We start from the raw sequence: 72,089 nt of genomic DNA, 5'->3' as shown, positions 1-72,089 counted from the left end.
CATGACCAACACACATCCAAGCCTTGCATGGCCGAGTCACATCAAAGACCCGACCCACTCTCTTCTCTTTTTTATTTTCTGTTTTCATTTCCATGCCCTTTTTTTTTTTGCTTCTTTTGAACCGGTCAGCTCTTTTTGCATGCAGCCCAGCGACCCAAACACACATGGCCCGTAGCTCACTCTCATGTCCACGTAAGGCCTTGCTTCTCCTTGGTGTCTTCACTCCGTGCACGCCTCAAGTCTCTATGGCCGTCCCTCTTTCTAATTAAAAGCTTGGGCTTCTCTTGTATTAGGTTGCTCCATGGGCTTCAAAGCCCTTCTCAACATGCATGCATTAACCCACAAAGCTCACGGGTTGCACACATGGCCTCTCACACATGGCCCAGTTCATTTAATATTTATCCTACAATAATAAAATATGAATATCTGTAAATTTACGGCAAAAATAGGATAATTAACTCAAATGAGCTCAATGATTAAAATAGTATATATAATAAGACATTTCAATAAAATCATGATATTTAATGCATGAATTTAAATGCCTAATTACGCAATTTTGATGTATAATCACACCTCCCAACTAACGTTTTGCTAGTCCCTAGAAAATAACGTGAATGCATTCAAATCAGGGGAAAAGCTACTAAAATTCCAATACTTATGAAAATTACATGCCACGAAATATGCTTAATAAGTTTAGGAACGCAGGACACAGATTAATCCAAGTTATGTATCAACTGAGAGATTTATATACCATTTAGTAAAACAACCAAGATAATGGAGTGTAATAAAGCTCACGTGTACAAGAGAGGATCAGAATTCCTAGATTGACTACTAGCAAACATTAACAGTTTCAAACACACAAATTAATCTGAGACAACTGCATGGTCTTACTCTAATTCAAAATCATTGTACTGGCAACTTTTACACTATTACACTTTAAAAGGCACCCACTTTCTTAATTAGTTAGGACCCCGGTAGTAGGTAGCCATTTCCAGTGCATGAATGTACAAAGGTGGTTTTCACGCTACTACGCTTTAAAAGGTATCCACTTTTTGTTTAGTTAGGACCTCGGTAATAGGTAGTCTTTTCCAATACACAATTAATCCTCACTTTTTATTCCCTGTTTTTTCTTTTCTTTTATTATTTTCTTTCTTTTTCTTCCTTTTATTTCATTTGATCCCTGACTTGTTTATTGTTTTTATTTACCTTAAGTTTTTTTTTTTTTCTAAGCCATTAGGATATGGTTCATTAGAGTTCCAAACAACTGAAGTGAATGTCAACCAGAAACAATCTAAGGTAGTCTTTCTAAGTCTTCTAACTTGTGTAGTGTGTGTAGAAGAACTTTCAACATCCTTCTCTTGGTTACAAGTAAATGAAATGGATAAAGCTCTTTTTTGATTTAAACTTTGATTTGCACTATATCCTACATGATCCATATCCTCAAAAAGAAAAAAAAAATTGGGCATGTAACGTTTACAAATAAGGAATTCAGCATGCTTTGAGCTCAATAACAGTATTTCCCAAAAGGTGGACCTAACTAACATGCAAACATCACATGCAATTTTTACATTGAAATTCTATCACATGGAAGCACACAATTGCACACAATATCACATACAAATGCTCTCTCTTCAACAACTAAAATATAGCATTGTCCTCAATGATTGAAAAGAGAAGCAAAAGAATGATACTAAGGGAAGTAGAAGTGTTCCTGGGTAGAGAAGTAAGGGAAAAGAAAAACTAAAACTAAGGGAAAAAGTACCTGAGAATAAACTAAAAATGAAACAAAATAAAACAAAATGAAAGTAAAGGAAAAAAAACATCATAGTATGTCTGGTGGAGGCTCGGGAGGAATTTTGTCTGGTGGGTGCAGGTCTATAAATTGAACCGGTGAGTCTCTAAATTTGAGTCGCCACAATGAATTAGTCTTGTTATTTGCACAAAAGTTAGCCAATTAAATCAATGCTCTCTAAGGTACCAGACAAAATATGTACATGTTGACTTCCTTGTTTTAACAAGAAAGGATCCTTATTAAGTATATTTTTCAAGGAATTCACTTCTTTAAGAACCAATCTTTGAGGAGCAGATGTTGGAAAAGTTACCTTTGGTGCTTCAGAAACATCAACATCAAAATTTTTACCTGGTTCCTTGAAAGTTGAACTCTTACCATTCTGCTTAACCTCCTTATCTAGTGCACCAGTCACCTTACCACTGTGGAGATTTGCTTCAACATTACACTCTTTGACTTTTACTCCAGTAGGGAGAGACGGTTCCATGACTGCCAATCTCTGAAAATAAGGTACCACAGGTTAGTACTCCTTATTAGTCTCTGTCTCCTCATTAGCTAACTTTTTCACTTCCGGGCTCGCTACCTCTGATTTTCTTTGACTTCATCTGTCTCCATTGTAACTTTAGGTGTCTCATACCACTCTCCACCATGTATTGCTCTCAATGGTTGAGCTGCAATTGGTCTTTTGTCAATCCTAGTGTTTCACTGTCGAGCATAGTCAGTTAAATGATCCAGAAAACTCAATGTCTCTTCAGGCTCCTTATCGAAGAAATCTCCCGAACGCATAGTATGGACGAACTATTTCAAGTTAGGAGTCAACACAATGTAGAAGTAGTTGACTAGGCGCCATGCTTCAAATCCATGGTAGGGACACATATTGACCAGATCTTTAAATCACTCCTAACTTTCATGAAATTTCTCACCAACTCTTTGCTTGAAGTGACTGACCTGTTCCTACAAAAATTGAGTTCTCTGTGAGGGAGAAAATTTATGAAGAAATTCACATTCCATATCATTCCAACTAGAGACAGAATGAGGCATTAAAGAATTAAACCACATCTTCGCTCTATCCTTCAAAGAGGAAGTAAATAAATGAAGTCTAGTAAATTCATCAGTTCTAGCACTAGGAAAAAAAATATTGCAAGTCAACTCAAACTCTGTCAGGTGTCGATAAGGGCACTTGGATTCGATCCCGTAGAACTGAGGCATCAATGACGTCCTCCCACACTAAGTCATGAAATTAAGTACTTTATCAGATAAAGCAGTGTAAGATGGTGCAGTGGTGCATGTAGGCTGCAAAAATCCATAAGATTGTGCAGTGCAGGTGTAGGTGCAGCCGTATTTTCTTGAAAACTCTTTTTTTTTTTTTTTTTCATGAGAAAAATTAAAATAACGGGAAAAACACTAGTTTGAAACTAAAATTGACATTCCCCGGCAATGGTGCCAAAAACTTGACTCACTTCTAAAAATGAGTAGCACTATGGCTATCCCAAGCATAGGAGTTACGTTGTGTAATAATTAGCCCAAACAGGTCAGATCGTCTCCTCAAGGAATGCAGATCAGTTTTAAACTAGCGCGAAATAGGAAAAAAAAATAAGGAAACAATTTTACTAAACATGGTTCATATTCAAAATCTTAGGGCTTTTTGAAAGTTTGTGGCGGAATTAAAACAAATTAAGACCTAAAACAAGAACATAACGTGCGTAAACAGGAGAATAAATACCATACAATTAAACAAATAAACTAACTAAGCTAACCTAGCACAATCCATTCAACCATCCAAATAAACGATAACCAAATCAAACAAGCAAAATGACCAAGTCCTTAAACATTAATCTCATGAAGGCATTCAACAATTAAATGAACCTAAATAAGGGCCTAAACAAAAGTGAATTAAACTTAAACAAAGGCCTAACAAGGATAAACTACACCTAAACGAACGAAATGAATTCAACCTAAACAAAGTCTTAAGAAAAAATAAACTACACTTAAGCAAAATCTAACACTCAACTAAGTACTTAAACAAATTAAATCCACATTAACTAAGCTCAAACAAAGCAAAATTAACTGAACAATATTAAGTTTCATTAAATACTAAAATGAAATTGAAGTTTAAGCAAACTAATTAATTAAAATAACAAGAGAACTACAGATGGAGTGAAACAATAAAATAACTCAACTTAACAATGAGGTCAAGATTAAAAAAAAAAAGGGAGAATTCTAAACTTGACAATAAAAAAATAAACTCAAACTGAATTTTGAAACTAAATTTAACAATAAATAAACTCAAACAAGGTTTTAAATAAAATTAACTAAACTATGAACTAATAAACAAAGGCTCCAACAAGATATTTAAAACAACATTAAAGTGCAATAATAAACTAAACTTCAACTGATAAAGAGCTCTAAGAATTTTAAAATGTCATTAAAGTAAAATACAACAATTAAATAAAAATAGAGAAAGAGAGAGAGAGAGAGAGAGATGTGGCTGGCCATGACGAAGCTCCAGCACACACAGTGTGCCCTTTAGAACCCTACACCCACTTTTTACCTAGCCTCCCCTTTTACAAGTCTAGCCTCCAATTCTTTTTACTTTCATTTCCCTCACCCCCTGCCAGCGCCTACTCACGTTAAGCCCAATAAAAACACACGGCCAGCACACATCCAAGCCTTGCATGGCTGGGTCACATCAAAGACCCGACCTACTCTGTTTTTTTTTTTTTTTTTGTTTTCATTTCCATGCCCCCTTTTTTTTTTTTTTTTGCTTTCTTTTGAACTGACCTGCTCTTTTTGCATGCAACCTAGTGAACCAAACACACATGGCCCTTAGCCCACTCTCATGTCCACGTAAGGCCCTAATTCTCCTTTGGTGTCTTCACTCCGCGCACGCCTCAGGTCTCTATGGTCCTCCCTCTTTCTAATTAAAATCTTGGGTTTCTCTTGTATTAGGCCGCTCAATGGGCTTCAAAGCCCTTCTCCATGTGCATGCATTAACCTACAAAACTCACGGGTTGCACACATGGTATCTTACACACGACCCAGTTCATTTAATATTGCACATGACTTTAATTTTCAGAAATTATCCTATAATAATAAAATACGAATATCCATAAATTTACGATAAAAATAGGATAATTAACTCAAATGAGCTCAATGATTAAAATAGTATACATAATTAGACATTTCATTAAAATTATGATCTTTAATGCATGAATTTAAATGCCTAATTACGCAATTTTGATGCGTAATCAGAGGGTGATAGGATGCCATGGAGTAATGTATATGTTGTGTGTGAATAACATGTTTTTAGCTGGAAAGGCTTTTACTGAGACTAATAAGTTGGAAACTCTGTTAAAAGTTTTGACATGAATGTGTTGGGTATGACCAAGATAGGTCTTGGTTTACTGATTCGCATGGACAAAACTGCAGGGAGTTTGGTGTTATCTCAGGGTGGTTTTGTGAACAGGGCTACAAGGAGATTGGTGTCATCTCAGGGTGGCTTTGTGGACAGAACCTTAGGGAGACTTTGTTTGTCGTCCCAGGGAGGTTCTATGGAGAATCATTGTGAAATGTCTACCGTTCGAGACCTAAGGACGGGCTGTGATGTCCGGGTTATGTCAAATGTCCTCCATGATTGTGTAATGGAGTGTTTTAGAAGGAAACATAGTGGACTGTCATTTGTTAGTTTTGTTAAGGACTATGCAGAAGGTTTTTGTGATATAAGACTTGCAGTAGATTTTGTGTTTACTATTGTGGGAGGGTCTTATTGGAAGCCTAGGGCGAAGTCCTTGGGTATTGCATCTACAACTGTATTGGGGTTGATGGTAGAAGCTAAAGCTACCATCGGCAAGTTCAAGCAGTATTGCTTGGACTTGGTGCATGTCTCCAAGTGCTAGAAGGGAGACGGTCCCAACCGAGCATTCTTAGTTCAAGGTGGAGCAGTCAGATATGTTTTTTGGGTTCTCTTAAGGGGCATATAATCATCAAAGTGGAGATTGTTGTTTATGGCGTGACTCTTATACTTCATAGGCTTATAAACAAAGGGAGAAAAACATATGGATGTGTTCTTGGTGCAGGAAAGCAGCAGAAGACTCGTCGACGAGTAGATATCAAGAGCCAGAAAATCTCAGAGCAGAAGACTCGTTGATGAGAGAATAGACTCGTCGACGAGTGGGCTTCTTTGACTCGTCGACGAATCCCTTGTACTCGTTGATGAGTGCGTCTGGACTACGAGAAAATATTTGAATTTTGAATGTAAATGGTGTGACAATTGGTTATTCGGAGGGAAGCCTCCAAGCCTTGTTATATATGTTTTTCTAGGCATATTTTAACAAGTAAGAGAGTGAGAGAGGGTAATTCTAGTGTGTAATCTTTGATCTTCATAGTGAAATCTCTTGTCGATTGTTCCCATGGATGTAGGCTTTGCCGAACCATGTAATTCCTGGTGTCGTTGCCTTTATTATTGTTTTCTTTATGTTGCTATGGTTGTGGAATGATTCTGTATTCATCATTGATATTGTTGCAAGTATATGTGTGATCCTTTTATACAATGTTTATTCTGCTGCGCATTGTTGGAAGATGCCCTATTTTCACAACAAGAAGGGAAAAAACCACGATCGAGGCTAGAAGTTTATTTAGTTGCTTAATAACACTAAATTCACTCTACTAGATAATTTTTAGAAACTTACATGCCTTCTGGCAAGTGACTAATTGCTAAATTGGTCTGTGGATCCGTTTTTTTCCCCTTTTAAGAAACTGCCTTTCTTCAACATAGGCTTCTCCTTTTTTTTCATCTTTCCTTTTTGAGCCCTTTCCACCCATGGATTGTTTGAAATTACAATCCATGAAAGTTGAAAGGAATAGATCAACGAGTGTTGACATCCTTCCTAAAGATTCAATAGCATATGACAAATCCTTTTGTGCTGACTCTATCGATCTTATAAAGACCACTATTTAAATTTTAATGCATGAGATTTCATTGGGATAGCAATGATGAAACTATTTGAGTTAGAAATTCAGTGACATGAGGCGAAATATAATTTTTAGAATGAGATGTTTTTCTTTACTTAGACAATTACGATAGTAAACGCTACTATACCACTTGGTTGATATCAAACTTGAATCCCATCATATACATTTTTTGAAAATAAAAACTCACCGGTAGAATTTCAAGATGGTGATTGAGTGCATCAAAGTATGATGTTGCTTACTTTATAAGAATGACCATCAAAAGAAGTACAATTGTTTTTTAATTAAAGAAGACAATATTATAAGACCTAAAAATCAGAGTAAATGATAGATGATAAGGAGTCCTTGCAAGCTTGCTAGAAAAGTTGAAAAAAAACTATGAAATATTAAAATAGGAAAAGACAAAAACACTAAAAAGATTCATTGCAATAGTGCATCCTTTGAATCTCTTGTGAATTTTTTTTGGCAAAAGAAGAAGACTATTGTAAAATTTGAAAATTGGAGTACATGATTAGGTGGCAAGGAGTCCTTGCGAGCTAGCTAGAAAAGTTGAAGAAAAACTATATATAGGGAAAATACTAAAATAGGAAAAAAAACAAACACACTAAAAGGATTCATTGCAAGAGTGCATCCTTCCAATCTCTTGTGAATTGTTTTTTGACAAAAGAAGAAGACTATTATAAAATCTAAAAATTGGAGTACATGATTAGATGACAAGGAGTCCTTGCCAACTAGCCAGAAAAGTTAAAGAAAAACTATAAATGAAAAAAAAAAAAATACTAAAATAAGAAAAAACAAACACACTAAAAAGATTCATTGGAAGAGTGCATCCTTCTAATATCTTGCTATTTATTTTTTGACAAAAGAAGAAGACTATTATAAAATCTAAAAATCAGAGTACATGATTAGATGACAAGGAGTCCTTGCCAACTAGCTAGAAAAATTGAATAAAATCTATAAACAAGGAAAATACTAAAATAGGAAAAAAAAAAAAAAACAAATACACTAAAAAAGAGTGCATCCTTCCAATCTTTTGCGAATTATTTTTTGCTAAAATAAGAAGAGACTATTATAAAAACTAAAAATTGGAGTACATGGTTAGATAACAAGGAGTCCTTGCCAACTAGCTAAAAAAGTTGAAGAAAAACTATAAACGAGGATAATACTAAAATAGGAAAAAAACACACACTAAAAAGTTCGTTTCAAGAGTGCATTCTTCCAATTTCTTGCGAATTGTTTTTTGACAAAAGAAGAAGACTGTTAGCCTTGGTGGCTACACCATCATTGTTTAAAGTGTTTTGATGATATTAACCTATATATTGTTCCTAATGTTTTCCTATCTTTGCAAATTATGTTTAGTACAAGTATTCATACATGAAGTACTGGATCGAAGGTAAAGATCGGATTGAGTAGATGTCAAGAAGGAAAGATCAAATGGATACGTACTTGGAAGGACCCAAGCATGCTGAAAGGAAGCTTAACGTAGTCTTATATGTATTTGGGGAGTGTTTGAGGTAGTTTATGTTGTAACTCTTGCGGGTGTGGTTCTTGCATGATTTCTGAGTAAGAGTTGAGCCAATGCATGCATACTAGGACACTTGAGTTTATAGGATTGCACTAAAAGTCACAAACTCAATCCATAGTTTTCAAAGTTAAAATCAAAGAGTTTGTTGAAAGAATCCTAAACTCAAATATGTTTTTCAAAGGGACAAGTTTTCAACATCTTGGTATTTTGAACTTCTTCATACTTAGTCCCGATTTTATCTAAATGAGTCTTATGTCCAAAAGCTTCAAGAAGTCAAGCATATTTTCATTAAAAGACATATTAACATATAAGATATCAAAATGAGCTTTCAAATGTGTTTTATCAAATAAGATATCTTATATTCAAGGAAAAACTCATTTGGACAAGTATTAAACTTTATTAAATTTAATATATTTCATATACTTTTGTCCAAGAATGTTTGAAGTCATCAAAAGGCTTCTTGACAAGGAAAAATCAAGCAATTGTCGTTTAACATAGTGTAGCCTTGAGTCCTGAACACCTTTCGGTATTTGGGGCATAATGTTTTTTAGAAAAGTAAAAATAGGACGATCTTGGTGTCTATGGAAATCTAAGAAAACATCCCACAACTTTCATGTTGATGACTTTGATGGTTTCAAGAAAACTGTCGACGGTTTGCGTCGGAATTTCCGCCCCAACGGCTATAAACGACTAGTTTGCATAGTTTTTTTATTTATTATTGTTTTACATGCCCAGCGGCCATAAAACAGCTAGTAGCCCATTTTCTCCTATAAATACAAGTCCAAAGACTTGTTTTATGATTGATCTTAATAGTTATACATCATTCCTAAGCACACTTCATTTTTGTTCATATTTCAAGTGCTCAACTTCTCTCTTGCTCTATAATACTTGTGCTAATTCATTACTTTGAGAGAGTTGTGTGAGGTTTTGTATTGTATTAAATATCGGCTCATTCAAGGAGCATTTGCTTTGTATTATTCTCATCCTCTTGTTGTAAAGGGATTGGTTCCCGTGTGAAGGTTCTTGGTGAACCGGATTGCAAGGATTCTTGGTGAACCTTGCGGCTCTTGGTGAGCAAAGTGTAAAGGCTTCTTCGCCGGGGAAGGAGGTTCATAGTGGATTGAGGAATCCTTGAGTTGGTCTCAAGGCGTGGACGTAGGCTTGGTGCCGAACCATGTTAAAAACGACGGTATTAAGCTTTTCCTCCCCTTTCTTTTATTTATTGTCTTGTGCAAGATTTATATTTTGTATATTGTGATATAATTGCTTGCCATCTTGCCAAGACATTTATTTTGTAGAGAAATTTTAAATATGCAAAAAGAGCCATTTACCCCCCCTTTGGCTCTATATTGTATATTCGCTGCGGAGCTTACTTATATACTCCATGGGCTATGACCGTCTAACAAGTGGTATCAGAGCGAGACACTTGCATTTAACGGAGTAAAATCTAGAGCGTAAAGATCAAATGGAGTATTTGGCGGGCATCACATTGCAAGGGCAATCCGTGACAATACCACCTATGTTCAATGGCTCCGACTATTTAGTATGGAAAAATAAAATGACCATCTTCATTCAATCCTACAACTTGGAATTATGGAAAATCATCTCCAAAGGAGACTACATCTTCAAAAATGAAGAAGGTGAACCGAAAGAAATAAAGGATCTATCAATAAGCGAAATAAGGTTAGTAGAGCTCAATTTTAAAGCAAAACATTTTCTTTATTGTGCCTTGAATGATGTTGAATATAGTTATGTTTGCAGATGTGAAACCGCAAAAGAAATATGGGATATGCTTCAAAGCACCCATGAAGAGCCTAGGAAAGAAAATGACCTCACCTTAGATTTATCTAGTGCTATTCATCAAGACACACTAGGAGAAGCACTTTGCTTCATAGCAAACGAAGTAGAAGAAATTAGTTCGTAAGATGATGATGAATATACTCCTTCTTATGATGAATTAGCAGAAACTTATGCTAAATTATATGATAATCTTATTTCAACAAGAAGGAGGAACAAATTTTTTGAGAAAGATCTTGCCATGTTTAAACATAGGGAATCCTCATTGATAGAAGAAAATAATTCTTTTAAAAGGAAGAATGAGGATATTGTTTAATTTCTCAAAAGGAGCAAGTTAAGATAGAAAACTTGGAGGAAAAATTGTCAAAATGCAAAGGAAAAGATCCTTGTCTTTGTTTCTCCTTAAAAGATGAAAATGATTCCCTTAAAAGGAAAATAAGGAGCTTATTTAAAAAGGCTAAAAAAGACCATGAAATTTTTCAAAAAGAAGTAGGAAATTTGAAAAATCAAATTGAAAATATTGCAAAGGAAAATATTCTCTAGAAAAATAGTACTAATAAGTCAAGACCCTCACACGAAAACAAAATTTGTTTATATTGTGAAAGAAAGGGTCATATTAGATATTTTTGCCCTTATAGAGGAGAAAGAGGCAAAGCAAGGAAAATTGAATCAGTAGTGAAGAGAAACACCTTGGCACCCAAGGAGGAATGGGTACCAAAAGGAATCACATGAATTCTTTGAATTGTTTCCTTAGGACCTAGTATTAGGAAATAGGATTTAGGAAGAAACCTAGGTGAAATAGAATAAGTGTTGACCAAGAGAATTTATGCTGCAGTAAATTAAAAGCACCTATTTTTAGGATTGAGCTCAAAATGTGAAAATTCCAATTTTTGTACTTTGTTCAAATTATTTTGCTGAAAATTTTTTTATGCCAATATTGATAAGTTCAAATGATAAAACCAATGTGATGCTTTAAATTGTGTGTATATCTTATAAATTAGTTCCTTTTTTAAAATATTGGTTATTGCTTTATGGGATGAAATAGCATGTGCTCCAAGCTTGGTAATTGGAAAAACCTTGTTTTCTCTTGTGAATTTTTAAGGTTTTGATTTTTTTTCCCCAAAAGCATGCTATGATGTGTTTTGATGATATATGCTCTTGCTTGGACATATAGTAGATTTCTTAAAAGCATTGCAAAACTTATCCCATACATTGACTTGAGCTTCAATGAAAGCTAATCATAACAACTTCTAGAAAATTTGCATTGAATGATTGATCTACATCATATGGCATAATTCATAGAAATCATCATTCAAGTTTTTGCAAGAAAGCCATTCTTGGTTTTTCAAGTGTTATGGTTTAGCAAAATTTTTTTGGCATATGTATCTAGCACCCACTCACCTCACCACCATGATATCTTAGATTAAGGGGGAGAAATCATTTTTTGGTAAGATGATTTTTTGCCTCTCTTTTTGATGATGATCAAAGTGGGAGATGTTAGTTTGGTGTCCTCTTTGTTAAGAGAATGTTGTGTGATGTTATGTGAGGGGAAGAAATGAAATGCATGGAAAATGCATGTGGGGTAGAATGCGTGTGGTAATTCAAAGATAATATGAAAGTTTTAATTGCTTATTTGTTTTATCTTACATGAACTTTCTATTTTATGGTATGCATGTTTAAAGCTATAATAGATGTCAAAAATATAGTTAAATAATTTTACCTTATATGCATATAGTAAGGGGGAGCAAATGTTAGTCTCATTTAAGAATATGCATAAATTGAGGGGGAGCTTTAAAATATACCCTATAGGAGAACACCAATGGTTTGCTATCATCAAAAAGGGGGAGAATGTTAGCCTTAGAGGTTACGTAAGCTTAACTGTCTTGTTTTCATGATAACAACCCATTAGTGGTTCTAGGTTAGCTTATCTTTGCATATCAAGCCATAGTAAGTAGAAATACGAATGCAAAAATTAAGTAAATTAGTAATAGGTTAGACATCATCAAAAAGGGAAGAATGTCAGCCTTGGTGGCTACTCCATCATTGTTTAAAGTGTTTTGAAGATATTAACCTATATATTGTTCCTAGTGTTTTCCTATCTTTGCAGATCATATTTAGTACAGGTACTTATACATGAAGTACTGGATCGAGGTAAAATCGAACCGAGTAGATGTCAAGAAGGAAAGATCAAATGGACACGTACTTGGAAGGACCCAAGCATGACGAAAGGAAGCTTAATGTAGTCATAATATGTATTTGGGGAGTATTTGAGGTAGTTTATATTGTAACTCTTGCAGGTGTGTTTCTTGCATGATTTCTGAGCAAGAATTGAGCCAATGCATGCATACTAGGACACTTGACTTTATAGGATTGCACAAAAAGTTACAAACTCAATTCATATTTTTGAAAGTTAAAATCAAAGAGTTTGTTAAAAGAATCCTAAACTCAAATATGTTTTTCAAAGGGACAAGTTTTCAACATCTTGGTATTTTGAACAGCTTCATACTTAGTCCCAATTTTATCTAAATGAGTCTTATGTCCAAAAGTTTCAAGAAGTCAAGCATATTTTCATTAAAGGACATATTGACATATAAGATATCAAAACAAGCTTTCAAATGTGTTTTGTCAAACAAGATATCTTATATTCAAGGGGAAACTCATTTGGACAAGTTTTAAACTTTATTAAAATTAATATATTTCATATACTTTTATCCAAGAATGTTTGAAATCATCAAAAGGCATCTTGACAAGGAAAAATTGAGTAATTGTCGTTTAACTTAGTGTAGCCTCGAGTCTTGAACACCTTTCGTATTTGGGGCATAATTTTTGTTAGAAAAGTCTAAATAGGACAATCTTGATGTCTATGGAAAGGTAAGAAAAAATACCACAACTTTCATGTTGATGATTTTGACGATTTCAAGAAAACCATCGACAGTTTTGGGAACCCCATCAACGGTTTGCGTCGGGATTTACGCCCCAACAGCTATAAATGACTAGTTTGCATAGTTTTTTATTGTTTTAAATGCCCAACATCCATAAAACGGCTATTAGCCCATTTTATCCTATAAATACAAGTTTAAAGACTTGTTTTATGATTAATCTTAATAGTTATACATCATTCCTAAGCACACTTCATTTTTGTTCATATTTCAAGTGCTTAACTTCTCTCTTGCTCTATAATATTTGTGTTAATTCATTACTTTGAGAGAGTTGTGTGAGGTTTTGTATTATTTTAAATATCCACTCATTCAAGGAGCATTTGATTTATAAATATACATCCTGAAGCTTCCTTAGGAGATTAAGCACTGAAAAGAAACATTTTAACCGGAGTGGATTCGTGATTAGGGCATCGTAGGTACCACCCCTGGGATAAGGTAAACTCTCTCTCTCTTTCTCTCTCCTCAATTTTTTCTCAAATATTTAGCCAAATCGACGATCAGACACCACCACGAGGTTCTAGCTTCGATTCTTGTCATTTTAATTGGAGTAGATTTTTAATTTGGGTTTCTTTGGCACCACTCCAAGGGTAGGGTAAGGATAATGAAATTATATCCGTTAATTATTTTTAAAGTTTAATTAGTTATTGAGAGTGTGTGGGCCTGGGAAATATTAAAATAATTATAATTCTGGGGTTGAGTTGATTGAACTGGGGAAATGTGATTTCAGGCTTTTGAGCTCCGAATCGCCACGGGCTTGGGTTTTAGGATCTTTGCAGGAATTCTCTTTGTGAGCAGGTAAGGGGAATAGGTTATGTTAGGAATCTTTGGAATATTATATAAATGTTTTTTTGAATATCTAAGCATGCGTGAAAATGATATTTTTAGCAGAAAATTTATATTTTTCTGGGTGAATATAATATTATAATTTAGCAGACAAAAATTTGTGTGGCATGAGGATGCTTTAGGGATTGAGTAAATATGACATTTTTACCAGTCATGATATGACGGCAAGTAATGTCAATTATGATATGTGATTTATATTGAAACTGAGTATGAGAATTTTACACTGAAATGTATTTTAACTGATCGTTGAATTATACTGAACTTGAGAATGGTGGTTTTTATATGAGATGTGATTTACTTGGTTATTTACTGATTTATAAAAAATGAAATTTTTGATATTATTGTTCTGAAAACCACAATATAACGTTGGCAGGAAATGAGGAGTTCGTTATATTGTTGGATATGGAAATGATAATATAACATTGGCACACTATGAGGAGTTTGTTATATTGACTGATTTTGTGAATATTATGAAAACCATAGTATAACGTTGGCAGGATATGAGGAGTTCGTTATATTGTTGGTTGAATATAACATTGGCAGGATAGTTCGTCATATTGTTGGTTGAATATAACGTTGACAGGATATGAGGAAATCGTTATATTCGTCGTTATATTTATACCAATATAACGTTGGCAGGATATGAGGAGTTCATTATATTAATATTATATAACATTGTGTGAATGACAATATATATATATGAATTAAGAACCCTAGTGGACGATTGATGTGAAGAGCACGGTACCGTAGCTACATTATTAAAGGAGTGAGTGTAACCACACTTACCTAGGATGGTAGTGTAGGTAATGACAGTCGATTGGGTCTGTGTAGAGTTGTTGACTTTCTTGGGTCTGGACCAGTTACGGTAGGCCTATCGTACTATAGACATATATGGAAGTTTGACTTAACCTAGTGGTGGCCAGCCTCAGTTAAGTCCAACCTTCGGGTTACACAACTCTATCATGGGGGGAAGCATGACGTTAGCTAGTGAGACCCTACGGGGGTGGTTCTTGATGGGGTATATATGTTGATTATTTACATGGAAGTATTCTATTGAAATCGAACATATTTTGAGAAAAGAATGTTTTATCAAAATATCTATAAATATATATAAGTGAATTTAGATTTAGATATTTTTCTCAGATTGAATTATTGACTAAATAAATGTGTTTTATGATATTTAAACTCATGTCGCCACACATTGATGATAACCTTTTCTGTCTTACTTAGAGATGTTTCACTCCATGAATATTCTAACATTTTTCAGATTCACGTGGAGCATAGCAGTAGTCAGAGTAGTGCAACACAAGTGTGGGTGGGATAGAAGGTCTTACTTAGAATTGTATTATTTTATTAAGTTTTAATGATTTCTGAGCGGTAGGGATGCAATTTGTGGTGTAGTAGATGATATTGTTATATTGGGATGATTTAGTACTCTGGTAATTGATTATTAAGGTCTTCCATTGTATGAAATATTCAGGTCATTACAAGTGGTATCAGAGAAATTGAACGAAAATTTTTGGGTCGCTACATATTCTCATCCTCTTGTTGTAAAGGGATTGGTTCTCGTGTGAAGTTTCTTGGTGAACCGAATTGTAAGGGTTTTTGGTGAACCTTGCGGCTCTTGGTGAGCAAAGTGTAAAGGTTTCTCCACCACTGAAGGAGGTTCATAGTGGATTGAGGAATCCTTGAGTTGGTCTCAAAGCATGAACGTAGGCTTAGTGCCGAACCACGTTAAAAACGACGGTGTTAAGCTTTTCCTCCCCTCTCTTTTATTTATTGTCTAGTGTATGATTTATAATTTGTATATTACGATATAATTTCTTGTCATCTTGCCAAGACACTTATTGGTAGAGAAATTTTAAATACACAAAAAGAGCCATTCACCCCCCTCTAACTCTATATTGTATATCTACTGTGGGGCTTACTTATATACTCCACGGGCTATTGCCATTCAACAAAGACTATTATAAAATCTAAAAATTGGAGTACATGATTAGATGACAAAGAGTCCTTGCCAACTAGTTAGAAAGGTTGAAAGAGAACTATAAATGAGAAAACTACTCAAATAGGAACAAGCAAACACACTAAAAAGTTCATTGCAAGAGTGCATTCCAATCTATTGTGAATTTTTTTTTGACAAAAGAAGAAGACTATTATAAAATATAAAAATCAGAGTACATGATTAGATGACTAGGAATCCTTGCCAACTAGCTAGAAAAGTTGAAGAAAAATTATAAACGAGGAAAATACTAAAATAGGAAAAAACAAACAAACTAAAAAGATTTATTGCAAAAGTGCATCCTTCCAATCTCTTGCGAGGTCAAATAGCAGAAGATTCCTAAAGAAACCTAAGGAGTGCACCCACAAGGAGACCGTTCTATTCCATAAAAATCATGAACAAGTTGGCATGTTTTTGAAAATCTTAGTGTTCCTCTCCATTCACTAGGTTTAAAGGATGGCAAAAGTAGTTGCACACCATAGAGCTTTGTCATTCCTATTCTTCCTGAATCTCTTAAAATTAGCCAAAAGCAACTCTCACATTTTTGGAGCCACCCACTCTTCCCTTGCAAGAGAGAGAAAGGCATTCCAAAGCTGCAATGCCACCTTGCAATGCACAAAAAGATGGTCATTTGACTCATTGCTTTCAAAAGACATGAAGCACATATCAAGACTAAGAGCCTTATAGGGTCTTCTACTCTAAAGCGGATCATGTATATTAATCCTTTCTAAAATCATGGTCAAACAAGAGCTTGAATCTTCCTTGACACCTCAGTCCACCAGTGAAAGTGATTCCAAGGAAAAGAGTTAGGGGTATAGGCTTTCAATGGTGAGATAGAAAATATTTAGAAGTATATATACTTGAGTCACGAGCCGAGCTTGTTCAAGGCATTATGCTTGCCTATGACCACTTGTCTCATGCTTTTAGGATGGGTTTCCATCATATAAATACTAGTGTAGGGTTATTTTCTAGTAGTAGTTTTCCCCTATGCTAAAAAAGGCAGTATGACTCCTCGGTCACTTTGATGTTTCCTAGTGCCAAAGTGAGAGTGGCATAGAAATCTATTTAGGGGAGGGTGAGTTCATCAACTTGTAAAACTTACTAGCTATTGTCAGCGTGTTTAGCGTACTTGCCTCCCTAGCTAGACACACAATGTTAATTCAGCTACCTTCGTTGTGGGATTGGGATAGTTTTGGTAATTGACCATGACACCAAACAATGTTGAGAGAATCAGTGTGCTGGAAGCACAGGCTGAGACAATAGCCAACAATGTGGCCATGGAGATGGCCCAATTAAGGGAATTTGTTGATGAAGTGATGGGGTCACAAAGGCATCAAGCAAGTTTGATAGGTGAAATGTTAGAGGATTTTCACCATACTGTGGAAAATTTGCAATCTCGGATAGCTGATCTGGATGCGAAGATGAATATGATGGTTCTTTTTATGGGAAACTCTAACGCTCCATGGTTTAGCAAGACCAAGGTACCAGAATCCAGAACGTATGAGGGTGCCCGTGAAGGTGTTGTAGAACTTCTTGTTTGATATGGAGCGGTACTTTCGCGCTATGAGGACAACCTCAGAACATGTGAAAGTGGAAACTATGACCATGTACTTGGTTGATGATGCCAATATATGGTGGCGTACCAAGTACAATGAAATTGAAAATGGACGCTGTGTAGTGGATAGTTGGGCAGACTTGAAGAGAGAGTTCAAGACCCAATTCTTTCTTGAGAATGTTAAGTATAATGTTAGGAAAAAGCTGAGAAACCTTAAGCTTTTAGGAATGTCGAATAATAAATAAATAAACAAATAAAAATTTAAAGGGAAAATGAAATTTACAGTGCGACTTAGGAATATCTAATAAGACCTCCAAAGGAGGGGATCTTGTTAGATAAACTCCACTCAGAACTAATAGAGGCGAGGTCTAAAATACCTCTTTACCCTTTGTTTAATCATCGAGATGCACAAAAAAGAAGAATATATATATAGATAATAATAAAAAAGCATCAAATTTGAGAAAAAAAGAGTCTTTAAAAAATTCCCATATTTTTTCTAAATTTTATTGAAAATTTTTCCAACATTTTTATAAAATTTTCTAGGTTTTTAAAGACTTTTCCTCATTTTTTTGATATTTTTATTTTTTCATTTTTTATTTGAGTTTAAATAACTCAAATAATATTTATTTATTTTTTCCTTATTTTTAAATATTTTTTTTCTGATTTTTTTATTTCTTCCAATTTTTAAAATTTTAAAATTAACTTTTTTTTTTTAAATAAACGGCGGTTAAAAAATCATATCAGTTCAACTGGTCTGATCCGGTTGGGATAAGTGGGCCATGTGTCTGCCCACAGTGGTGAATGTGATTTTACTTTATTATTATTATTTTTTGAATTCACTGTAACAAGGAGACGCCAACATGACGTCACTTGCCATGTGGCAGTATCTGGTTGGTTCTGAGTATTTGGCACGAATCGTTGACGTGACGAAAATCTAGCCAATCAAAAGAAAACACATTTTAGACAGTCAGGATTGTGCCATGTCGCCTTCCGAAGGCACGGTCTTGGTTGTGCCACATGTCACCATACAGATAGTGACACGTGTCCCATTAACACCCAAATAAAACCTTTTTTTTCTCTCTCTCTTCCTTTCTTATGTTTCATTTCTCTCTCTCTCCTTTCTCCCTCTCTCCTTATTCTTCTTTTCTTCCTTTTCTTTATTTTCTTCTCTCGCAGATCCTCTTTCTCTCACTCTTTTTATTCTATCACAAATTCTTTCTCTCTTTCTTTCTCTCTCTGATCTCCTTCTCTTTCTTCCTTTTCTCGGTTTTTCTCTCTCCTGCAGATTTTATTTCTCTCTCTCTCTCTCTCTCTCTCTCTTTCTCTCTCTCTCTCTCTCTCTAATCTCCTTTTCCTTCTTTCTTTTCTTTGTGGATCAACCTTTCTTTCTATTTTCTTTCTCTTTATCTCCTCTCTTTCTTTGTTTCCTTTTCTTTTCTCCTCAAATCTCACACTTTTCTTTTTTGCATGTTTGAATCGAAAAAGTGAGCATGAACAGAGAGCTATAAACCCTCTGCTTTCAAATTGGGTTAAGATAAGTGTTTTCTTCCTTATGAATGTTCTGTTTTTTTTTTTTCCTTAAATTTTATATCACTTTCCTGTGAGCCAAACATGCTCAGGTTTAGGGTTGACTTGACCTAAGTTAAAATTGACTTTGGGCTTGAGTTAAAGTTGAACTAGGGTTTATCTTTAAGTTGGGGGCTTAGGTTGGGATTAGGTTTTGATTAATTTAGGCCTTAGGCTTGGTTTAGGTTAAACTAGGCTAAGCCTAATTGGGTTTGATGGACTTGATTAACTGGGCTAAGAACCTAAGCTATATTAAGTTAATTGAGGCCTAGCTAGCCAATTGGGCAGGGCCTAATAGGATTCAACTTGGGTTTAACTCTACATTGGGCTTTGAATTCCAGACTAGGTTTGAAGTATTTTAAAATTGGGTTTGGGTTCAGGTTAGCCCAATTGGGCTTGAGTTAATTGGATGCACTTATGGGCCATGACCAATGGTGTAACGCCCCGACCCTTTATACGGCCTTAGAGTGCTACTACACCTGTATAATACACCTGTTTCTGATAAACATATATATACAACCCACCTTGAATAGGGACATAAAGGTGTTTCATACTGATCTGTAATCTTATGCACAACGAAAAACATATACATCTATATGGAAATCTAAAAGACATACCATACTTTCTAATTGTATCCTCACACACATACAATCGTACTTAAAACATAACTTGTTCTTACATTCCCCAAAAATACATTCTGAACTAAGTTTATTACATATACCAAACACTTACATAATCTATATACAATACGACACTCCAAGTCCCAGCAACTAGGACCGACATTATGCAGGACCTGAAACAAAGGTTGTATGTTGGGGCGAGACACTTATCAGTAAGGTGGAAGATATTACATCAGTGTGTGACAATACATATTCAAACCAATAGAAAGTAGTTACATATATAGCATTTTCTCAATACTGCAATATAGGAGATATTTGTATATTTCCTACAACAAATATTCAGTATCGTTGCAAGCGAGAGTTCCTGCGGTTAGGGTAGGATACAGGCCAATACACTGTACAATCCCTCCTCCTGGTACTCAAACCTGTGACTTTGCCTATTTTAATTTTTAAATCATGTATATGCATATTTAGAACATCGTCTAGCTTAGAAACATCATAACTAATGCCAACACTACCCCTTGGCTCGGGTTATGTGATCATAAATCCCAGAACAAGCCCTACCTTGCACAGGCACTGTCAATCATTATGGCTATTATAGTCCGACTGAATCCATCGGGTCCATTAATCCACTAGTGGCCACTCCTGCCTAGTTGACTATCTCGATACCCACACTGAGAAACAGATGTGTGGTTGCACTGTATCTAGAATATAGCAATAGAACGATGCTTAAGCTTTTTAAGGCTTCATATAACGTTGAGCTTTTTAAGGCTCTCATAGTAACAAGTTGCAATCCCAATATCATATATACAATTTATAATAAAATGAAAATTCACAAATCACCTGTACAATTCTAGTATTTTCACAAACTCATTCATTCATACGGTGGTATAAACTGGCACACACACTCTCGATTTAACCCTTTTTACATATAAAGCTCGGTATATAATCGACACTTGTTTTCCATAATTTTAGATAGAAAAATGGAACTTCAGTTCCCATAGTTCATATTTGTGTATAACAGTTCAGTATATTCCATTTCATATCATATGCTACACTCATTTGATAAAAAATCCGCTATATATAGTATATAATTTGAAAAATAGCATTTAATGGGAAACAAGGAGTTCAAGCATCTCCTATGTTTAGTTTAATGCAAATAACGAAGTTTTGAAAAGTTTAGAGATTATACGCCAAAACCCTCATTTTTACCAAAACCGTAAAATCATAAAACCGACATTTTTATCCGGTGAAACTTTGAAATTAGGTATTCAATACGTGCATATAAATATAAGCTAACTTTCTAGTGATTTAATTTTTTAAAATGACTAATGTAAACAAATCCCCTCACCTATTTCCCAAAACACTGAAACACGAACTACACGGCTCCAAAACAACGAACTGAGTTCTCAAAACCTAAAAACCAAATAACAATACTTTAATACAATCCTATTTACTACTAATCTACCGAACCAAAAATGAACTTAGATCCTTACCTCGATTTCGGGATAAAACTCAAAAATCCTCAAAACGAAGATCTGGTTCGCTATAACCAAAGGGGTTTTTCCCTGATCCGCGTAGTAATGTCTGATCATGGATTCGGGTGATGAATAGCGGAGGATCAAAGAGAGAGAGAGAGATCACCGGAGAGAGAGAGAGAGAGAGAGAGAGAGAGAGAGAGAGAGAGAGAGAGAGAGAGAGAGAGAGAGAGAGAGAGAGAGAGAGAGAGAGAGAGAGAGAGAGTTTTGAGTTTCTTATTCATGAAGCAATGAAATAGATATTTATAATTTAATTGACCTAGTCAGACTCGTCGATGAAGTGGAGCGCTCTTCGACGAGCAGAAGAAGGGCGTTCGTCGATGATGGAGTTGGCCTTGTTGACGAGCCTGAGATTCCAAAATTTCAGAAATCTCTCAGTATCCACTCATCGATGATCCTTTGAACCTTGTCAATGAGTCATAGAAGAGACTTCGTTGACGAGAGAAAGAGCCTCATCGACAAGCCCTGCTGTTTTCACATTTTTAAAATCCTTCCCCTTTTTACTATTTGTTTAATCTACATTTCTCAGGTTGGGTCCTTAAAACCTCCCCTCCTTATAAGAATTTCATCGTCAAAATTTGTTAACTGTTTCTAAGCATAACCTTACCTTATAACTCAATTCTACAAAAGAGTCGAAAGCCACCCACATAGCGGCTCTTGCCTAAGTTTATTACATACCCTCACATATGGCGAAGGAATACCGTGGTTACAATATGATACTTCAGGAGATTACAATACACATACAAAACTCTCCCAAAGACCATATCTAAAATAATCTGAACCACCTATTCTACCATACATACATACATTCTTACTTACATGCTATTCTACTTATATGTCTAACTCTAACTATGTCTAAATAACTGAGGGTACTTCTGGCTAATCTCTGACTCTAATTCCCATGAAGCTTCCTCCACTGTGTGATTATGCCATAATACCTTCACTAATGGTATCTCCTTACTTCATAACTGCTGCACCTTCTGATATAATATCTGTACCGGAACCTCTTCGTATGCTAATGCATCATTGATCTCTAGAGGCTCGTAACTCAGCACATGCGAAGGGTCTGGCATGTATTTCCTTAGCACTGATACATGAAACACTTTGTGAACTCTGGATAGTTCTAGGGGTAATGCCACTCGATAAGCAACCAAACCTACCCTTTCCATGATCTCAAATGGTCCAACGTACCGAGGGCTTAGTTTCCCCTTCTTCCCAAACCTCATCACCCTTTTCATCGGAGCGACCTTCAGGAATACCATATCTCCTGCCTCGAACTCTAGCTCTCGTTGGTGAGCATCAGCATAACTCTTCTGCCAAATTTAAGTTGTCCTGATTCTCTCTCTAATCAACTCGACCTTTGTAGAGACCTGTTGAATCAATTCCGATCCTAGTATCTGCCACTCGCCTACTTGATCCAAGTACAATGGAGATTGACATCGACAACCATACAATGCCTCATATGGTGCCATCTCTACACTAGCCTAGTAGCTATTATTATACACAAATTCCACAAGCGGTAGATACCGTGTCCAACTGTCCCCAAAATCTAGTACACATAATGTATGAATAGTCCTCTCAGAATGTCCATCCGTCTGCAGGTGAAATGATGTACTAAATGCAAGCTGTGATCCCAAGGCATCCTGTAAACTCTTCAAGAATCGAGTGGTAAAGAGTGGGTCTCGATCTGAAATGATAGAAACTGGGATGCCATGGAGTCGTACAATCTCCTGCACATATAACTCTGCCAGCCTATTCAGAGAATGACTGACTCTGATTGGAATGAAATGTGTAGTCTTTGTCATCCTATCTACTTCAACCCATATAACATTCTGTCCATGCATCGCCGTAGGTAACCCCAATACGAAATCCATTGAGATATGCTCCCATTTCCACTTGGAAATGTCAAGTAGCTGAAGGGGTCCTACTGGCCTCTGGTGCTCTGCCTTGACTTGCTGACATGTTAAAAATTGCTCTATGAAATGGACAATCTCTCTTTTCATGTTCGACCACCAGAGAGATTCCCTCAGGTTTCAGTACATCTTCGTACTTCCCAGATGTACGATGTAGAGCGAACGAATGAATTCATTGTGGCATGCACTTAAATGAAAAGATTTTATTGAAAATCATAATCTGAAGCATGTTTATATTGCCACAACTGTTTGTACTTGCCATATGATCTTGCATGTGATTGTTGAACTCTTAGGATCATTATGGTTTTGATTTTCTGGTTATCTTTAGTATGTGCTTTATTGACAAACCAGAAAATTTGTTACTTGCTTGCTTTAAATTAAATTCTTATTTTTCCAGCAAGCAACCCCCAACACTATTTTGCAAACATTAAAAAGGGAATGTATATTATAATTATATACATATTTATATTTATCAACATGAACTTTTGGCAAGATCAAATTTCAAAACAAACTCTTTTTCCTCTTGCCTCATTATTATTATATACATACATGTTTTTCAAAATTGCATAACTTTGAGTATAGTGTCAATTGACTATCGTGCTTTTAAAATGAAATGCAATATGTCATGCATATGCGCTAAATGATTAATATTTGCTGCATGCTGAATTTATTTGATAGGATGAGTATATAAGAAATGCACTCAAGAGAACATCATCCTTGAGCTTAATTCAAGTAAGCGTGCTTGCAAATATACATGGGAATTTAAGTCCCAAACTTAGAATAAATCAGTAAGAACTTAATGCCTAAAATCTCTTGCATGCTAAGTAATATCTAGAAGAATGAACATATGATGGATGTGCTTAAATGAAATTCATTCTTGAGTGTTAACGCACTTATGTATGCCTGAGACTATATTGGGGAGTTAAGTGTAGTGACCCAAAGAATAATAGCATTTTAATAATAACAAGAGGGAAGAAATAGATACAGAAACAGAAGGAGGCCGAAGATTTCGTTGACAAACGCTCTGTGTTCATCGACGACATTGCATTTTGGGGAATATAATAAATTCAAGGAATTGCCAGTCGACGAATACAGGGCTTCATCGACGAGTGCATAAGGAAATTCGTCGATGAACACAGGGTTTCGTCGATAAGAAAATACCGAGCATGGTTTTTGGCTACTTTGAATTTCGTTGATGAATACAGGGTCTCGTCGACGAATTTAATGAAGGACTCGCCGATGAGGTGACGTGTCTCATCGACGAATCTGGCCCTATAAATAGCTAAAAACTAAATTTTTATCCATTTTTCACTCCCCTTTCTCTCTCTCTCTCTACGACTCTCTCTCCCTTCTCTCTTCGATTCCGGCCTCGCTAGTCACCGGATTGACGATCCGAAGCTGCCACGACGGTCCTGACGAAATTCTCTACAAGTCTGCCGGAGCGGATCGTTGGGAAATCAAAGTTGGATTTCATCCCAAATTCAGGATAAGACCTTTTAGCCTATTTTTGGCCTTATGGTAGTTATAAGAAATGATGTAGGTGATGAAATATTGATATTTTGTTCTGGCGAATATTGTTTTCAAGGTGTTTTGTAGGAGGCCCTACGGGTGTTAGGCTAGTATTCCATAGGGGCTTTCCAGTAATCAGGTAAGGGAAATATGCTATGCTAGGAACTTTTGAAATATTATATAGTTTATTTAATTATGAAAATTATGTATTAAAGTATCGTGTGACTTGTGAATATGAATATAGTATGAGTTATGTTTTACGATATTTCAGTATTCTGATTTTACGATATTTCAGTACCATGATTTTATGAATCTCAGTACCACGATAATATGAATACCAGTATTATGATCATGCAGTTTCAGTAATATGATTATGCAGATGTTAGTGTTATGATTATGTAGTTCTCAGTATAACGTATGAACTATAGTTATAGTTTATGCAGCATCATGGTTATTTTAGTATTTCAGAATCATGGTAAATCAGATATATATATATATATATATATATATAGAAATATATTATATTATATCGGACCCTGTTGGACTTGCAGCAGCACAGTACCGTTGCTACAGATATTATGTTACTTATGAGTGCAACCACCTATTTAGATAATACGTGGTAAGGTCAATCACCTAGGCCCTTGAAGAGGTCAGGCTCCCCATCTAGATATGGGTTGAGGTGGGCAGATTGACCGATGGAGTATAGTGATTTATTCCTGGTTGGCCAGCCAGGGTAAATCCCGCCTATGGGCCGCACAACCCTGTCATGAGAGGGTAAGTCATGACACACAGATGGCCACAGGGAACATTTTCAGTTATTATTAAATATGTATAGATTTGCAGAAACAGGGCACATACTTACTTATACTAGAAGTATTTTGAATAATAAACCCCAATACTGTCATGTTAAGCGATAGGGACAGGGGGGGTAGATTTTATCACTTATACTTTGTTTATATATTCAGTTATACATGTTTATTTGAAAATAGATTTCATGATATAGTAGCTCATTTGCCACACACTAGTAATAGCATATTTCGTCTTACTGAGCATTGCCTCATCCCAGTGTTGAATTATTTTTCAGGTGATCCAAGTAGGCGAGCAGACCAGGCTCGTAGATAGAGGGACTTCTGTAGTGCCCTGTCAGAGAGTGAGTACATTTTGGGAGTATTTTTGTATACCCTAGCTAGTTGAGGGTATTTTTGGGGAACAAATATATGTACATATTTTGGGAAACATGTAGTACTCTGGTATTGTGTGGTATTATATATATATATATATATATATATATATATATATATATATATATATATATATATGTTCAAATGATAATGTCTATGTGATTTATGTTTCTCGCTGCTTAGGTTTATGATTGAGTTTTTCCCCCAGTATGGTATCAGAGCATGTAGAATATCATAGTATATATAAAAATAAAACATAAAAAAAAATCATTTTATTAAGCAGGTCGTTACATTAAGCCCCATCCTTGAAAAGAGAATTATAACTCACCAAGCTCAGTGGACCTATACTATTAATTGGCTTTAACTTTTTGAGCTCGATTTGTTTCATTACTTATACTGTATTAGAAACTTAATGAATTCTCATAATTAATGTCAGTATAAGTAGATGCTTCCTAGACATTTCATAGTTTACATAAATTTAATGGGAGCTTTCAAGTAAAATTTACAAGTCTAAGAAACAAATTTTACAGTTGATATGTTTTATTGCCTTAGACTTTGTGACTATTGATTGTTGCTTGTGTGCATAATTCGTATGTCTACTCCATGATGCCCTTGGACTTTACATTTTATTGCATGATCTTATTGAGCTTTATATTCTATTGGTTGGATCATACAGAATTGTTTGAGTAGTTGTGAATAAACTGCTAGGATATATAAACTCAAACAGGTTACATGTTATACAAGATTTGTTTTGGAAAGTCCAATTTTCAAACGGCACTTTGCCAAATTTTTTCAAAATCTTTCCAAGACTTATAATGTATAAATGTAACACTTACCCATTGCCTAAAGTGTTAAATCATATGACCCTATTTGCTGTTGTCAAAAGGGGGAGATGAAGAGGCAAAAATATTTGGGTTAAAATTGGTTTTTATTTAATGCATATTGATAGGAGGAGCCTTCTTAGGCTGTACCCATATTTTTGCTTGATGTATTTGTCATCATCAAAAAGGGGGAGATTGTTGACTCCATGGGTCATATCACGGTTTTGATAATGATAAATACTCATGTATTTAATGGTATCTAGTTCATGTGCAAGTCTATACTAGCAGATATGTTGATGGCACATTAAAGCTTAAAGTTGGAAGACTCTATACATGTTGTACTTTATTTCATTATCATTTAAATGGTCTGTAATAGTAAATAAGGCTTTGATTGTAATAATTGCATGCATCACCTGCATGATGTAATGTGTAAGATCAAAATGAAAATGACTTAGAAAGACCTTAGGGATTACCCTTCGGTCGATCGACACCAAATTTTTTCGATGTCTTAAAAAAGAACCTAAAAAGGACCCTAGAACACTCACTCATGCATAAACATGTTTGATTATTTGAAATAGGGTGATTGTTGGATGAAAAAGGACCGAAATAGGACTGGGTCAATAGTTGACCAAGGTTCTGGTCGACTGAACCAATGTAGTTCAAATCCCCTGGTCGACCGAAACCCCCTGAGGTCAACAAATTGACCATCTGATCGACCGAGCCAAATTTGTATTGCAACTACCTGGTCGACCGAGGGTCCTCGGGAGAAATCCCAACTGTCTGGTCTACCGAACCAGTCAGTTCAAAATGTCATGGTTGACCGAATCTCGGTAAAGTGGAAATCGCCCACTTTCGGTTGACTGAGCCCTCAGTTAAAAAATGTCATGGTCAACCGAATCATCTGAACTTTGGTCGACCGAAACTGTTTTAGTCGACCGGACCTCTCGAGTTGCCTTGATTTTTACCATAGTTAAACATTTTTAAACAGGGTTAATTAGGGTTAAAATGATCTTAAACAATATTAATAATACCTTACATGTCCTAACGGCTATAATTCTTCCAATGTCTATTTATGGCCCATCATTTGCTAAGATTAGTAAGAGATTAGTATATTTGATTAGTGAAAATTCTTTGAAAACCTAAAAACCTATAATACTCATTTTTGAGCCTCCTACACTCATACTTACCTTCTCATATTGATTAAACTCTTTGTAAGTTGATTGAGTGTTTGTGTTGAAAGGTTTGCTCTCCTTGTTTGGTGATTATTTGATATGATTTTTCTTGAGAGCTAAACCTAAGTATTCTTAGGGGACTTTGTTAATAAGTCTCTCCTAAGAAGACTTGTATTAAACTTCACAAGATATTGCAATGGATATGCAATACTCAGAAGTGGGATTTATTTTGATATAACTTTGAAAAGATATTTGTTTATGTGATAGTGATCTTTGTTGTAATAATCATTCACTCGTCTATTATTTGCTGAATACAAGGATTACATATATTTTGCAAACCAAACATATGCATTACTTGAGCATCATATGATTGAGAAAATCTGGTGATTGAAATATATATATATATATATATATATATATATATACATATATGTTGGTTGATTAATATCTTTGTTTGAGCACGTTGATTGAATACCTTGTGACACAAAGATTATACTAGTTTGCATTCTCACGCACTAATTACACCGATAGTAAATCTATTTGAGGGTAGACATCTTAATACCACATTGAGCTTACATATTAAATCATATTGGTGGTGTATGTGATTGAACGTAACTGGGTACACATCTGCTTTACATGAAAGCATAATCACTGTACCATTTGATTGTGATACACATATGATGTATTTCCAGGCACGGGCCTGAAGAGGGAGACTAGCCTTGGAATAGTCCCAGATTGGCTTAGACCTTGTTAGGAAAGCTAGGTGCGCTATCCTGTTAAGGCATGTAGGTTGAGGTCAGCCGTGCTAATTGACCTAGTTAAGGTTGAGGTCAACCCTGTGCTAAGTGACCTGGTTGTAATCGATGCCGCTCCACCCTTAAGTGAGCTATTAGTGGAATCCTCAGGCTTGCGATCTAGAGGCGGGGATGTAGGCACAGTTGGCTGAACCCTGATAACATATCGTGTGTTTGCTTATATTTCCACACTTTATATTTACTACGCATGTATGTTATTATGTGAATGATGCGGTTGATTTAAATTTCCATATATTATATTTATCGGCGTATTTGGAACTGCATAGAAAGACCCTAGGTTGTAATATTTTGCTAACATTTAGTTCAACCTAGGAGAAAAATTTAAAATTCCATTTCACCCCCCCTCATGGGAATACACCAATTCTAACACTTTTCCTAGGTGATAGCTAATGGTGCAGTTATAGTCCTTTATCAACTCAAGCCATCTACGCTGCCCTATATTCAGCTCCTTCTAGGTGAAAATGTACTTAAGACTTTTATGGTCGGTAAAAATCTCGCACCTTTCACCGTAGTGGTAGTGCCTCCAAATTTTCAATGCAAACACTATCGTTGCTAATTCCATATCATGTGTCAGGTAGTTATTCTCGTACTCTTTGAGTTGACGAGAAGCATAAGCAATCAATCTTCCATGCTGCATTAGAACACACCCGAGACCTTTCTTAGAGGCGTCACTGAAGATAACAAATCCACCATCCCAGATGGAATGGTCAATACGGGAGTAGTAACCAATCGCTGTTTCAACTCCTAGAAACTCAGCTCGCACTCATCCGTCCAATCATACTTTACGTTCTTCCTCATGAGTAGTGTGAAAGGACCAGATAAACGGGAGAACCCTTCTATGAACCGTCGGTAGTATCCTGCAAGACCCAAAAAACTTCTAACCTCCTGAACCTTCTTCAATCTCACCCAATCCACTACTGCTTCTATTTTACTCGGATGCACTAATACCCATTCTTTGGACACTACATGCCCTAGAAACGCAATCTGTTCCAGCTAGAACTTATATTTATTTAGTTTAGCATATAACCTCTTTTCCTTGAGCATTTGTAGTACCAATCTCAGATGAACTTCATGTTCTACAGAACTCTTAGAATACACTAGGATGTCATTTATAAATACCATGATGAACTGGTCTAAGTATTCATGAAAGACCCTGTTCATCAGATCCATAAATGCCGCAGGTGCATTTGTCAAATTGAAAGGCATAACCATAAATTCATAATGGCCATACCGGGTTCAAATATCTGTCTTCGAAACATCCTCCGCTTTCACCTTCAGCTGGTGATACCCAGATTATAGATCGATCTTAGAGAAAATCTGTGTGCCCTTTAGTTGGTCAAATAGATCAGCAATCATGGGTAGCGGGGTATCTGTTCTTTATCGTCACCTTATTAAGCTCTCTATAGTCGATGCACATCCTCATCGATCCATCCTTCTTCTTTACAAATAGCACCGGTGCTCCCTAGGGTGAAATACTCGGTCGAATGTACCCCTTATCTAGTAGCTCCTAAAGCTGCTCCTTCAACTCTCTCAATTCTACTGGAGCCATACGATATGGAGCTTTCGATATTTGCGTCATACCTGGAACCAACTCTATAACAAACTCCACCTCTCGATTTGGAGGTAATCTCAACAAGTCCTTTAGAAACACGTCTAGGAACTCGCACACTATAGGAATCCCCTCCAGTTTACGTTCTTCTTCTGGCGTGTCTTTCATAAACGCCAGGTACCCTTGGCATCCCTCCAGGAGTAACCTCCTAACCTACATAACTGAAAGGATCTGTGGTGCTAAATGCACACACGACCCTAAGAACTTGAATTTCTTCTCCCCTGGAAGTCTAAACACCACCTCTCTCCTGTGGCAATTGATACTAGCATAAATGGTAGACAACCAATCCATCTCTAGAATGATATCGAAGCCATGCATGTCAAACACAATAAGACTAACTGGTAGTACCCTCTCCTGAATTTCTACTAGAAAGTCATGGATTACTTTACTACATATGACTATAGACCCAGATGGCGTAGCCACTACCAGTTCATAATCTAACTGTTGAACCTCTAATCCACACAGTTTAACGAATCCTCGGGAGATAAAGGAATGCGTTGCCCCTGAATAGAATAATATAACATTTTTATGAGAAAGCATGTAAATGGTACCTATGACTACTGAAATTAGGAATAGCTTCCCAAGAGGGGGGTAAATTGGCTTTTAAAAATTTCTTTTAATTCCTTTTTAGAATTTTTAAACTTATTTTATTTCTTTTAACCAATTCGTGACTTATTTGTTTAATTTGTTAAGCACTCAAGAACTTAGTTTCTTTATTTAATTCTTAACCATACAAACATCCAATCATTCAACCAAACCAATCAACTATAATTAGAAAACAAACAAACAAGCCAATACACAACACTTATGTAATATAAAAACTCAAAATGGTTGTTTGTTGATATTAGCCAAATTCGAACCAAGCCCTAGAGTGAATAAGAATTTATGCTTGCCGATGTAAAGCCTTGTATAGATGAATCAAATCACTCTTTCCAAATATTTAGAACTTAAATAAACTCTTGGTAAATTTATCTTTGGGATGTTAACCAAGTAACGTACTCTCGTAAGGTTTCCACAAGATATGGTGTAACCAACGTACTCCCTTTCGGTTTCCGCAACCCAAATCAAAATTGGACTCTAAGTTTACTTGATTTCCAAATATGCGTAGTATGTATAATTTAGATATTTAAAACATCCACGCAATTGTATATGAACTAAAAATAAAGAATAGGGAAAAAGAGAGTGAGACGGGGATTTTTACGAGGTTTGGCTTATACCCAGCCTACATCCTCGCCTTTGGAAAACCACCAAAGGATTTACTAGTTCAGTTCCGTTGATGGGTGGAACAATACCGATTACAACACTCCTTGGTTAAGGCTAAAGCCCGCTTTCTCCAAACGATATTCCCTCGTTTGGTCACTCCTTAGATAGGTTAGAGCCCGCCTCTCTAAGCAATGTCCCCTTACTTAGCCAACGATCCAAACAACCCTTGGAACGTTAAAGAACTACAAGAAACGCAAGATAAGATCTGCGTACAAATATACTCTCTCAAAGAGCAAGTTAGTATAATTTCAGCACTATATACTTTGTGTTGCAACGTCCCGGAGCGCCCCCGGGGTGGCGAAATAAAAATGAATTTAAATTTTCAAGGAAAAGTAAGAAATTCGGAGTCGCCACTAACCTTTAGTGTGGTTAGAACACATGATTACTATCCCGTTAGGGGTAAAATGGGTCTACGTTACCAGAGCTGGGGTCGGGAGTTTGGTTACGCGAGGGGAAGGTACAAGCACCCCCTACGCGCCCGTTCTTACGAACGGTACTTAATTAATTCAGAATTATCCCTAAGTTAATCTAATAAGTCTTTCAAATTACCCCTCTATTAGTGGATTTACAAATATACATGTAGTATAAATAAATAAATAAATAAATAATACAAAAATATATGTACTATATATATTCCCTCAGAACTAAAGGTACGTGAAGCTCGAAGGCTAATACCCTAGCATTAAAATCATAGGGATAAACATACACGAAAATAAATAATACTATAAAGTAATAAAAATAAATATCATAATACATGATACAAAATATAAATATACCCAAGGAACAAAAATACTAAAAATATTTAACATTAGTACTAATTAAAAGTGATGATAATATTGACAATAATAAAAACATATTACTATAATAATAGTCCTATACTAATAATATCATATTAATATTGTGACGCTACACTATAATAGTGGTATATAATATCATAATGATACCATACTGATATACGTAGTAAATATAATAGTAATAACAATGAATAAATAATAATAGTAAATAATAGATATGATAATAATAGTAAGCAATAAATGATAAGGATAATAATAAATAATGATAGGAATAATAACCATATTTATAGTAATAATAATATACATATTTTATTTACCTTAATATTGACACCTAAAGATTCAATACACAAACGTATATAAGCAATTAATTAATGGAACAAATCAAATTAAAGACAAACAAATAATGAACTTATGGAAACCTATTCAACCTATTACTAATATGTAAACAATGAGTATGGTAACTTCTAAACTTATAGTAATAAATCAAATCAAATTCGATATACAATCCTAAACAGTTAACATGGTAATAATACAATACTACATGGTCAACCATTATATTACGTACAATACAAAATAATGAATTATATCATATACATGATAATAGAAAAAATATAATACACCCTAATATACCTAAATTATATATGCATAACAACCTTATAACCTAATAAACCATAATAATAAAAACAATATGAAATAATATATTACCATATTACCTAAATATATACATGACAAAAATACCAATAAACAACAATATTACACCATACACTAAAGAGCTATGACTTAAATAACACAAGTTCAATAATAATATTTAAATATTAAGCAAATATTTAATATGAACAAAAATCCTGCACCCAAAAAGAATAAATCAATTAGTATTTAATATGCATAAATAAAAACAATAAAGATTTAAATATGAACAAAAATTCGAGGGTGCTGGTGGAGGCTCGGTGGTGGCTGCTGGCGAGTGGGAAGATGGCCGGTGATGTGGTCGTGGCCGTGAGCAGCGAAGATGCCGGAGCTGGCATGCTGCTGGTGCTTGCGGTGATGGTCTGTGCACGAAGCGACGGTGAGGGGCTGCCTGAGTTGAAGATGGTGAGGGTGGTGCTACGGAGTTTCAGAGTTGCGGCAGAGCAGCTGTGATGCCCAGAGTTGCTGCAGACAAGGAGACTCTCGGGTGTTCTGGAGCAGGAAATGGGTGGTTGGGTTTGGTTGTGGTTGTAGGGACGCAGGGGGCTGCCAGACTGGATCTGGGAATGGTGCGGTGGCCGGAGGCGTTACAAGCGGCCGTGAAGATGGCTGGGTTGTTGCCGGAGTGAATGGTCTGGAGCGGGTGTGAGGTTGGGAGCGAGGGTCGTCTCTGGGTGTATGGCTGGAACTGGAAGGCTTGCGGAGACGAGGGTCGTGGAGTTGCTGTGGAGTGGTGCTAGGCTGGCAGTAGTGGAGAGCCTGGAGTTGCTACTGCTGCGGCTTGGAAAGAAAGAAAACGAGAGGGAGATTGCTGGTGAGGTGAGATGGAGAGGAGAAAGAGAGAATATGGTCTGCGGCCTCCGCCCCCCTGTGCATGGAAGGATGGTGTTGTGGCGGCTGTGGGCGTGAAAGAGAAAGAGAGTAGAGAGGGGGGATAGCTTAGGTTTCTTTTTCTTAATGATTCTTCCCCCCCGGCGAATGTGCTGTGCTGCGCCCCTCTTTTATAAAATTTTCAACCCTAAAAATCCTTCTTTTCTTTTCCTTTTTTTTTATTATTATTTTTATACTTTTATGGTAATAATAGATATAGTAGTAGTAGTAATAATAATAATAATAATAATAATAATAATAATAATAATAATAATTAGTAAATAAAGTAATAATACAAATATTAAAAGCAATGATAAATAATAATAATAATAATAATAGCAAAATAATAGAAATAATAATAATATATGAAAATAATAATAATAGCAAACTAATAAAAATAAAGTAATAATAATAATGTATGAAAATAAGAATAATAATAATAATAATAATAATAATAATATAGTTATAATAATAATATATGAAAATAATAATAATAATAATAATAATAATAATAATAATAATAATAAAAGTGATAAAAATAATTAATAATAATAATAAATATATCCAAAATAATAATAGTAAAGTAATACTAATAATACTACTAGTAATAAATAATAATAAATGATAAAAATGATTACAAGAAAGTAATAATAAAAATACTAATAATAATGATAAAATAATAATAATAATAATAATAATAATAAGGTAATAATAATAATAATTAAAATAATAAGAGAGGACCCCTTGTTCTATTTGGCTATGACAAAGATAGGGTGTCTACACTTCGAATGTAAAATATCAATATGAAATACAATGAAACTCAAGTGTAGAATTCACCAATATCCTTCTTAGAAGAGGATTAGCAGTAGGAACTCAGAGAAAGAAGGATCAGCACTTCAGAATTCTCAGCAAAAGAATTTTTCAATGAGTGACCAAGAGAACTTAGGAAGAACAAGAGTACTTTCAGCTTCTCAAAACAGATTTTTCAATTCTTAGATGTATTTTGATTCACAAAACCATATATTTATAGGCTTTCAAACTTATTTCCATGTTGCAAAAGTTTCCTTTGAGAGTTTTCCAAATTTTGAGAAAGTTTGGAGCTCAAAACGGCTATATTTTAAAATATTAGAATTTAAAAATTTTCCCGTTGAACAGTGTTCAGATGTCTGAAGTCGCAAGTTCAGACGTTTGAACTGCTACTGCCTTCTTTATATTCTGTCCAGAAAATCTTCAGACATTTGAACTTAATCTTCAGACGTCTGAGGTCATTCTGTGTGCTGTTCAGTCATCTGAAGTCCCTCTCGTGAACAGTGTTCAGATGTCTGATAGTAGTGACCCCACTTCAGTGTTTTGGCCATAACTTTTTATTTATAACTCAAAATTAGGTATTCTTGGTCTCAAAAGAAAGCTAAGAGAAAATACTATAACTTTCATGTTGAACACTTTTTAAAATAATGAGTTTTAGATAGATAAAAATTCATCTTAATGGGGCTATATAAAAACTGACAGCAATTGGAAAAATTCTTTTTGATGCTTTTCATTCCAAAAATGATTCTAACTTTTTTAAAATAAATTTTGATTTTATAAAAATACTTTTCAGATATTTTAAAAGGTATTAAGGTCCAAGATGTTAACCTAAGAGTTACAAAATATTTCAAACGATATTTTAAACATTAAAGTACTTACATGAAAACTTCTAAGATTTTTCTCATTTTAGGTTCTTGAGTCTTCATGTTTTGTCCTTGGATTGAGTTCATCTTTTCTTCAAGCTTCCATATTCTTTGAGCTTTATCACTTTGCCTTTCTTTGGCTTTTTTGACTTTAATATGCCTTGGCTTTCAACAACTCATTCATGTCCTCATATTCTTCAAGGTTTCATATATCATCTTTGTTAGAATTGGTGTATTCCCAAGAGGGGGGGGGGGTGAATTGGAATTTTAAACTTTCTTCCTAGGTTCAACTAATCCTACAATCAGTATTACACAAACCTAGGGTCTTTCTATGCAATTCCAAATGCGTAGATAAAGATTATGTGGAAATTAAATCAAACGCATCATTCACACCATAACATACATGTATAGTAAATATAAAGTACAGAAATATAAACAAGGCACACGATATGTTATCAGGGTTTGGACAACTGTGCCTACGTCCCCGCCTCTAGCTCGCAAGCTGGAGGATTCCACTAATAGCTCACTTAAGGGTGGAGCGGCATCGTTTACAACCAAGTCAAATTAACACAGGGCTGACCTCAACCTTAACTAGGTCAATTAGCGGGGTTGACCTTAACCTACATGCCTTAATAGGACGATGCACCTAGCTTTCCTAACCGGGTCTAAGCCAATCCGGGACTATTCCAGGACTAGTCTCCCTCTTCAGGCTCGTTCCTGGAATATACAACAAATGTGTATATAATCAGATGGTACAGTGATTGTGCTTTCGTGTAAAGCAGATATGTACCCAAATGCGCGCAATAGTATACACTACAAATATGATTCAATATGTAAGCTCAATGTGGTTTAGATGGTTCAACTCTTAAAGTATTTTCTATTAGTGCAATGTGTATGTGAGAGTGTTAAACAAACAATCTTTGTATCGCAAGATATGTTCAATATAATAGTTCACACAAAGATACTAGCCAGACAATATGTATATTTCAATGAGCAAGTTTCCTCAATCATATGATGCTCCAGTAATATATATATTCGGTTTGCAAAAGATATTCAATCTTTGTATTCAGCAAAGGATATGTGAGTTGATGAATATTGCCACAAAGATCATTATCACAAACAAAAATATCTTTTCACAAATATATCAATATAAATCACACAAGATATTTGAGTATGTTTTGAAAATGATTTTGCAACCCAAAGACAAATACAAGCTTCCTAAGAAATTGCAACACAAATACAATACTCAGAAGCTTAAGCAAGTCTTCTTAGGATAGGCTTATTAGCAAAAGCCCCCTAAGAATCCTTAGGTTTGGCTCTCACGAAAATCATGTCAAACAAATACAATCAAGAGAGCAAACCTTCCCAAACACACACTCAATCCACGTACAAATGATGTTTGCACTATTAAACGAAAAGCATGAGTGAATGGGGCTAGAAAATGAGTAGTATAGGCTTTGAAAATTTCAAAGAATTTGTCCTAATCAAAGTGGTTAACCCATACCTAATTTTCTCAAATGATCTCATATATATAGGCATAGGAGAAAATATGACCGTTAGGGACCTATTGGGTATAATTAAGAAAGTTTAATTATGTTTAGAGCATTTTAACCCTATTTAAAGAATATTGACTACGGTAAAAAATTAGGGCAACCTGAGAGGTTCGGTCGACTAGAATAGGTTTGGTCAACCAAGTCTCATATGGTTCGTCGACTAGGGAAATATTGAACTAAGGGCACGGTCGACTTGGAGAGGGCGATTTCCCAATTTTTTGAGTTTCGGTCGACCAGGGCATTTTGAACTCCCTAGTTCGGTCGACCAAATAGTTGGGATTTATCCCGAGGACCTTCTGGTCGACCAGGTAGTTGTAGTACAAAAGTGATCGGTCGACCAGATGGTCAAACTTTTGACCCGATGAGGTTTCGGTCGACCAGATGGTCAAACTTTTGACTCGAGGAGGTTTCGGTGGACCAGGTGATCAAAAAGTTGACCAAAAAGGGTTTCGATCGACCGGGGATTTTTGAACTATTTTGGTTCGGTCGACCAGGGCCTTGGTCAACTGTTGACCCAGGCCTGGTTTCGGTCGACCAGGCCAAAATGAACTGAATTGACTAGTTGACCGAAAGTGCACCATGTGTGCATTTCGGTCCCGTTTTGAAACATGCAAGCCCTATTCAAGTGCCTAAAAAACAAATGGGTAAATGTGTGAGTCCTAGGGTCATTTGAGGTTCAATTTGAAGACACCGAAAAAGTTCAGTGTCGGTCGACCGAAGGGAAAACCCTAAGGTCTTTCTAAGGTCCTTTCTCATTCATGGTTTGTTTGAGCTTACGTAATAAATCATACATGTGATGTGTGTGAGCTTATTACAAACCAAATAGCCCTAATTAATATAACAGACCACTTAAATATATTACAATACTGAATTATAAATTGGTCTTCAGGCCTTGTTTGCTTTGTGCACATCTTGATCTTAATGGTCTTAGTTCCTGCACAAAAACTCAAACACTCATTAGATACAATGAGTATTTGTCATAATCAAAACCGGGCATGACCAATAAGGTCAATAATCTTTAAATCCCTACTTTGACTCTTTTAAGCTTCATTTTATCCTTGTGAGCACTTTGACCTTACTTTCTCATATATGAGCCCTGAAATATTATTACTCACACAAATACATTAAATTTCACTTGTTTGTTAGCATCAAAATAAGATAACAAGATTTTAAGCCTTGTAAGGCCAGCAACTACATCACCAGCATTCTCTGCGTCGCTTGGAGTCAGAGAATACACCCTTACTTGGGCTGTACTCCCCTATTGACCACCACGCTGCGCCTGCGTACCTCTTTTGTATGGATGTTGTGGGGCTCTACTGTTGCTCTGCATGATACAATCTTTCACTCGATGTCCCAGCTTTCCACACTGCCAACAAGCCCCTATAGTCCTCCAACACTGCCCAGAGTGCCTTTTACCACACGTAGGGCAACCACGATAGGATGTGCTGCTCTGAGATGTACCATTACTATTCTTCTTCCAGTTGCCCTGCCTTGCACCAGAAGAAGATCTGGGAGGTGCTGGCCACTTCTTCGGGAGTTGGACCTCTGTGTCCTTCGACAGATTCTCCTATACTACAGTGACTTTGTCTGCCAGAGTAGTAAAGTCCTACAATTGCAAGATCATTGTCTACCTTCGGATCTCCTTCTTTAAACCCCTCTGAAACTTCCAAGCCTTCATTGTCTCATTCGGTATCATGAATGGAGCAAATTGGGATAGCTTCTGGAATTTGGAAGCGTACTGTTGAACTGTCAGCGACTCCTACGTCGGGCTCATGGATTCCTCTATCTTCGCATTTCTGACCGTGGCCGAAAAGTACTGTTTAAAGAATAAATCTATGAAATGGGCCCACATCATTGCTACAGGTATCGGTCGATGCTCCTCCATTTTCTTTACAGACACCCACCGTCTCTCTGCCTCCCCTGACAACTTGAACGTTGCAAAGGTTGCTTTTTGCTTCTCTGTGCAGTTAAGAACATCCAGGATCTTCTCGATCTTCTGGATCCAATTCTCAGCTCAAATCGAATATGCACTTCCTATGAAAACAGAAGGCTTCAGTCTAGTCAACTGGTCAATGGAGCATCTCATCTCAGCTTTGGGACGGTCCTACCCCCTATTCGTTCACACCACTTTAGCCATAAGCTGTTGTACGAAATCCTACAGTACACTCGTGGAGTCGCTACCAGCCTCATGGTCGGCTCCCTCACTATTACTGCCTCCAATGTTGGTAGTATTATCCCTAGACTCCATCTTGAAGAAGCAATTAAGAAAATCGATTAGAAGCTTAATAACCTAACTATCAGCTAATACTACAATATTATAGACTCAGTTCCCAAATCCAAATTCCTACTAATGATGTACTCAGATAACTCAACATTCTTATTCTAACTCAAGTTCCGCCCTTCCACTCAGAAACAAAACCGTCGATGGATTGCTGTGATTTTCTGAACCTTTCGATTGATCCAGAAAAACATAGAAGTCTGTCAATGGATTTTTGTCTCCAGGTATACAAAGCTAAACTTAAGATTTTATTCCCATCCTAAACTCTGGTATAGTCTAATCTATAGAACCTAGCAACCTAAGCTCCGAGCATTTCCATAACTAAGCAGTGTAATTCACATCACACTTCCAGTTGATTAAGGCTCTGATACCAATTGTAACGCCCCAGCCCTTTATACGGCCTCAGAGTGCTACTACACCTGTATAATACACATATATCTAATAAACATACATATACAACCCGACCTAAATAGGGACATACGGGTGTTTCATACTGATTTGTAATCTCATAAATAGCGAAAAACATAAACATCCGTATGGAAATCTAAAAGACATACCAGAGTTTCTAACTGTATCCTCACACACATACAATTGTACTTAAAACATAACCTGTTCTTACAATCCCCAAAAAGACATTCTAAACTAAGTCTATTACATCTACAAAACACTTACGTAATCTATACACAATAAGACACTCCAAGTCCCTCTAACAACTAGGACCGACGTCGTGTAGGACATGAAACAAAGGTTGTATGTTGGGGTGAGACACTTCTTAGTAAGGTGGAAGATATTACATCAATGTGTGACAATACATATTCAAACTAGTAGAAAGTAGCTACATATGTAGCATATTCTCAATATTGTAATATAGGAGATATTTATATATTTCCTGCGATAGATAATTCAGCATCGTTGCAAGCGAGAGTTCCCGAGGTTAGGGTAGGATACAGGCCCATACACTGTACAATCCCTCCGCTCGATACTCAAACCTATGACTTTGCCTATTTTAGTTTTTAAATCATGTATATGCACATTTAGAACATCATCCAACTTAGAAACATCATAACTAATTCCAACACTACCCCTTGGTGCGGGTTATGCGATCATAAATCCCTGAACAAGCCCTACCTTGGGTGGACACTGTCAATCATTGTGGTTATTATTGTCCGATTGAATCCACTTGGTACATTAATCCACCAGTGGCTACTTCTACCCAGCCGACTATCTCGATACCCACACTGAAAAACAAATGTGTGGTTGCACTGTATCAAGAATATAGCAATGGAACCACGCTTAAGCTTCTTAAGGCTTCATATAATGTTGAGCTTTTTAAGGCTCTCATAGTAACAAGCTGCGGTCCCAATATCATATATACAATTTATAATAAAACGAATTAACTTGTTTCAAATTCAAAAATCACCTGTACAGTTCCAGTATTTTCACAAACTCATTTATTCATACGGTGGTATAAACCAGCACACACACTCTCGGTTTAACCCTTTTTACATATAAAGCTCAATATATAACCGCCACCTATTTTCCACTTTTTTAGATAATAAAATGGAACTTCAATTCCCATAGTTCATATACGTGTATAACAGTTCAGTATATTCCATTTCATATCATATGCCACACCCATTCGATCAAAAATCTAGTATATATGGTATATAACTTGAAAAATAACATTTAAATGGGAAACAGGGGTTTAAACATCTCCTACTTTTAGTTTAATGCAAATAACGAAGTTTTAAAAAGTTTGGAGACCATACGCCAAAACCCTCATTTTTACCAAAACTGTAAAATCGTAAAACCGATATTTTTACCTAGTGAAACTTTGCAATTAAGCAATCAATATGTGCATACAAACATAAGCTAACTTTTTAGTTGTTTAGTTTTCTAAAATGACTGATGTAAAAAAATCCCCTTACCTATTTCCCCAAACATTGAAACACGAACTACACAGCTCCAAAACAACGAACCGAGTTCTCAAAACCTAAAAACCAAAGACTAATACTTTAATATAATCCTATTTACTATTGATCTACTGAACCAAAAACGAACTTAGATCTTTACCTCGATTTCGGGATAAAAACCGAAAATCCTCAAAACGAAGATCCGATCCGCTATAACTGTAGAGGTTTTCCCTCTGATCCACATAGTAATGTCAGATCGTGGATTTGGGTGATGAACAACAGAGGGTCCAACCCCTCCCACGGGAGGCAGGAGATGACGCGCCGGACCCGAACCGAGTTCTCAGAGAAGAAGACCCAAAAAAACCTAAAAACCAAGCTTAGGACTCGCGAGAATCCACAACGAGGCCAGGCAGACGCCGGGAGGACCTTCCAGAGAGGAGCAAGCGGCGTAGAGACCCGGAAGAGACGCCAATATCACGCACGAAGACCAAGACCCGCCCTCGATGAAGGACCAGGATGAGGGAGGAGGTATTCACGCCAGCCGACGGAGAAGAGACGATGAGGAGGACGGAGCGACTATGACCCGCAGTGATCTTCCTCTTCTCTCCGACAAGAGAACGAACCGAGAGGTGAGATCCGAAACAAACGAACGGATGAACTGAGATCCGACGAACCCCGACGAAAGGAAGCGAGAGAGCTCGACGACACGTTACACACCTCGATGGGCATGAGAGGCAGACCCGACGCGAGAAGCCGCCACGGGAGTGGAGACGCGACGCGCAGTATAAAAAACCAAACGGGGTTGAACCAATCAAAACGAAGATCCGAGGGAGGACCCGATCAACGCAGAGGAGCGCGCACGATGGAGAGACAGATGGAGAGCTACACAACCATCGACAAAGAGAGGTGAGAGAAGAGGGACGGACCGTCCCCGGGAGTTGAGACCGTATGACCCTCCGCGAGGGACAACCCGGGACCCGCAGACGCCGAGACTCTCTCCCCCTCCCGTTCCTCCACATAGTAAAATGTCATCCGATGGAACCCCGAGAGCAGAAGAAGAGTTTGGGTGGATTTACGGAGGGTACCTGTGAACAGAGAGAGGAGGAGAACTGGATCGGAGAGAGAGAGGAGAGAGAGAGAGAGAGAGAGAGAGAGAGAGAGAGAGAGAGAGAGAGTGAGTTTTAAATTTCTCAATCTTGAAGCAATGAAATAGATATTTATAATTTAGTTGACTCGGCCAAACTCGCCGACGAAGTGGAGCGCTCGTTGACTAGTAGAAGAAGGGCATTAGTCGATGACAGAGTTGGCCTCGTTGATGAGCCTGAGATTCCAAAATTCCAGAAATCTCTCGGTATCCACTCATTGATGATCCTTTAAACCTCGCCAACGAGTCAGAGAAGAGACTTTGTTGATGAGAGAAAGAGCCTCGTCGACAAGCCCTGCTGTTTTCCCCCTTTTAAATTCCTTCCTCTTTTTCCTATTTATTTAGTGTACATTTATCGGGTCGGGTCGTTACAAATGGTCAATGGATCTAGGTTCAAATTGGACTTGGGTATTGGGTCCTCGAGTCAAGGGTATGGATCTGGTTTTTCAGGTCTTTGGGTCAATAGGTCAAATCCAAGTTAATGGATCAGATCCGAGCTGATGGGTCAAGTTTTAGAATTATCCTAAATTCTAAAATGATTATTTGAATTTAAATATTAACTACAAAAATTGAAAATTCAACAAGGATTTGTCCAATTAAACCATACCAACCTTTGTTTTTGAGTTCCTCATTCAGCAATTCTTTCTTCTTCTTCTAAACTCCCTTCTATCACTTTCTACAATTCAAACCTTCAGATCCTTCAAATTTGAATATTCACTCTACAATTTCACTTGACCTTTTGAATTTTTCTATAGCCTACTGAATTCTTCAATCTCAATCTCCCAACAATTGAAAAACTCTATCATTTTCACTCTTAATTGCCCATATAATCGTTTATCTCTTTGTATGACTCAATTGTCTGTCCCTTCTCACTCTCAGAAAGCCTCTATTTATAGGCTTGGAGCTCCAATAAGTTTAATACTGATTAAGTCAATCAGTACTAAATTTTATCAATCACTATTTATTCCAATTTTTTCCAACATTTTTCACATGTCTAATTGCTGATTCTTTCTTTGTAGGTTTGAATTGGAAGCTGAAGATGTTGTCCAACTTTTTTTATTTTCTTTTTTCATTTTCTATTATTTTTTTATTATCATTTCCAATGTACAATTTATTTTTCCTATATTCAAAAATTTCCTTTGAATTTTTTTTAATTTTATGGAATTAAAATTTCACCAAATTCTATTATGTTAGCTCCGAGCAAAATGGGGTGTCTACAATATTCCTTGTTAAAAAGGAAGAATTGATGTGGTGACTCTAAAATAAAGTCTCCATTCACGAAATTGTTATAGAAATTTATTTCAGAACTACTTTTAAAGTGAAAAAAATAGAAGTAATCAAATTTTCTAAAATAAAAGGTACTATACCATGCATTTTTTATTTTCTTGGTATGCAACTTAATCATGAGGAAAAAAATTGAATAAATCGACATTAATATTTTGGAAGCAATTTTACAAATTTAAGAAGATTAATGGAAAAGTTTAGGGAAAAGAAAAGAGACTTGCATATGATATTTATTGACCTTGAGAAAGCATATGATAAGATACTTAGGGAAGTTCTATGGTGGGTTTTAGAAAAAAAAGGTGTATGTTGTAGGTATACCGATGTCATTAAGGATATATACGATGGAGTAATGACTAGTGTAAAGACTATAGATGGAGAAACTAGAGAATTTCCAATTACCATAGGTGTACATCAAGGATCTACTTTGAGTCCTTATTTTTTTGCTTTAGTAATGGACTAATTGATTGGGAGTTTTCAAAAGGAGGTTCCATGGTGTATGTTGTTTGCAGATGATATTGTATTAATTGATGAAACTAGGGATGGAGTAAAGGCTGAGTTAGAATTATGGAGAGAAACTTTGGAATCTAGAGTCTTTAGGATAAGTAGAAATAAAGCAGAATATATGAAATGTAATTTTAGTAATGATAGGAGGAATATTGGAGACAAAGTTAAACTTGATGATGATGAAATAAATACACTTGTAGATTTTCAATACCTTGGATCTATTATGCAAGCTAAAGGGGAGATTGAAGATGATGTAATGCATATAGTTAAAGCAGGTTGGGTAAAATGGAGAAGTGCTTCAAGTGTGCTATGTGATCGTAGAATACCCTTAAAATTGAAAGGGAAGTTTTATAGGACAACTATAAGACTAGTTATACTATATGGATCGGAATGTTGGGCGACGAAGAAACATAATATCCAAAAAGTAAAAGTTGCCGATATGAGAATGCTTAGATGGATGAGTGGTATAACATTGAAAGATAAATTAATGAATGAACATATTCGTGGTAAGTTAGGTGTAGCTCTTATAGAAGATAAGATAAGGGAGGGACTACTCAAATGGTATGGACACTTGCAACGTAGGCCACATAGTGCACCTATGAGGAAGAGTGACTTAGTTACTGTGGGGGGCAGTAGAAGGGGTAGGGGTAGACCTAAAATAACTTGGGAGGAGATAGTGAGTAAGGATATAATATCCTTGAATCTATCAAAAGGAATGGTCCATGATAGTATAAATTGGCGGAAAATGATTCATATAGCCGACCCTACTTAGTGGGACTAAGGCTTGGTTTTGTTGTTGATTTTACAAGTTTTATTGGAGGTAATTGATCTCATTAGTCTATTATGTTTTGGGTGACAAACGCTAATTTAGTTGACTTTAAATAATATTGTCAAAATAATTTTGTCAATTAGGAAAATGAGTAGTACAAAAAGAATAATAAAGCTTCACTCTAATGTCGTATGTAGTCAAGACAAAGATAAAACATAGATAATTTAATAATATATTTTTGAACATAAACTTCATTGAGTACAAATTACAACAACATAACACATGAAAGAAATTAATTTAAAGGATGCATCACTCTCCTGGAAGCTATTGTAAAAGTGATCCAAACCCACACTTTTAGAATAGTGTTAGCCTTGGTGCATTCCCAAGAGGAGGGGGGGGGTGAATTGGGTATTTAAAAATTAATCCCCGAGGTTCAACTAATCTAGCTAGCAGTATTTCACAAACCTAGGGTCTTTCTATGTATTCACAATCCCAATCAAATATTTAAATGATAAACATAAACATACAGGTGTAGAAAGTAAATTTCAAAAAATAAATTAACACCAGATATGTTATCGGGGTTCGGCCAGCTGTGCCTACGTCCTCGCCCCTAGCTCGTAAGCCCGAAAATTTCACTAAAGCTCACTTAACGGGTGGAGCGGTACCAATTATATTAAGATCAATTAGCACAGGGTTGACCTCAACCTTTACAAATTCTCTTTGTGGGGCGGAGAAAGCCCTAGGTCAAATTCACAGGGCTGACCCCAACTTGATCCTTTCGGGTTAGAACAAGCCCCCTCAGGCCACGCCTGGAAATACAATAGTATTTTTCACAACATAACTGGTACAGTGATTATGCTTCTCAAGTAAAGCAAATATGTACCCTAATACGCACAGTATACTCAATCAATCACACATCAACAATATAGGAAATGTAAGCTCAGTGATGTGATTTTGTGCAAGCAACACTCAATAAGGTATTATCACTAATATGCTCAAGAGTGTTCTAATCAACCTTTTTCTTTGAAACAGTAAATATCAAATCTCAATAATAAACCAGAGTTTCAAAAATGCTTAATCAAATATTTAAACTAACTCAAAATATTTTCCTTTAATGAAATAGGCACAAGAGTAGTTTGAAAATATTATAGTTTTGTAAAAATATTTTTGCACACAAAATATATAGCTCTAATGAGTCTTGCAATGACAATGCAAAGAACCACTTAGCTATAAGATTTTTTCTACACAAAGATTTATCAAATAAAATTGGAGGAAAATAAAGCAAAACCCTCAATATGAAAATCATAAGCACAAGAGCAAGTGAGGGTTTTTAGTAAAATGGAATAATCAATAAAACACTCACAAAGCAATATTTCTCAAAGGAATGGAAGTATTATGAGTGTATGGGGTTGGAATGAACAAATAGGGTTTAGGAAATTTGAGAGAATTTTTGGCTAATCCTATTTGCCAATCTTGCCTTAATTTTGCAAATGAAGAGATATATGTAGGCATAGAAAAAATTATGACCATTGAGGATACCAAGGGTATTATTAAATTTGTTTAAAAAACCATTAATAAAATTAACCCAGTTTACTTAATTTTAATCCCAGTAAAAAGTGATTTAACCCGCGAGATTCGGGTGCCCGACCCAAGGTTTGGTCGCCCGAACCGACTCATCTTGAAAATTCATATAAAATAGTTCAGGTGTCCAAATTGTCATTTGGTGGGCTGAACAAAAGTTAGAGAGTTAAGTCAGAGGTTCGAGTGCCCAGTCTATATGTTTGGTAGCCCGAACTCACAAGTTCGGTCGCCCTAGGTCATTTTGAACTATACAGTTCATACGCTCGGGTTGGTGTAAAGCACTCTGACACGGGTTCGGGTGCCCAAGGAAGATACATTCAAAAAGGTTTGGTTGCCCGAAACCAAGTCAACCCACTAACTTCCCAGCAGTTTGGGCACCCGAGGTGTTTTGAACACCTGGGGTTCAGTCGCCCAACCTCTCACATATTTTCAATTAGGTCAAATTTTTGCTTCAATTATTCCCCAAAAAATATATGTGATTATGGGGACAATCTCAAGTGTTGTGTAATGACCTAGGGTCATTTCTAAGGCTATTTTTTGTGCCTAAAAAATTTGGCATTGGTCGACCGAAGGGTGCCCTAAGGTCATTCGGTCCCTATGGTTAGTCTATGACATTTCTGAACTTACAAACCTACATGTATGACTTGTAGAAATTATTATAGACCATATCCGTAGTCACTATTATAGACTCATATTACATTAATTGACTTTACAATATGAAATAGAATCTTCAGGGTCTTTAGGCTTCACTTCAGGTTACCGCAGGCCATTATATGAGTGTTTGCCAATAAGAACCTACATACAAACTTGACGATTATTAAATACCTTAGTATTTGTCATAATCAAAATAGGGTATGACCCATAAGTTCAACAAATAGTTTATGACAAATTCGTCTTTTTGTGCATTTGAGATGTAGTTTGGGAGTCTTTGTTGATGGCCTGTGTTGCCTTTGAGTTGTATATACTATTATCTGGTTGTGTGTAAGCTTTGGGTCCCTCCCTTGGGTATGCCCAGAGTACTTGTACATATCCATTTGATTTATATAATTATAATTTTTAGATAAAAAAGAAGAAATTAATTTAACTTAAACACAAAATTTTAAAATAAGACTTATAAAAGATAGTCAAAGATTTGTATGAGAAACTCTCTTATTTCACACAAGATTACAAAGTACTTTTACAGATGAACATAAAATGTCTTTGATAGAGTTGAGAAAATGGATTAGAAGTTGAGAGAAGTAGACACGACGTCTGTAGTGTCATGGCAGAACTCTAGCTTGCATGGATCCCTTGAAAGATAAAACAAAACCATGGCTTGTCCACAGGTGGCAGCAGAACCTTATTAGCATGGAGTCGAAGGATAAAACAAAGGGGACCATGGGTAGAAGTAGGGATTCATATGAAACTTGAGTATATAAGGCAGTGGAACTTTGTGTCATGATATTGACAAAATCACATGGTTGAGAGACAAAAGATATGACAAATGGATAAATACATATGTAATATATGGGTTTTAAGGATAAATGATATTCAGTATGTCTAGCATATTGAAACTTGGCTTTTAGTAGGCAAAGATTAATGGATGACAATTGTCCAATTTGCAAGAAGCTTGCATATCTAAGGGCACTTGTAAAAGTAGTCGAACTTTTAAAAGAGTCTTGAAGAAGTCGTTGAAAGAATTGTTATTGTTGAATAGTATCCTTTCTTCTTCAATGTCACTGTCTAATTGGCAGTGTTATTTGAAATAATTTTTTATATTTATCTTAAGTATTAATTATAACTTCAATTTCATCTAATGCTGAATATAGGAAGCAACTTCAAGCATTGCTATTAATCGATTGAATTTTGCTTTTGGAAGATAAAAAATCTTTGTTGAGTCTTCTTCATGGTCTAAGTTATGTGGAAACTTTTGGAATTAGATTGTTTCTAATCATGATCATTGGCTTTCTACTATGTAAAGATTTTAAGCATTAGTATAATTATTTTATTATTAAATATCTTTAATATCCACAATAGTTAAGAGGTTTAGAATTGTTTTGCTTTTTTTTTTTTAATAAATAAAAATAAAAATAAAATAAAGTTTCAATAGATTAATTTAATAACGGACAAAAAAACAATGCTTATTGATACACATGTTAAGTTATGCCTTGTAAAAATATGCAGTTGCAATATATCAAAATTTTAATGGCATGACCTAAGATGATTTTTGGACATTATAATTTTTTTCTTTCCACTTGAAAAGTTCAATAAAAAAAGAATTATAAAATATCAAGAACATAAACAAATACAAAGATCTTATCAATTAGAAAATATAATACATAAATAATATTATTCTTAAAAGAAATTAATGATAAATTATTATTTTATTATTATAATATACTATTTTTATTAGAAGATAACGATGAATTATAGTTGTAAAATATTATTTAAATCTATAAACTAATTAATGATGCCACTATTAAAAATTAATAAATATATAAATTGTTATATTTATAATTTATTAATCATGAGATATGCATTTTTGTTTTTTTTTAAAATTTATCATTTTCATTTAATGTATAAGAGATGGGGTCAAGCTTAACAGGATAAAGTTGAGAGAGTGAATACTTAATAGAGAGGAGGACGACATGTAGGGGAGAGAATCCAAGACTCAATGAGAAAGTTTTGAAGTGGATAGAGTAGTGGGCAAGTCAAGAGAGAAGATCATTGCACTTCGATGTGGTGACTAGGTGCTTGTTAAACTCCATCAAGAATGAAACAAATCACTATGAGGTTAATATAAGAAACTACTTTACAATACGAAGGATTAGAACCTACTTGGGCCAAGATCGGAAAAGTTTATATACATGGTTGAGAAGTTGCAAATTGACATATGAGAAGTTGAAGATGTCCTTATAGATAAGTTCACATCATCAAGTTAGGAAAAATATGAGTTCTCAGTCATATGCAAGGGCCTTAAAGATGAAGAACTTAACTGAATGTTAGTAAAAATTTGAAACTATTAATGGATAAAATTGAAGAATACTTAATGTCAAAGTCTTGACCACTTAAGTTGGGGAGAATGTTCCAAACCAAGTTTGTGTAGGGTATTATGTTTGTCTATGATAATTTATTTTGTATGTCCGGAATGACTAACCATTATGTAAATAATAACGTAGATTTTATTTTGTTTGAATAGGATTCAGTCACTTTTATGTCTTGTAATGAAAAAGTAAGAATAATATAGAAAACTCTTGGAAAGAAAGTGAGTATTCATAAATTATTGTGAAACTCACTAACTATTATAAATATGTTTATTCTACTTACTCCCCATATTAACACATATTATATACAAATGCATAATAAATCACATTACTTTACGCTTCATTTCGAAATTCTTGTTCATTTTTATTTTTGCCAACTGCTTTCGCTTCATTTGTATTAGATGGATGTGAATTTGTAGTAACCTAGATATGCTTTTAGTCGACTAAATATGCTATAACTTGAGCCGCAGTCTTTCATATAGTGTGGAATATGCCATTGTGAACCCTGGTGAGTGTAGCATTGCTCATAGAAAAAAGAAAAAAAGAAAAAAAGAAAAAAGAAAAGCTCAAACGTTAAAGGGAAAGTTGGCAGTAAGCAAGCTGGCCCAAGGCTCTCCCGAAAAATGCAACCCCGCAACATGGTTGAGTGGCAAAGTTGGCCAGGATTAATCTGAAATCTACCAACGAAGAAACTCTTTACGCGCGGAGAGATGGTGGGTGGTAGGACACATGAATCACAAATTCGGAGGCGGTAAACCGCCGAGAGGTACTCCTTCGCTGGCTTGGTCGTGCGGCGTCGTCATCGTCTCGCTTCTCGCCGGTGCCTCTGTCGTCCACAACTTCTTCAAGCCTAATCTCGTAAGCATGTAGCTTTGTTATTGACTTTCAATGCGTATTACCTGTTTGATAAAATGTGTGAGAGCCTTTACAAGCACGTTCAATGGCGTAGTTAAGGCAAGCGATAGGATCATAGAAGCATGCACATCTGTTTGGTTCCTTTTGTTACCTCGCAGCTTTGGTTAATGACACGATTGTAGTGTTCTGCAGACCTTGCCTCCAAAGGAAGCTGTTGAAGCGGCCAACAAGAAGCAAACCGAGAAGGAATGAGTGATCTTTTTATTCCGGCTTCTGCACCAAGTTCAACCCTTCGCCTGCACCTCATCGAGAAGCCCATCAGAAACTTCGAAAATGGATACGCTAAATAATGTTTTTACTATTAGAATGTTCTTTGGGAATGGTTTTGTTTGGAGGTGTTAATTTGAGCCTTGGACGTAATTTACGGGTTCCATATTATTTTATGCATTTATCTTCCATGTCGCCAGTTTACACCATCTTCTCAAAATGATGTGGTTGCAAGTTGCAATGCTCTTCTTAATTTCAACTCGGCTAGTTGCTAGATTTACCATTTAAGTACATAAAATAAGAACACCAGATTTACATGATTCGGTCTAATTTGACTTATGTTCCCAGAGCACACCGAATATACTATAACCTGAGAGAAAAATAAGAGGAGGAGACACACATTCAACTCAACTCTTCTCACACTTTTCTCTCTCTTACCTTCAACACTCTCACACTCCTCGCTCACTCACTTCACTAGATTCACATTCACGTACAATTGCTTCATTTTATAGTTATATTGAATGGATAGGAAAGGAAGAGAGTAATTGAGATATTTAATAGGTTATTTTAGCATGCGAGCATTATCATTCTAGCGCATGAAAATTAGCTCCTCCGCGGCTCATTTTCATCTACAACTCATTCTCTTCAAGGCTATTTAATTTTCTATTTCCATTTTCTTCATTTCTATTTGAACTTAACAATCTTCCACTTGGAGACGGAGATACTATCTCAACTAGTATATAGATAACGATGTGCTCAAATCTGTCTTCAAGCATAAAAACCAACTGAAATTAAGCACAACCTCAACTTCTCTATAGTCACCACCTTTGTCAACATATTTGGCGGATTCTTGCTACTTTGGATTTTTTTCAGTGTCAACACTCCATCCTCTAACAGAGATCTGACGAAATGATATCGTAATTCAATATATTTAGTTCTGAAATGAAATGCAGAGTTCTTTGTCAGATGTATCGCATTCTGACTGTCGCAGTGTAAAACATTAATTTCTTTCCTGCTTTATTCCGAGTTCTGTTAACAAACCTTGAAGCCAAATAATCTCTTTATTGGTTTTTGTCATTGTTACATACTCAGTTTCTGTAGTAGATAAAATAACAATCTTTTGTATCTGTGACATCCAACTAATAGTTGTTGTGCCAATAGTGAACACATATCCGATAGTGCTCCTGCGATGATCAATTTCACCTGCAAAATCAGTATTAACATATCTTCGAATTTTCAAATCTCCTTTGCCAAAACATAGACACTTATCAATAGTGCCATGTAGATATCTCCTAGTGAGTTTTCCTTGGATTTGACATAAACTTGTTGACAGCTCCCACTGCTTGACTAATGTCTGGTCTGGTACCAACCATGATGTACATGAGACTTCCAATGGCTAAGGCGTAAGGTACCTTAGCCATGAAGTCCTTTTCTTCATTAGTGTGGGGAGCCTAATCCTTGGAGAGACGAAAGTGACTGGCCAATGGCGTATTTACTACCTTGGCACTTTGTTTGAGACCATACAAGCTCTTGTTCAATCTGCACATAAGATCCTCTTTACCTTTTATTGAGAATCCTTCTGATTGGTGCATGTAAATCTCTTTATCAAGATCACCGTGAAGAAATACTGTCTTCACATCTAATTGCTCGAGATGTAGGCCCTCTAAGGCAACAATGCTCAAGACTGATGTGATGGTTGTTAACTTCACAACCAGTGCAAAAATGTCAATGTAGTCAATTCCTTCCTTTCGCTCAAAGCCTTTACCTACCAATTGGACTTTGTACCTCCTAGATCCGTCATGCTCCTTTTTGATCATGTACACCCACTTGTTGTGAAGAGCCTTCTTACCTTTGGGTGACTTAGTTAGTTCCGCATTTTGTTGGAGTTGAGGGACTTCATCTCGTCCTTTATTGCAAGTCCTTCTTGCTCGAATCTCCCGCCCGACATGCTTCATCATAGTTCTCCTCCATCTGTAAGAAGTAAATAATTCATATACCTCTTATTTGGTACATGCTTCCGAGAAGATCTCCTAAGCTCTGGAGCTGGAATAGGAGGCGGTGGTGCGATAATCTGCTCCACAGGTTCCTCTGTTTGAGGAATCTCGGCATTTTGTTAATGTGTCTACTTTTCCAAAGGATTCTCAATGTTTCGTTATTGTGTCCCAACACCTTCTAGGGCATCATCTAAGTTTACATAGGTCATTTCATTTTGAACTGGTTCTGCAAGTTCTGTTGGTTCTACCGTGTGTCTGTCTTTGTACATCACCTTTTCATTAAAGATCACATCTTTGCTTCTGATCACCTTCTTGTTTTCATCATCCCAAATGCGATACCTATACTCATCTTCATCGTAACTGACAAAGGTGCATTTCTGGGATTTTGGATCAAGTTTGTTTTTGACATGATCATTAACATGCACATATGCTACACAACCAAAAACTTTCAAATGTGAAAGTCTTCCATATTTTCCATTCCATACTTCTTCTGGTAGATTGTTGTCCAATGCTACTGATGGACTCCTATAAATCAAGTATACTATTGTATTGACTGCTTCTACCCAGAACTGCTTTGGTAAGTCTGACTGCATAAGCATGCTTTTGGCTTTTTCAGTTAATGTTCGGTTCATCCACTCAGCTATGTCGTTATGTTGAGGCGTACATGGCACAATTATTTCCATCCTGATACCATGTTCATAGTAAAATTTCTTGAACCCGGTGTCATCATACTCACCACCGTTATTGGTTCTTAGCTTCTTGATTTTCAAACCAGTTTCATTTTCAACCATTGCTTTCCAAATATTAAAAGCATTAAAGACATTTGTATTTCAGGATGTAAACCCATACCTTTCGAGAATGATCGTTAATAAACGTCACGAAGTAATTCCTTCCACTTAGGGATGAGACGGTCGTCGGTTCCCATACATTTGAGGGGCCTAGTTCAAGTCTCTCCTTCTTTGGGGTATCGGTGTATGTCTAGAAACTAACTCTCTCCTATTTCCCAAGTATGCAATCCTTGCACATATCAATCTTTACTGATCGTAGATTACTCAACTTTTCCTTTGAGTGCATCATCCTGAGTCCCTTCTCACTGATGTGACCAAGTCGTTGATGCCAAATGTTGCTATCGACATTTCCTATAGCAACTGAAGTAGACATACATGCATTAGAAGTCATATAAAGCGTTCCACTTTTCTTACCTTATGCAATCGACAGGGCACCCTTTGAAATCTTCCATTCATCACTAATGATCGTTAATAAACGTCATGAAATAATTCCTTCCACTTAGGGATGAGACGGTCATCGATTCCCATACATTTGAGGGGCCTAGTTCAGGTCTCTCCTTCTTTGGGGTACCGATGTATGTTTAGAAACTAACTCTCTCCTATTTCCCAAGTATGCAATCCTTACACATATCAATCTCTACTGATCGTAGATCACTTAACTTTCCCTTTGAGTGCATCACCCTGAGTCCCTTCTCACTGATGTGACCAAGTCGTTGATGCCAAATGTTGCTATCGACATTTCCTATAGCAACTGAAGTAGACATACATGCATTAGAAGTCACATAAAGCGTTCCACTTTTCTCACCTCATGCAACTGATAGGGCACCCTTTGAAATCTTCCATTCATCACCAATGATCGTTAATAAATGTCACGAAGTAATTCCTTCCACTTAGGGATGAGACGGTCATCGATTCCCATACATTTGAGGGGCTTAGTTCAGGTCTCTCCTTCTTTGGGGTACCAATGTATGTTTAGAAACTAACTCTCTCCTATTTCCCAAGTATGCAATCCTTACACATATCAATCTCTACTGACCGTAGATCACTCAACTTTCCCTTTGAGTGCATCATCCTGAGTCCTTTCTCACTGATGTGACTAAGTCGTTGATGCCAAATGTTGCTATCGACATTTCCTATAGCAACTGAAGTAGACATACATGCATTAGAAGTCACATAAAGCGTTCCACTTTTCTTACCTCATGCAATCGACATGGCACCCTTTGAAATCTTTCATTCATCACCAATGATCGTTAATAAACGTCATGAAATAATTCCTTCCACTTGGGGATGAGACGGTCATCGATTCCCATACATTTGAGGGGCCTAGTTCAGGTCTCTCTTTATTTGGGGTACCGATGTATGTTTAGAAACTAACTCTCTCCTATTTCCCAAGTATGCAATCCTTACACATATCAATCTCTACTGATCGTAGATCACTTAACTTTCCCTTTGAGTGCATTACTCTGAGTCCCTTCTCACTGATGTGACCAAGTCGTTGATGCCAAATGTTGCTATCGACATTTCCTATAGCAACTGAAGTAGACATACATGCATTAGAAGTCACATAAAGCGTTCCATTTTTCTCACCTCATGCAATCGATAGGGCACCCTTTGAAATCTTCCATTCATCACCAATGATCGTTAATAAACGTCACGAAGTAATTCCTTCCACTTAGGGATGAGACGGTCATCGATTCCCATACATTTGAGGGGCTTAGTTCAGGTCTCTCCTTCTTTGGGGTACCGATGTATGTTTAGAAACTAACTCTCTCCTATTTCCCAAGTATGCAATCCTTACACATATCAATCTCTACTGACCGTAGATCACTCAACTTTCCCTTTGAGTGCATCACCCTGAGTCCCTTCTCACTGATGTGACCAAGTCGTTGATGCCAAATGTTGCTATCGACATTTCCTATAGCAACTGAAGTAGACATACATGCATTAGAAGTCACATAAAGCGTTCCACTTTTCTTACCTCATGCAATCGACAGGGCACCCTTTGAAATCTTCCATTCATCACCAATGAATGTTGTGATGTATCCCTCATTTGCTAGTTGACTAACTGAGATCAAGTTCTTTTTCAGGTCTGGAATATATCTAACATCTTTCAACTTCTATACTGACCCGTTCATCTTGATCTTCACAATTCCCTTGCCGATTATGTTGGAAGGTTGATCACTGCCAAGATATGCCTTACCGAATTCACCTAGTATATACTCCTCTAGGCAATCTTTACTGCAAGTGACATGAAATGAGGTTTTAGAGTCTAAGACCCAAGGCTCCTTCTTGCTCTCCAAAGAGCATATCAGCATATCACCTTCTTTTGAAGCAACATTTACTTCTATTTTCACCTCATATTCCTTTCTTGGACCTTTGCACTGGTTTTTAAAATGACCGAACTTTCTACAATTCCAACACTCAATGTTCTTTGTGCCCTGGGAACCTTTGGAATTTCTGGATTTGGATCGCCTGGAACTAGATCTGCCGCAATTGTTTGATCGGCCATACCTGCTTCCTTTCCATGAATCTCTCCCTCGACTTTCCACATTCAATGCTGAACTTGAAGTGGAAGCAGTGTTTGACATCTAGATCTCTTCCGTAAAAATCATGTTGATGTCTGCATCAAAATTCAGTTTTGATTTTCCTGCGGAACTACTGATTGCAGTAACAATACCTTTCCAACTCTCAAGCAACTGACTAAGAATCAGTAAGGCACAGATCTCACTATCAAACTAGATTTAAACGGAGGCGAGTTGATTCGACAGCTCATTGAAATTAGTTAGATATCTACTAAAACTTTCACCTACGGACATGTTCATGATAAATAACTTCTTCATTAAGTGTACCTTATTGGTGACTGATGACTGCTCATACATGTTGGAGAGCGCATCCATAAGAGACTTGGTGGTTGTCATGTGTTTGATATTAAAGGCAACAGACTTTACTAGTGTCATCCCGATAGCCCCGAGAGCTTTTCGATCAAGCCAATCCCACTCGTCCTCCTTCATGGAATTCGACTTTTCCTTCAATGGAAAGTGCAACTCCTTACTAAACAAGTAGTTTTTGATCTGCATCTTCCAGAAACCGAAGTTGGTGCCTTTAAACATCTCGATCTTTGAGCTATTTTCGTTCGACATCTCGATTCGCCAATCTAAAAATGGAATCAGCTCAAATGGATAGCACGGTTGGATTTGGAACATTTGAAAACCTTAGAAATAGTTCAAGTCGTTAAAAAAACGGATTTGAAATGATTCCGAAAATCTAGTCAAATCTTCTGGTCAAAATTGGTCAACTTTCCATTAAACTTAATGGAATATACTCCCACTTAACAGAATATTCTAACGCCGTTACTGACGACGTTAAGTAACGTCGTTAGCTAACTGCTGACATGACAGGTGAGACCTGGTGATGACGTGGCACTGACGTGGCAATAGCCTAGTGCTGACGTGGCAATGGAGCCCAGTGATGATTGTACTAAATTACACTAGGTAAATTCCCAAGAAAGTGGGGGGTCACAATGGACTGTTTAAGTCACACTTTTCTAGACAGAATTTTCCTTAGACACGTAATTAGCATAATATAGCTTCTAGGACCTCCGATCTAGCGACTTTGCTCCAATCTGGCGATTTTGCTATGATCTGACTTTGATACCACTTGTTAGGGATTTAGGAACAATAATCACACACACACAAGCAAAATAAGCATACAAAATAAGAACATCAAATTTACGTGGTTCAGTCTAATTTGACATACGTCCACGGAGCATACCGAATATACTATAACTTAAGAAAAAAACAAGAGGACGAGACACATACTCAATTCAACTCTTCTCAAACTTTTCTTTCTCTCTCTTACCTTCAATATTTTCACACTCCTTGCTCACTCATTTCACTATATTCACATTCACGTACAATTGCTTCATTATATAGCTAAATGAAACTTGACTCCTTTGCGGCTTATTTTCATCTGCAGTTCATCCTCTTCAAGGTCATTTAATTTTTCGTTTTTATTTAATTCGTTTCCATTTTCTCCGTCTCCATTTCAGCTTTATTAGTCATTTCCAACACAAATTAATCACATCATACCCTCTCCTGCAAACCCTTAACAGATAATAAACCTTGGAATTGGTTGCGTTAATTGACATTCTAGAGAACTTGCAAAATTAAATCTAAACATAGTTGGTAGCTCTAACTGCTCTAGAACGGACACAAAGGCCCTGACGAACAGTATCACAGCATCAGTGAGCGAAAGATGAGAAATAGTGGGAGGTCTTTATGGGATGCAACTCGAGTTAAAAATTATTTTCAAAATAAGAAGGTAGGATTTTTTTCGCAAGAAGAATGAAGAGATGGGGAGAAAGGGGATCATCTTATCGCAAGCCCTGCAAGGTTTAAATCGATCCGACTGTTTATGCGATTTGATATTTTCCTGAATTCAAGCGTTGGTTAAATGGATTGCAGACAATCAGTAGGAATCTGGGTATGGGATGAAAAAAAACGACAAAAATGAGGAAGCGCCGGCATGAGAACTGCTTTTGCATCTCCTAAGCTACATATATGTTGTGGCTACTTGTATTTGAATGTGACTAGCGGGTGGAATTATGTATCTTATGGATCATTTACCATGCATTTCTTTTGGGGCAAGGACAAGTAATTTTATTAAGAAAAGAATGGGAGTGCAGCTAAAGATTATAACAGCAAATTAATCACAGTTCCGGTAATTTGGCTAGCATGCCTTTCTGCCGAAGCAGCAAACTTGGAGTGTTGTTTGACAAGTTTTACCCATTTCTCTGCTGGTATCCATTTTCCCGGTAATACTTTTTCCTACTCATTTTATTGGATGCACGGAACCAAGCAGATGAATAAATTGTAACCACAGTATCATTTATGCCACAAAAATAAAATGATTGAATAATAATACAAAACCAATGTCAAAATTGTTCTCAATCACCCTCCATTATGAAGAAGCGTAACCACAATTCTGAATCTCTCTCTCTCTCTCTTGGGGAGGGGCTGTGTGCTTATGCAAAATCTCAGGAACAGTAAACTCTCCTCCATAAGGCAAAATTTTGTAGTCACATTCGTGTCTTCAGAATGCAAACTTGAAGGCACCCACCTTGGAATCAGTTACAGAATCCCAGAATGAAAGCTTTTTCTCTTGTGCCTTTTTCTCCTCTGCTTTCAGCGCCAACTGATCAATTGTTCCAGGGAAAGAAGATTCAATAGAGTTCTTAAACTTCTCATACAGATTTACCCTGTCTCTAGTTCCAGATACAAGAGTGTTAGCATTTGGCCTCTTCAGGAAGTCCAGAACATTCAACAAATTCCTCCTGCGACATCATGACAATTGTTATTGCTACTATTATAATTATAGTTGACAATTTATTCGAGGAATTCAGTAACAAATTGCTATCTCATTTCAGCCAAGCATTGTGCCGCATTAAATATCATTAAAATAATTTCTTTTTCTGACTCAGAAAACAATGCTTTTGTAATTTAGATGTCATGGGAATTACACTCTCTTAAGCACAAATGAAACAAAAAGAAGCAAGACTGCTGTTTCTTTAAACAAGCCCATGCATCTTTAAGGGTATATGTGTAATATGTGTAATATGATTTCTTATTAGTAGGGTGTTAAAGGCTTGTAAGAGTTAGGTTATAGATGAATTTGAATTAATAGTGAACTTGTGATTTTTCCCTCTTTTATCTTCTTCTTCCCCTGTCCTCTCTCTCCCTCAAATTATTTGTTGGCTGTAATTCCATGATGCTGTCCTCCATCAAACAGGCTATACTTTAAAGCTTAATTCTAGTTTACCTGAAGGTACACATAAACAAGAACATATATGGTATAAGGTCACTAGAAGTTTAGAGGCCACCCATGTTGAAAGAATATGAGCCATCTCAGCACACTAAGGCCTTTGTTAAATGGCAAAAGAATTTAAGCCATCAGATTAAAAGTAAAACAAAAAAAAATTACAGGCCTCTGGTTACTGCATGAACCAAATTGAATCCAGGATAACATCATATGACAAGGTGAATTGCCTGGCTCAGTTACAACCAATCTGTTATGGCATCCTATCATGAAAAAACAATAAAATGTATCCTCCTTTATGTATATATGAGAAATATGATCAAACGAAATTTTAAACTCTGTTAGAGGAATCTTTTAGGTTTGGAGATATCTCAGCAGGCTTCATGCCTTCATCTCCACTGACTCCACTTATTGAAGTTAAAAAGACTGAAATACAAAGCCTAAGTTTGTGAAGTAAAAATGAAGAATTGTTGATGGGCCCAAAATAGGGTTTGTACAATTTTCACCAACGCAGAAGTGACTAGGTTAAAATTTCCATGACTGGAAACATTTTGTCTGCAAATAGATGCCAAACTTTTGGAATCTAAATTATACACCCTTTCATCATCAACCAATCAGATTTCTTATGTTAGTAGCTAGTTACTTTACACATCATTCACATTCTGCTCTGAAGTGAAAATGAATGTCTTTTGTAATATGTTGCTTCAAGTCGCAACCACCAACTCAAAATTCACTGACTGTGAGTGCAGTAACAGATACTATCAAAAAAGGGATTACTGAGTATCTATGAATGAGATTTGAAGATCAAAAAATTTAGAATCTAAGATATCTTTTAAATGTGTCCTGTTTGTAGGAAGGTAGTCTGTTATGAGTTGTTGGCACTTGGCAGTACTTAAGTCTGGTAGAATATCTATTCTCTCTAGTCTTGCTTATGTTTTTAGGTTAATAAAAGGAAATAACTATTTGTGCAGCCAATAAGCTTCCGGAGTCCCCGGCAAGAAACGTGCGCACATACCCTCTCCAAGGGGGCCAGCGAAACTGGCCCTTCCATGATTAATTTACCAGGAAAAAGAAAAAAGATCGAACGAACAAGCTGTTCTACCCAAAACCAGCCAATTGCAAAATTAATCAATTGCAGAACACAACATACACACTGATATTTGAAGTCATATAAACCACATGAGTGTTATGCTTGAGCTGCCTTATTAGTTACTATGCTAAAGTTAAATGGCAGACAAGATGCTCAATTCAAGCTATTCAAGATACTTTGAGCAGGTTGATTGATAGGTTGTTCATTGAGGCTTTATGCAGGGTCTTGTTATGGGTAGTGAAGCTATCATTGAGTTTCTTTAGAGTTCATACCTTTAAGAAGGTATCCAGCATGAGGGTTCATACAGGTAAGAGTGGGATTACTGATAATAATTTGACCTCGACTAGTATTCTAGATTTTGCTTCATTAGCATTTTGGACATCTTGATCTCATCATCAAATTTCTTTGTTATCTGAGAATCTTCCTCTTGATTCACCTAAAATGTCTTTTGCTATCTTTTTAACAGAGCTAACTATCCTACTCCAAAGAGTGTTGGTGTCTTCACTCTTCTCTATTGTCCAATTACCATATTTGATTATTTTATCTTTAAATTTTATAATATTTTCTCCTTTTAGGTTCTACTACCTAGATCTCTTACATTGATTTATTTTATCCTTTCTCTTTTATTTTTTTAATACATATATCTAACACTAAAACTCTATCTTGTGTAGTTAAGCTTTCATCTGAGATAACTTTACAATCCTTATATAATAAACAATCTACCCTCCTAGTTAAAAAAAAATTATTTAACTTTTATTTTGTTTCCTTTTGAAGGTTAGTAGGTGTTTTTTTTTTCCTCTCTTCTTAAAGTAAGTACTCATTGTAACAAAATCATACGACATAGTGAAGTCTAAGATCATATCCCCAAACTCATTTTTATCTCATATCCATATACTCCATGAATCATCTCATAACCTTTATTATCCCTTCATATGTGTCCATTCAAATCTACTCCTATGAATATTTCCTCAATCCCTGATATCCCTTGTATAATACTATCTACATCTTCCGAAAATTGTCCCATAAGGTTTTCTACTAAGCCTACTTAAGGAGCATAAGTACTAAAAACATTAACCATTTTAATATTTATAATTCTATCCCCTATTCTTTTGACATCTACAAAACTATTTTTTAAGTTTTTATCTACAATAATTCTTACCCAATTCTTATGTTTTTCTTTTCCAGTGTACCAAAGTTTGAATCCTGATTTTTCAATTTCTCTAACTTTCTTCCCTACTCACTTTGTTTCTTGAAGGTAGAATAGATTAATTTTTTTTCTAATCATTGGGTCATCAATCTCTAGATTTTATTCGTAAGTGTCCCTATATTCCAAGTTGCTAATCAAATCCTAGTCTCCTAAACTAACTACTTTACCGGCCCACATGTAAAATGATAAGGGAACCCTTGCATATTTGTCACCACTTAGGGGCCATATGGTTGGAAAAGAATGCCGAACCCTTAAATGCCAATGCAGCAGCTTTGGAATAGAATTGGTTTTACGTTGCTATGGGCTTTCTCATCTTGTTTCTTCCAAGGAATGCCCTATGAGACTTTCCTTATTGATCTAACATCTTTTCTCTTTTTCATTTTTCCTTTTTTTACATCTTTTCTCTTTTTCGTTTTTCTTTTTTCTGATTTCTTCCTTGAGGAGGATACCTTATCCTTCATTTTGAAGCACTCTTCTTCCTTAATATATATATTTTTTTTTCCTGCCAAAAAATAAAAATCTTATCATTATCAAAAGCTCAAGCTAAAATCAAGAAAAATCAAGGGCCCTCATTATTATTATTTTTTTTTGGTGGGAGGGGGGGGCAGGGGGGAGGGTTGGAAATAATTTTCCTATTTTCTGTTGTTGAGCAACATTCATAAATGAAAAAATATATTTTGACTTAAAAGATCTTTTATCTAAGAGAAGAAACTAACTTCCTCAAAACAATAAATTAATTTTCTCTCCAAGAAAAAAAAAGAATTTTTTTTAATGTCATTTTTATTGGAAAATAGTTTTCTGATGTAAAATATTTTCTGTCCACCCAAAGTCAACAAGCTGAGCTTGAACAATCTTGTACATTGCTTCACTAGGTCTGGCTTGGCTTGCTCAATACCCCTAACACAAAAGAAAAAGTCTCATACAAATAGACCATGACTTGGAGACAAATTATAAATGACTATCATATAAAACTATTTTTATTCCTCGAGAATCAATATCATCATGAAAGACATGAGATGTACAAATGTTGTCTTGTAGTCAGTAATGTTACTAATATATATTTTTCAGGCACTTTAAAATGTTAGAAATCATACCAACTATTCATTGATTTAGATTTATATGCAGAGATGAGGTTTAATTTCTTAGATTCAATAGACACTCAGGTGGCGTCTGGTTTACGGAATAAAAAACTCACATGCCATGATATTCTCAAAGAAATCTTGTTAATGGGAATGAGACGCATGGGAATATTTTTGTTTGGTTTATGTTACAAGATTTCCAGTAATGTACAAGGGAGCCTTAATGTTTGTTCAACAAGAGAAATGCAGCAAGCATTTTAATAAGATTACCGTACCGTTGACTTGTATATGAATAATAAATGAAAAATAATCATATTTTCAGCACAAAAATTAAGCTTGAACATATAATTTCCCATGCGCTATACTGCTATCTATAGTGTTCACTTGTACATGGAACTTTTACTCAAAAATTTCCATCACATAGTTAACGAACTTATATTACAAGAAATTTCTTGACATTAAGAAACAACAAATTTACCATGGCTCTTTAGATTGCGTTTGTTTTTGGGGGCAAGAGGAAGGGCCTTAGCCCATTTACATATTATAAGGCTGGAGAGTCCCCCTCGACATAAGCAGCAGTGGCTAAGCAATTTCAATAATCAAATGAGTGACTTGTGTTCTTTTTCTTTTTTTTTTCTTTTTCCCTTTTTTTGCTCCATTGTTCTTTTCATTAAGGAGGCATTCAGTTTGCAGCATCCTTCAATGTTTCTGGGAATGTGATGTTCATGGCATCTTATTCCTATGTTTGTTTGGGCACTAGAATCCTACGTATCAAGCATCTTAACATTCCTAGGAATGAAAGACTCCCACAAAACATGCGCATTCCATTCCCACCCTCTCCCATGAGTAAATTTTATGGAAATGCCATTCCCAATATTATGGAAATCCTAATTTTTGGATCAAATTGCCCTTACTATTTTGGTGGGTTGAACAACAATGCCCTTATAATATAGTATTCTTACACTCTATTATTATATTTAAAATATGTTATTAATAAAATGAAAGTAATACTATTATTGTGTTATAATAATATAATATAATGATAAACATTTGGACTCCATATCATGGTTTTAAATCGCGGTAGCGGGTAGCGTAACGTAATGGTAACAGGTGTAACGGGAAGCAGGAGTAGCGGATGTTACATAACGGGAAGCGGGTGTAACGGCCGTGAATTTTTTTGAAGCACGCACAACCTTGTGCATATTAGCGTACTTGCATGTTTTAAGCTTTTGGCCATTCCTAGAAAGGGTTTTAGTGTATTTTGGACCCTTTAGTTCGAGTAACTAAGTTATTTGGTAAGGGCAACAAGTTTACATTTGTTTTAAACCATCATTGATAGAAAATTACGTGTGTGAGCGTATTTATACTTCTCATTGTTCTTATCTGTGATAAATTCTTATGTGTGCTAAATGAATTAATAAAAAAAAATACATTATACACTCCATTAGTCTATTAGACACATAAGACATACGAATAATATAAATATAAAATAACTAGAAAAGAAAGAAGGTTGAAGTTGAAAAATAAAGAACATAAATATCACATTACTAATATTATTAAAAAAAAATTCCTAACAAGTTAGCATTTTGAAATTGTTAATTAATGCATCTATTGTGAGTATTTAAAGAAAAAGTAAATTTTGTATCATTGTCATCCTCATTATAATCTTTTCCCCTCTTGCCACTTGGTATATTGAGAATGATATGTGAAAGAGAGAGAAAAAGTAAGAAAAAGTAAACAATAAAATATTTTTTTGGTGTAACAGTCCTGTAGCGGTTACGTAACGGCCGTAGCGGCCTTTACGTAACGGTCGCGGTCCGTAACGGCCGCTATGGCCGTGATTTTTCTTCCCACCGATTTCGCGGTGTGTAACGGTATCGGTAACCCAAAAAACCTTTACGTAACGGCGTTACGTAACGGTCGCGGCCTTTATTTAAAACCATGCTCCATATTCCCCTCAATTATTTCGGATAATTGTATTATTTAAATGCTGAATTTTTTTAATTAATGATTACTGAAAGATGTAATTAAGCACATATTATTAGTAGATTTTTGTGTTGAAAATATATTTATTCTTCATATGTTGGTTATCCCAATATCAAGGGTATAATGGCCAGATTTCTATGTTGAACCAAACATTGATATGAGAATCTTTTGTACGTTCCTGGGAATCTTACAACTCAAACCAAACAAAAATATTCCCATCAGGCAAGCATCCCATTCCCAGTGAATGTCATTCCATGGGAATATTTTTGATGCAACAAACCAAGTGCCCCTTAACGGTATTTTAGTCCTTCGAACGATTGGCTTGTCATTTATAAATGACAATCCAAACACAGATAGGATAACTATCCTAGTCAGTCCATTCCAATACTATTTAGTCAAGTACGGTCTTGTAAAGTGTAAACCTCAACCACCAAAACAAATGGTCCCTCATATGCATCAGTTAAGAATGATTTTTATCTAGTCATAAATACTATCTATATCATTAACTGTGGGCAGATAACCGTAGCATTGAGTCAATTTTCTAAAACTTTATGCCTTTAACACTAAACAAATGAAATGTTAGCAGAATTATGCCACCTTTTTTATTTTGCAGATTAATTGGAGATAAGTTCAAGTATGCATTTCTTATATTTATAATCTAACTGCTATTGATTTTCTAAGAGAATCTTTAGCTAACCTTAAGATTTCAATGCAAGTTATAATTGTATCACATGTATTTAAAAAAAAAAAAAGGTATCCCCAAAGGCAGTTAATGGAGCATTCCAACCTACAAAAGAGACACACCAGCATCATGTATGCATGTATAGAGGAACCATACCTGCTAACATAATTCTGTGTGATGGCAAAGGATTCCTCCAGATTGATCACCAGATGCCACCATCCATTAGGCACAAATATCACCTCCCCGGCCTTACAAACACACTCAATGGGTTTCCTCTTCCATTGCTTTGTTGCCCCATAAAAGTTCATGAACCACTCAATTATGGAAACAGGACATGCCACCTCTGCACCATCTGGGCTTGGATGTACTCCAGGAGGAACCACATCAGGAGGAAACAAGACCCATTTCTTGGACCCTTTGATCACTGCATTCCAAGCTGATGTTGAATTAGGATCAATGTGGAATGATGAACCAGAACCAGCTGGTCCAATTATAATCCATCTATAGTCCGGTCTCTCACTGCCCAAAACACCAAATAAGTCCTCAGTAAAGTACACCGGAACTTCATAATCCGAACCCAATTTAGGGACTTTCTCTGCAAATTTTGGGTCAAATAAATATAATGGCCTTTCTTCCCTTGCTTGATCCGAATATCTAAAATAGTCTTGAAGCTTCATTTCCACAGGCCCAACTGAAAATTTCACGTCACCACACAGCTGAACCAAATAATCTCTATCCCATTTTTCTAGTGCAGCCCAATTATGCAAACACCCTTCCAACAACACTGGCCTATTTGGTTCTTCAAAATTCAGCACAAATTCTTCAAATGAAATGCCCTTTCTTCGTGGAATATTATCCCTTTCAAGCCATTCAGGCTTCATTTCAAGGCTGGCACATAACCAGCTCTGAAAGAGATAGTCAGAATAAAAATCTCTAACTATCAAGCCCGAGCAACGGGTATTTGAAATGGCAAATGAAGGGTTGTAGGCAGCAATGTAAGTATATTTCCAAGACCCAATATACAAAAACCTACCATTAAGATTCTCCAATACAAGGTTCCTCCAAAGGGGCTCATGGCTGCAGAAAACATAGAAAGATTTGCTCACAGTGGTTAAAATGCCCAACTGGGCACCGCTCAAAAGCCCTAAAATTTCAAGAACAAGCTCATCTGTTAATGTTTGGAGATTACCTAGGCCAGTGTTTCTTGAGTTGTGTGAAGATGGGTTGAGGTAAAGATTACCCAATGGTTGAACTCCATGGCTGTGTGAAGAAGCAGAGGCTTTGAGGCGGAAACCTTCCTCCTTGTCTTCATCTTGGTCTGATGATTGTTGTTTTTCAGAAATGGAGTTCAGCTTTTCGGAAGCAGCTCTGTTTCTGATTTTGTTTTTGCTTTTCCTCTTCCTCTTCCTCTTCGTGAGTTTGGATAACAGGTTGATATAACTTCGCATGTCAGCTGGGCGGCGCGAGGGTGGTGATCTCGGGATGGAGCAGCAGCAATGGACTGAAATGGTTTCCTTGTATAGATGATGAAGACGAGTTTGGTTTGCCGTTTCAAGAGCAGCTTCAGTACGAGAATTTTAGGGTAAAATTAGTTCAACATTGAGCCTCCAGCCTCAAAATTTAATGTGGATTTAAACAAAAAAAAATTATGGAGTAAAATAAAAATTAAAAGGCTAGAAATATGTTAGATTAATATTTTTGAAATTAAAACAAATTAAAAAATGTAATTACAAATTGTTGAGTTTCTTCTCCTTAAATTAAATAATAATTACATAAAATTGGAAATGGAAAGAATATTTTTATGTTGTGAAAATATTTTTATGTTATGTGAAAATTGATGTGAAAAAAGTCGTTGGACTAATGGAAATATTCTTGGAAATATTCTTCAAATCCGAGTTTGTCTTTATATGTGATAAGTTGGTGAAATTATTAGTAATGAAAATTGGTACTGATTTAAACCCTCTTCAGCATAGAGGAAAACTTCAAAAATCTTATTTCCTTCTATCTAAGGGTTGAGATGGAAGATACTGTAAGTTGGATTTATTCTCATGGAAGATCTTCTTTAAAGTTAGTTTGAAATTTTATGAGAGTTAATAACCCCATTGTTAGCTGGTATGATACCATTTGTGTTGACCTTTTGAGTCCGATCACTGATTTTGATGAAACACAAGAATCTTATGTGTGATCGAATTTGTGTGCAAGACAAATTAGCAGTATCATATGATGCACATGGACTTGAAGAAAATGAAGACACTGACACATTTATTATTTGTTGCAATATTCTTAGGTCTATAATAATTTCATTTCAAATGGGTCTATAATAATCTGTATATCATGCATATAGGACTATAAGCTCAAGACCTTAGAAAGACCTTAGGGATCACCCTTTGGTTGACCGATGTCAAGTTTTTGGGCTTAATTAAGAAGCTCAAAAAGGCCTTAGAAAAGACCCTAGGTCCTTACACTTTGATGGATAATAATCAGGACCAAAATCACCTAAGAGAAGCAATTTCAGTCGACCGAACCAACCCAGTTCAAATATGCTGGTTGACCGAACCGCTAGGGAGGTCAACATGTTGACCATGATACGGTTGACTAAACCATTTTTAACTTCACCAACTTGGTCAATCGAATCCCCACATGGGAAACCCTAACCAAACCAATTCATTTTCATGCTGGTCAACCGAAGTTGGGAATATGGTCAACCGAACAAGTTTCGGTCAACTAAACCGCGAACACTTTGGAATCGCCCTAGTTCTGGTCGACCATATGTTCAGTTAAAAAATGAGCTGATCGACCGAACCACCCAAAGTGGTCGACTGAGCCTTAAGTACAGTCAACCTAACCTCTCGGTCTGGTCCAAATTTTACCGCGGTTAAACATGATTAATTTTCTTAAGCATAATTAAAACATTTTTAAAAAATTATCAGCATGTACCAATGGCTAATTTTTCTCCCTTGTTTATATATACACATTTATTTGTCCTGATTAAGGGGGGATTAGCAAAAATCATTAAGCAAAAACTCTCTAAATTTTCCTAATCCTATTTTGCTCATACTACTCCTAAATACTCTTCTACTTCATATTCCTTGATTATTCAAGCCTAGAGAGAGAGTTTAAATTATTTGTGCTCCATTTTAAATAGCCCTTAACTCTCATTTAAAATTTGTGTTGATTAATTTTTATCTTGAGAGTTAGGCTAGAGTTTTTCCCACTGATTTGAATAAATAAATCTTGTGTGGGAAAACTTATTGGCTTTTGGGTCTTTATATTGATATTGCAAGATTCCTTAAGCAATATTTTTGTGTGCAAAATATTTTTTACAAGTTTGATTTCAAACAACTCTTGTACTTGTTACATTGAGAAAATATCTTTAAGTTTGTTTGAATATTATTGCTAGCATCTTTGAAACTCTAATATGACATCGAAATTTAGTATATCTTGTTTCAAAGAATAGCTTGTTTGAACACTCTTGTGCATATGTGAGATTATCCATTATACCGAGTGTTGTTTGCACATATACACCATTGAGCTTATAGTTCTTACATGATTGGTGTGCGCTGATTATTACTTGTGCGTATTGTAGTACATATCTGCTTGTGTAGAAATATATTTCTGCGTACGTAAAAATTAGTATTGAATATTCGTTGTATTCCAGGCACGGGCTTGAAGAGGGAGACTAGCCCTGTTGAATAGTCCTGAATTGGCTTAGACCCGGTTAGGAAAGTTAGGTGCACCATCCTGGTAAGGTGCAGTTGTAGGTTGAGGTCAGTCTCGTTAATTGACCTAGTTGTAATCGGTGTCACTCCACCCGTTAAGTGAGCATTAGTAGAATCCTTGGGCTTACGAGCTGGAGGCGGGGACATAGGCACAGTTGATCGAACCTTGATAACATATCGTGCGTGTACTTTATATTTCCGCAATTTATTTTTCATACTTTTATTTTCAGCACATGTATGTTTTATGCTTGATTCATTATATGTTGTACATGTATTGATTAAGTTTATAATTGCATAGACAGACCCTAGGTTGCATAATACTATTGATTTGGATAAACATAGGTAGAACAAAATTTTAAGTACCCAATTCACCCCCCTATTGGGAATACACCAAAACCAACAATTGGTATCAGAGCCTCGTAGCATTGACTTAAACGTTTTTGCTAAAGATCAGGATGACTCACATTGGTGTATCCCCATTCGGAGAGGGACGATCACCCTCCAATCCTCCACTGTTTTGTGGTGTAAATTACACCCATTGGAAAATTTGAGTGAGCATATTTGTAAAATCTATGAATTGAAGGGTTTGACAAGTGATTGATAAAGGAATTTGTATGTCTGGAAATGAAAATGATGTTAATTTGATGCATGCAAATTCATATGCCATGGACTTATTATACTGCGCTTTAGGGTCTAATATTTTGTTTGAGATTATGGCATGTTTTAGTGGAAAAAGAATCTGGGATGAGTTAGAAAAGAAATATGGAGAGCCCAAAGAGAAGGAGATCACTCCTCTAAATGCTCCAAGCTCATATGATTAGGAGGAGGTAAATCATGAGCTAGTAATCAGCGATGAGGTATATGATTCCCACTTTAGCTCGATTGATGATTCTTATACTGAATATTGTGTTGTGTCACATGCTGAATCATCTGTTGATAATACTGTTAATGATGTATGCGATGATTCTTATGAAAAGTATTGCAGTATATTGTATGATGAATCATCTGATAATCTTTGTGATAGTCCTGTTGAACAAGCATGCAATGATTCATATAATTTGTATGATATATCTTATGATGAATCATGTGATGAACTAAATGTTAAAAGCATGCCCTCGTATGGAGAACTAGAAAAGGCTTTATTTAAACTTCATAAGTTTCTTATTAGATTATCTAAGTAGGAAATTGTGCTGAAAAATGAAAATAAGAGATTGGCAAAACAATTAAGAGATTTGAAAAATTATTATGCCATCTTAGAAAATAGAAAGATTAAGAAGATATAGAAAATGATCTGCTTAGAAGAAGAAATGGATGATTATTCTAGAGTTACACTCAAAGTTTTAAATGTAAAGAATAATCATAATAAATCCTTGAAAATTAAAAAGAATAATTTTTCAAAAAGGATTTAGGATTATCATATAATTCTCACTATCATGTCTCAACAAGTAATCATAAGAATTGTGAGCATAATTTTTCACGTATTTACAAAACTTGCTTACATTATAAAAGAAAAGGGCACAACCAATTTACTTTCTCATACAGAAGTGCAAGAGGCTTAGAAAGAGAGATGAAATGGATAATCATGAAAGCAAACCCTGTAGGATCTAAGGAAGATCAGATTCCAATAGAAATTGTATAAATATTTTAATCTTCCCTTAGTTCCTAGGCTTAGGGGTTGTGATGACTGTAGGTTTAGGAAGTGGTTGGTGCTTAAAATGAAAATTCTTAGTATATGTATTCACTATACACTTTTTCCATACTAAGAATCATAAGATTTGCAAGCCAATTCAAAAATTGAATAAAATCCACTTCCGAATGGACTAGGCATCATTGCTAGATAAATATTTCCAAATGCTTAACTCATGCTTAAATATAATACTTTAAATTAAGCCACTGTTGTCCATTGCACAAAATTGAGTGTTAAGGTTCCATCTTATATCATATATCACTATACCCAAAACTCACTTTTGAATATGAAAAGCCTAAATCAAAATCAAGTCATCACTCTAGGCTCGAAGCACTATTGATCATAAATGACTAATATATATTGAGTGCTCATCATAAGACATCTCTTCTACTCACCAGTTGTACCCTTGCTTCAAGTATATCTAAAGGATACATACCACTATCAAAAGAGCTGTATTCAAAAATTTATACTCTCCTAGATGCTCTTTGCTCATACATGAATATGATTACTAAGAACGAAAACATTTTGGAAAATGTCCACTTATAATGAATACTCTTAGAACTTAACACATTGAAATTCATAAGAAAAGAGACAAAGTAAGCTTATGACCTTGAAAAATATTGTTTGTGACTTTTTGGTCCAATAAATCTAAAGCAATCATAGCCAAGCTTGAATCATTAAAAATCTTAAGATTCTTGGCTTAGACATTTTTGAGATGAAAAAGGCATAAAATGATTAAGTGCATAACTCAGGGGGAACAGCTTCCTTTGATTGTTATATTAACTAAATGCTCTCATAATCATACTACATGCTTGAATGCCTTAATGAATAATAGCTTGTGCTGAACTCAAATCCATCCTCTGCTCTGTAGTGTTTACATTCTTTGATGGATAGATTATTGTTTATAAATTGATGTTTGCTACCTGATTACATGCATAGTCTGGAATGCCTCCTGCATGGCGGATGCAGTTGATGTGAATTGCATGCTGGTAGTGGATATAGGTTCTTGTAGGATTAAAATTGAAAATTGTTGCTTGAATCTATCAGGTGTTGGTATATGAAAATTTGGAAAATGTTCAATTTACAGTCGGCATGCTGCCGAAATTTTGTTAGGATTTTCTCAAATTAAAACCATGTGCCAAGATGACAATGATAAAATGCATGCTAAAATATTCTTAAAAGGATGTGTGAAAGTCAACTAAACATTTAATCATCATCCTTATATGAAAGTGCATACATAAGTACACACTTAGGGGAGCTGAGCTCCATCCCTAGAAAATAGCATAATGGCCTCATATGCATCATGTTATGCTTCTTGAATATTGAGGCTTTTCAGAAAACCTTGAACATTATATCATGTGCTTAACGCTTTATGATATGATATGGAATGTTCTTGGTTCATGAACTACATTGCATGCCTTAATAT

At 35.8% G+C, this 72,089-nt stretch overlaps 1 protein-coding gene and 1 long non-coding RNA gene across 3 annotated transcripts; one reads left to right on the top strand and one right to left on the bottom strand.

The window, feature by feature from the left end:
• The first annotated feature begins 49,978 nt into the window (after nucleotides 1-49,978).
• Nucleotides 49,979-50,821, top strand: LOC131158596 (uncharacterized). The gene is made up of 2 exons (XR_009137493.1): nucleotides 49,979-50,353; nucleotides 50,533-50,821. It is a non-coding gene; the product is annotated as an uncharacterized LOC131158596 (long non-coding RNA).
• Nucleotides 50,822-58,204: 7,383 nt separating this feature from the next.
• Nucleotides 58,205-66,869, bottom strand: LOC131143789 (arginine-specific demethylase JMJ22). Of its 2 annotated transcripts, XM_058092142.1 has the most exons (4): nucleotides 66,447-66,847; nucleotides 66,291-66,334; nucleotides 65,414-66,162; nucleotides 58,205-58,731 (listed from the first exon to the last, which is right to left on the bottom strand). In XM_058092142.1, exons 1-4 carry the CDS (start codon nucleotides 66,703-66,705, stop codon nucleotides 58,491-58,493), a joined length of 1,293 nt encoding a protein of 430 aa, XP_057948125.1. In that variant the 5' UTR covers nucleotides 66,706-66,847; the 3' UTR covers nucleotides 58,205-58,490. The 2 variants fall into 2 exon arrangements, with proteins under 2 accessions (XP_057948125.1, XP_057948115.1); XM_058092132.1 differs by having other exon boundaries at nucleotides 65,414-66,869.
• Between the last annotated feature and the right edge of the window lie 5,220 nt (nucleotides 66,870-72,089).

This window comes from Malania oleifera, chromosome 1, assembly GCF_029873635.1.
Source record: "Malania oleifera isolate guangnan ecotype guangnan chromosome 1, ASM2987363v1, whole genome shotgun sequence".
NCBI lineage: Eukaryota > Viridiplantae > Streptophyta > Magnoliopsida > Santalales > Ximeniaceae > Malania > Malania oleifera.
Note: the sequence above shows the minus strand (reverse complement) of the source record. Positions and strands in the feature narration are given on the sequence as shown.

Coding starts and splice junctions, on each gene's coding strand:
- LOC131143789 (XM_058092132.1), bottom strand. CDS start 66,705: ATGCGAAGTTATATCAACCTGTTATCCAAACTCACGAAGAGGAAGAGG. Junction 58,732..65,413: donor ACACAGAATTATGTTAGCAG/GTATGGTTCCTC, acceptor ATGATGTCGCAG/GAGGAATTTGTTGAATGTTC.